The sequence below is a fragment of the Lactuca saligna genome, chromosome 4 (genome assembly GCF_052625555.1).
Source record: "Lactuca saligna cultivar CGN05327 chromosome 4, ASM5262555v1, whole genome shotgun sequence".
NCBI lineage: Eukaryota > Viridiplantae > Streptophyta > Magnoliopsida > Asterales > Asteraceae > Lactuca > Lactuca saligna.
The window spans coordinates 321597583-321669671 of NC_136420.1; the positions used below are offsets into that span (position 1 = coordinate 321597583).

The window sequence follows — 72089 nt, forward strand, 5'->3', positions numbered from 1 at the left end:
TATTTCAATCCATAAATGGATTTCTCAATCTTACACACTCTATTAGGGTACTTTGCATTGAGAAAACCCTCTAACTGACTCATGTAAACATCTTCATCCAACTTTCTACTAAGGAAAGCGGTTTTGACATCCATTTTCCATATTAGATAGTCATGATATGTAGCTATGGCAAGCATAACCCTTATAGATTTAATGTTCGCTACTGGTGAGAAGGTCTCATCCTAGTCAACTCCCTGAGTTTGAGTAAAGCCCTTCGCAACCAGTCGCACCTTATATGTGTGTACTTTACCATCCATGTATGTCTTCTTCTTGAAGATCCATTTGCACCCGACTATCTTACGACCCGGTACATTGTCAACCAAGTTCTAAACTCGATTGTCATGCATGGACTGAATCTTGCTGTCCATTGCCTCTTTTTACTTAGTAGACCTGAGGCCTGCCATGGCTTCCTTGTAGTTGTTAGGTTCATCCAGATTTATCAATGTATTATCACTGATAAATATATCACCTTCAGCCATTATATGAAAACCATATAACATAGATGGATCACTAACTCTACTGAAACGTCTCAGAGGTACGGACTGGTTAATCGGTTCAACATGAGTTTCATCCTCAGGTTGAGAGCCAATGCTTGAAATTCCTTCACCACTTAACTTTTGAAGCTCTTCAAGGTCAATTTGCCTCCCATTTTCCTCTTGGCATATAAGTTCTCTCTCTCTCTCGAAAGAATCCTCTCCTCGCAAAGAAGACAACATTGTCACTCTGTCTATAGAAGAGATAACCAAAGGATTTTTTTGGGTAGCCGATGAATATACATCGCTCACTATGAGGTTCGAGCTTGTCGTGAGTTTCTTTTCTCACAAAATCATCTCAACCCCAAACTTTGATGTAGTCTAACAAGGGAACCTTCCCTATCCACATATCGTGGAGTGTTTTGGAAACCTTCTTAGTAGGGATTGGATTAAGGATATAGACAGCAGTCTCTAAGGCAAACCCCCAAATAAGATAAGTAACGAAGCTCAACTCATCATGGAACAAACCATGTCGAACAAGGTTTAGTTGGGCCTCTCAGCCACACCATTCAACTGCGGTGTATTAGGTGGTCTCAACTGTGAAACAATTCCACATTCTTTAGGAGAGTCTAGGAACTCGATACTAAGATAATCTCCTTGATTGGATCGTAGCATCTTTATCTTCCTGCCCAATTGATTCTCCACTTATTTCTTAAACTCTTTGAACCTTTCAAAGGTTTTTGACTTATGCTTGATTAAGTAGATATAGCCATATCTGTTGTAATCATCAGTAAAAGTCACATAGAAGCGGTTAGCATCCCTTGTGGTGGTTCTAAAGGGTCCACACACATCAGTGTGTATGAGATCCAACAAACCTTCACCCCTTTCACAAGTACTAGTGAAGGGTGACTTGATCATCTTTCCAAGCAAACAAGATTCGCAAGTTTCATCCGACTTCAAGTCGAATGACTCCAAGACTCCAACCTTTTGGAGTTAGACTATGAGCTTCTTGTTGACATGTCCAAGATGACAATGCCACAGGCATGCCTTGTCCAAAACATCAGATGAATCAAAATTCAACACATTATTTCCAAGGTTATCTACAACCATCACAGTTTCATATATACCATTACAAGGTAATGCTTCAAAATAAAATGTACCTTTATAATAAGCATTAATACTACCAATTTCATTATTAAAAGAAAAGGTAAAGCCTTGTTTATACAAAGTGTGAAAGGAAATAATATTTCTCGCCATTTCTAACGAGTAATAAAAATTATTTAATTCTAACTCTAACCCACTACTAAGAAATAAAGAATAAACTCCAATCTTGGTGACAGGCGACATGTTCCTATTTCCCATGATTAAGTTTATCTTCCCGTGCTCCACATCCCTTCTTCCTTTTAGTCCTTGCAAATCAGAACAAATGTGAAATCCACAACCTGTATCAAGGACCCAAGAATTATCATGTGATGAGTTATTATAAAGAATAGTGTAAATACTCGTGAAGGTGGACTTTATCTTCCCATCCTTAATGTCCTGCAAGTATTTGGGGCAGGTTCGTTTCCAGTGCCCTTTTCATGACAATGGAAGCACCCTGCATCCTTCGGATTGGTAGGGGGATTAGCAGAACAAACTTTGGTCCCACTGGAAGTGTAGCACCTGGTTCCTAGTACGTAAAAATTTATCTAAGTAATTGTCATTTTAGCCTTGGACTCGGCAAGTTGTAGGTCCGACTCGCCGAGTAGGGACGCGGTCCGGGGGCACGCTTAAGTTGGCGACTCGGCGAGTCCATATCCTGGACTCGGCGAGTCATCACTATTTGATGAAACCCTAATTCCAAGGGTTTGCCCCTATTTAAGCTAGCTTGTGCAACCCAAGCTCGCCCCCTGTCACCCTCAGAGCGCCCTACATCAAACCCTAACTCGTTTCTTGTGAAATTGAAGTGATTAGAGTGATTCCTTGAAGTTTTTGGGAGAAGAAGGAGAGTGGAGCAAGAAGAGGAGAAGGAGACCAGAGATCTTGGTGCTATTTCAGAGTTCTCTGAGGTATATCTCTACTCTATTCTGTTTGCATGCTTAAAACCCCATTAGAGCACCTTTTGAGCTCTCCTTGAACCTTTTCCAAGCTTGTGCATGAAGTAGAATTCATAATAGGTTGAGTATCCGCTAGAACTTGTCATGTTTGAGCTCCAGAAGCTCAGATCTATAACCTTTATGGGAGTAAATTGATGGAATGTCCTAGATCTACCTTCTTAGCCATTATTTCGCCCCTAATCCCCATTCTATGCATTTCTACACGTATAGTTGGAAACTTTACGTGTAAACCAGGCCCTAGGAACCCAGATCTATGAATGGCATGAGCTGGATCCAAGCAAAATCGCGTGTATGGTTTTCTCATGTGGACAACTCAGTGAATCGTTCATCTGACTCGGCGAGTCGGGTCGCGAGTCCCAGGGTTGTTCCCTTTTGTGTTTGCGAGTTTGAGTAGTGAGTCATAGGGTATGGCTCAGTGAGTTGGAATCCAGACTCACTTATGCAGTAACTCGGTGAGTCAATGCTATGACTCGACGAGTTCATGGCAATCTTCTTGTCTCAAGAACAACTCGACGAGTTGTTCATACAACACGGCGAGTCACAGTTTAGAGTGTTCTTCGGATGAAGGCGAACTCGGCGAGTTGTTCATACAACTCGGCGAGTAGGATGAAGGACTATCAGACTTGGGTATACAGAAAGGGACTCAACGAGTCGGCAAGCCAACTCGGTGAGTCTGGTCAACTAGCAGTTGATTGTGACTTGACTCATGACTTGTTAAGGGTAAATGGGCAATTTACCCTGAGGGCGGTTAGCAGTATTTGACTAAGTGTTTGGTGGGAATTATAGCCGGAGGATTTCCGGAGCAACAGCAGCAACAGACAGACTATTCCCACACAGATCAGCAGCTACTACGAGGTGAGTTACCTTCCAGTAGCGGTGGGTCTACAGCCACAATGCTGGCCCACCAGTAGGAGTTGTATGATGGATTATTATCTCTGTGATATTCATCTAAGGTTGCTACTACCTGTGATATGTTTATGTGCTAGTGACAGTAGGGGGAGATAGTCCCCAGATTACCGGTTGATAGGGCCGAAGGGGCGGTCATGCCCAGCCATGCTAGATAGATTACGAGATATATGTGTTATATGATAGTAGTAGGGGGTGAAATAGTCCCCAGTATCCGGTCGAGAGGACCGAAGGGGGAGACCAGCACCTAGATATGCTAGTCCGTATCCGGTTGAGAGGACCAAAGGGGAGGCAAGCTCCCAGTTATGCTAGACAGTATCCGGTCGAGAGGACCGAAGGGGTAGGTCGGGCACCCAGATATTCCTGACGATATATGCATGTTATGTGATTGTATGGTATGTGGTAGGTTGGGGGAACTCACTAAGCTTCGTACTTACAGTTTTCAGTTTTGGTTTCAGGTACCTCTTCTTCGAAGGGGAAGGAGTTGGCGCGGTAGCGGCCCATCACACACACATGCTTCGTTTTCCACATCATGAGATCTTCCTGGGGATTTGTACTCTGACATTATTATGTTTCATGAAATGTTTTCCAGACATGTGATATCTTACTAAAATATTATGATCAGTAAACGTTTTAATTTGAATGTTTTTGCTAAACTTATGTTTTCAAAAATGAAATTTTTGGCTTGTATTTTTGGGGTTTTACAGGAAGAGGATCCATCAAGAGATTTTCCCTTGCGGCTCTTAGAAGGAGCCTTCCTCTTCTTCCCTTTCCCATGTCCAATTTCCAGAACAGGGGTAGCAGCAGTAGTAGGAGTAGGTACAACCGACTTCCTTTTCAAGTTGCATTCTGCAGTGCCTTGAAGCTTTCTAAGAGTGACCTCCTCCTTGTTCATATGATAGGTCATGCGGAACTGATCATAACAAGAAGGTAACGAATGTAGGATGATGTCAATGGCTAACTCTTCATTGAAGTTCATATTTAACTTCAACAAGTGGTCCACGTATCTCTGCATCTTTAGTAAGTGGGCCGTGATGGACTCTCCATCCTTCATTTTGGTTGTGATCATGGAGGCAATGATCTCATGCCTCTCCTTCCGAGCACTTTGATGGTACCTTTCCATCAAATCTTGGTGCATTTTAAAGGGCCAGAAGTCCTCATAGGACTTTTGAAGATCAACAGTCATGGTAGCAATCATAATACACAACACCTTTGTCGCGTCCCTCTTAGTAACCCTATATTCCTCGAATTGTTCGGGAGTAGCAGTTTGTTCATCAATCTCCTTCAATGCTTTATCCAGGACATATTCTTTGTCCTCGTAGAGAAGGGCCATATGAATTTTTCTTATCCAATCTTTAAAGTTTGACCCATCAAAGATAGTTCTCCCAACCAAATTCATGATGGAGAATGAACTAGAAGGGTTTGAGCCTGAAGCATTGTTTGGGATAGCCATCTGAAAAGAAGAAGAACAAAGTTTAGATTAGATGAGAATCCTTAATATCACACCCAAATGAAATAATAAGGCTAGGACCCAACACAATATTTTACAATTCAGAAGAGGGATGTCGTAATCCAATTGCAAAATATTTGAAGGTATGTAAATAACGATTTACCAATTTCCACCATGAAAAAAGAAATTTAATATTAAGTTTTAATTGGATTGAAATTCCTAGATTCTTTTGAGATTCATTGAACTTTTCAATGGCATGTTTAAATCTCAATTGTGCCCTTCAATTTTGTGAATAGGATGCCGAGGATCACAAAAAAGGTTTGAATAACCATGAAAATGTGCTTGGTACTCTTAATGTTACAAATCACCTAATCAATGTGACGGTTAACCACACACACTCCATTGATCAAGATTAACATCAAGCTACCCTTTGCCACCCTTTTTAGTCCTAGATTAGTTTTCCGGTTAACCACACACGCTCTAGTAACAACTTAGCAAGGTGCAAAGTGCAATTTCATGGAAAAACACCATTTTCACATTTTTCCTAAAGTAACTAAGATTGGGAATTTAATAAAATTTTAGTTACTTTATAATTATCATTATACTTATAACGAGAATTAATGTCCTATCCTACCCGTCCGGCTAATGACCCTTCACCAGTCAAGGAAGCGATGGGTGAGAGTGGACACCTATTAAACCACCATCTTATAGGCAGTAACCTTATACCCCCTTATAGACCGGCTTCGTGAATGAGGCCTACTAACGGTAAGACTGACTTCTCTTATACTGACTTGTCTTATACATATATATATATATATATATATATATATATATATATATATATATATATATATATATATATATTAAACTTTTAATATTATAATAGTATAAGGGTTGAATTTTAAACTTTTAAAATTCTAGGGTTTGGAATTAAATGTTTCATTACTGAGACTTTACAAATTCCAAAACTTGAGGGCAAGTTTTGAAACTCTTCAAAACTTTTGGTTTCCATAACTTATGAAAACTTATGAGTTTTAATGTTCATGAATGAGACTCTTCATATAAATTGAGGACAACTTACAAAACTCACTTCAAGAACAACTTAGATCAATTTTAGCCAACATTATCATATAATTTCACTATTGATCTAATCTAACTCATAGCAAGGCAATTCATATCAAATCATACAAATAATATCTTATTATCTTAAAATTTGACAGTTATCCTTTAATTAGATGAGGATCATTATTACCAAATCAGATAATACATTTTTTATGATACAAAACATGTTGTGGTAATGATCCTAAACCAATTTTGGCTAAAAACTTCAAATTCTGCAACCAAAAGCTTCTACTCGATGAGTACATGAACTAGACTCGTCGAGTTACCCTTTTAATGAGTGGACTCGTTGAGTTAGCCAGTGGACTCGGGGAGTTCATCAGCCATAGGCCAAAAAATCGATTTTTTCAACTTTAAAAATAGCAAGCATCAAATATAATAGAAAACAATCTCAGTCTCTAATACCACTATTGGGTTTTAAGAACTATAACACTCCTATGGTGCACATGCAACCCTGTATGCTTTGGATCTATGTTTCTCTAATTATACATCCATTTTTAATTTTCCAAAGCATATATCCTAACTAGCATACACTAGAGGATATACAATATAAAACTCATAGTTTGATGAATACCTCTTATGTAGTTTTAAGTTCTTGGCATTAGAAAGCTTTAGAACCTCAAGTGTGATGCCTCTAATGTGTCACAAACACCAAATGCAAGAGGAGGCTTGAGAGAATAGGCTAGTTAACTCAAAATCGATTATCGCCCACTTAAAATGACAGGGCTACCAATTTTGGCTCTAGGCATGTGCTTTTATAGTGTTACAAATGTTAAGGTCGCATCCATGCAAACCCTAATGCACCATGGGTTAAACCTCCATGGACTATCCATGCTGGTTTAGCCCATCCTAATTAACCACATAAGAATCATTGATTTACTTAATCAGTCCCCGTATATTTAATTAGTCTCTTTTGATCACTAAATTAATTCCAAATTAATTCTTAATCAATACTAATTAAATAATATGATTTCCCAATTATTATATTATACTTATAATATATTAATAAATCATAGATATCCTTATTCTCTAAAGTCCATCCTATCAAATTGCACCGGTGAAGGCAACCGAAAAGGACCATGCTACTATTGGGTAAAGTACATCCCAATTATAGTTATGGGCTTAGACACCTAAACAAACATGAAGTTCATATCATGAACTTTGTGTTTCTTCCTTGATGTTTGAGCCTGTTTTTGGATGTTTTGGTCTCATTCTTGGATATTCTTGGAGTTTAAGGAACTCCAGAGCTTGATATGGTTTTCTCATGATCATGAACGTTTGAGTTAGTGAGAAAAAGGTCTTAGCTTGAGTGTTCTTGATCCTATGCTTGAGTTTTGGTCATATTAAGTACTTATTGGACTTAGGGCTAATGATTTTACCTTTGGATGAGGTCCTAATAGATAAAGTTGGAAACTTTATCCACTAAGTCATTAAGAAGGATTAGATTTAAAGTATTGGATTTAGATCTGTAAGGATTAAATGCCTAGTGAAGAAATAGCGCTTCAGAAAATTGCCACGGCATGGCAAAGTTTAAAACCTCGACTATTTTTTCCTAGCATGGCCACGATGTGGCCAAGGAAGGCCACGACATGACAATAGTTTGCATGTTTAATGTTTGACTTTAACCATTGACCGCTGACCTTTTGACAAGTTTGAATTTTGGTCAACCTTGCACAGAATTGAGCACTTGACCAAGGATTGATTTCGGTTTGGCTTTATGCAGCTTGGGTTAGCTGTTATGTTGTTGAGGTGGCGATTTTGCTTCTGATTAGTAGTTCAGGTGAGTCTATGCACTATAGTCGTGGGTTAAAGGCACCAATACTGACCCAGTGGATTATGTTTGTAGGATGATGGTTGTTTTTATGATACTTGCAAGGAAAGAACATGGGGGTTGCCCATGGCACTTATATGTTGGACCGGGATTTGGCCCTCGGCATTGCAAGTAAATACCATGGAGGTAGCCCATGGACCTTCTATGTAAGATCGGGATTTAGTCCTCGAGATTGGAAGGAAATACTATAGGGGTAGCCCATGGCATTTGTATGTAACACCGAGATTTGGCCCACGACAATGCAAGGAAAGACCATGACACTTGTATGTTTGGTATGTGGCATTTTGGGGAACTTGCTAAGCTTTGTGCTTATGGTTTTGTGGTTTAAACATTTTCAGGTACTTCCAGTTTTTAAAAGAAGAGACCGACTTAATCGCACTACATCCCTTGAAGATTTATTCCGCAATGATTATGTATGATTGTACTCTGATGTTTTGAGAATACTTTTAATCTAATTGTCTTTTGAGATAATGTATGAATGGTTTTGACTTATTTAAAATGAAAATTTTACTCAATATTTTTGCAACGTTACAAGTTGGTATAAGAGCCTTGGTTTGAGGGATTCGGGCACACTCTTGGGTGTGTCTGAACACAAACTAAAGAGTTAATAAAATCTTTTAAATGAAAATGAGTTTTTCCAAAATAAAAAAACAAATTATGAATAAGGGGTGAGATGCATGCAATGAACTTAGCATAAGTAAGTATTTTCCAAAATAACCATACATGTGTTATGCTTACTGTTTTGGTATGAGTTTATGAGAATTGCATGCTAGATTAGCGCTAAGGATCTGCTCAGGATTTGAATTCTAGGAGAGATGCATGTTTAGCCTGTTGATTGAACTTTTGGAACTGCATGCTAGTATGGATTTCAGATGTTGGATAGAATGGATTGATTTGTTATTCTTTATAGCCTAGGAGGAATTAGATGCTATAACAGATTTGGAACCTATGTTGGTGGATTTGATTGCTAAGTGTATGCTTTAAAATTTGTATACGATTCGGATCATATAGCCCTAGAAGGACTGATCTGGCCTTATTTCCTGTTTCTTTTCTGGTTTTGGGCTTAGGGTGGAATCATTCATTCGACAGTCTATGTAATCATGTTTTGGGTATAATCTGCATGCATAAGGCAACTGGCAGTGTTGGTAGAAGTTCCTAGCATCACGGAAGCAATTTAGTAGGAGGATGCCTTTTATGATTTGTAGCCTACATAGTGGTACTATTTGAATGTTGATTGCTTTGTGGGACCTATATTAGTGTGAGCTAACTATTTAATAAATATGTTAAATTACATGCTGCAAAGGTTAAATAATTACAGAATGATTGATTTGGACCTATTGCGCAGTTCTCGTTTGAGTCTAACCGTTGTAGGGTTAGACCTTTTATTCGAAAGATTATTTAAGTTTTTTTGCATGTAATTGTCTTCATAAAGTAGTTAGCTTATATTAGTAGGGGTTCTTCAGTAGCTGATGGCATAGTGATGTGTGGATCCTAGGAGACCCTAGGAAGTGCTTTAGTGTGGGAACTATGTTGTTTAGCAAATTTTGGTAGTATCATTATGAGAAGGTAAGTTAGTGGATTCGGGATGATTCTTGAGGAAAGTGTGGATAGGTATGGAAGGTAGTATTAGGGCTGTACTTCTAGAAGCACATGATCTATACTTAAATCGAGGAAAATTTTGGGGATTGTAAGGAGCTGATTAAGGGTAGATTGTATGGTTTGGCGCCGTGTTTCATTACAAAGTGTTTCCATCTTATTCAGTTTATCGGTTATAGTTGTTCATGCTGATGATGAGCCTGGTGATGATTTCGGCCTTAGTGCCATTGCCATATTGAGATAGAATGGTGCAGACCTAGATAGTTAGTTGATTTCGAGTTATCGATGGCCTTTCTCGACGTAGTGCCAGTAGAGTCGTATGACTAAAGAATGAACTGATTGTGATGTTCTATTTGAGGATTACAGCCGAAGGCTGATTGATTGGCAAACATATTGGGATTTAACTATCTTTGATGGGAGTTATGTTTTTCCAACTTTCCGTATTCAGAGGAAAGAGAGAGTATACATGAGATTTTCGGATTTGGGATGTAGACTCAACATGGGGCTAGATGGTTGTGGTTTGTTAGCAGCAAGTATGGTAGTGTTGGAATACATAAAGGGATTCTTGTGGTATGGTTTCCTTGAGATGTGATCAAGGATCTTCTTCCTTTGAATTTGGTTAGATCCGATGCTAATTGATTATTCCAGGTGATCAAGGAAGGTGAATTAAGAGTGACAACTTTTGTTGTCTCTGATGTATCCCGACTATGAGGATGTTTCCCCTTGTATTTATAATTGATCCTTGAGATGAATTAATGGTTGTGGATTTGGAGGTGGGGAGTATGGTAGTCTATTTGTTTCTAGATAGGAAGTCAATGCTATGAATGGTCTGTCAAAATTATTGTTTGTGCATCTGCATGGGATTCTTGATGTAAAAGCGATTATGATTGGGAGGTTTCTGAGGTATCCATCTAAGATTCGAAATCTCTTTGAGTTTACTTGGTCTTTATCTAGAAGATTATCTTGCATTGTATTATACATTCCAAGGGTCAAGAATGCTATGTATCTAGTTAAGCCAATTTGTGTTTCGGTCAGTTTGTAATGTCCATTGGTGGTAGTTCAAACCCTAAGTGGGGGAGAAGTGGGTATTCTGCTTGAAAGATCATTGATATGTTTAAATATTTGGTTTTAGAATAATGGGTCAAATGAATCTGCGGTTTGGATATGCGAGACGTTGGTTCAATATTTGTTCAAGTCGGGGGTACAAAGTAAGTTTCCAATAAATGTATGTGCTTAGGAATGCATGAGTTATCTTCACGATAAGAAGTTGTTGGTCAGGGAGTTCATTATAGTCAGTGGTTCCTTTCGGGAATGTCGATGTATAGATAGAGAAGTATTTGGGTCGCTCAAGTTGAGAATCGTATGTTGAGAGATTTGTCAGCTTGTTGTATAGATTGATATCTATAGTCTAGGTTGGGTAGTTGTTAATCGGTAAATCAGCTTCATATTTTGGTATGTTTAGTTCCACATGGGTTTTGTTCAGCAGTGAATTGTATCATGGATTAGTTGTCAATGCATTCTCGATCGTTGGTCATTTCGTTCATCGCCAGTAGCTAAGATTCTTTGAAAATTTCAAGCTTTATCAGTTGAAGTTCAAGGGATGTGTCAACCTACTATCAAAATCTGTACATTTTACATTTGATTTATGGGTTTGGTTACCCTCAATTGTTGGTTATGGAAGTATTGTTCATAGCGGACTCGGGTTTGGATGATGTCCTTGGCTAATGGAAGTGCGGATGTTGAGGCAGGGTTGTTTAGTCTTTCAGGTGTAGCTTTGGAACTCCGTAGAATTCAATTTTCGCATGTCGCGACGGAAGGGTTGGTATTTTGGATGAATCCGACCAGATTTTGACACCATTTTTGTTGGCTTTAGAAGTTTTTATCGAGCTATATGTGTATTGGTGGGATCTGTTCGATTTCAATCAAGGTATGGGATCGTAGTCTTCGACTATTCACGAGGATGTTTCAATTAGCAGTTGAGGTTCATCATTTCAGTTAGATCTACTGGTACCACACCTGATGGGTAAGGGTTTTGAGGAAGAAGGAGTGTAGTAGATCTAGGGTCAGTTATGTGTTTTCCCTTGGGGATCTATGTAGGTTAAATAAGAAATCATGAGAACACTTGGCTCGAGTTATTAGCATGATTCTTAATTGGTTTGTAGCCCTTAATTTGGAAAGAAACTGGCCTATCTAATTCTCTGGTTGTGTGCGACCAGGTTTTAACCTAAAAATTTTCTTTAGTAGCCGTTTTTATTGTGAAAGGAATTGTGTGTGATAGAAGGGTATAACCCGTATTCATGTTTGGTTAACATTGATAGGGATGTTGATTAGGTTCCTGCAAGTCGGTGGATTGATGGTTGGGTATCTATAATCCCATGTGGTGTTGGTCGTGAGTCTCCAGGATAGTGGTCGAATAACAACAAGATCAATGTAGTATCATGAGCCTATCGTTTTAGTGGTTAGAAGGTGTCACAATGTATCATGAACCAGTGGTGGTATGATTCTTATGGGCAGGACCCGATAGTCATTTGAATGAGAGTCTTACGTCTCGATGTGTTAGTCCTATTGGCATGCTGGGAGTCGGGAGACTTAGTGACCAACTAGTTTGCATCTTAAGGATAGTAGAAGTGTATTTTGGTGGGTGTATTAGTTATACATTGGTAGTAGTTTGGTGAATGTTTGCAATTGGGGACCCCATTTTCTTGAGGATGGTTTATTATGGGTTTGGTTACAAATGTTGGGTATTAGTTATGAAATCTCGAGTTATAAGGTTTCTTGTAAATGTCTCGAGTGATTTTTCAGGTGAATGTACACCCGATCTGATAAGGGATTTAGATACAATGTGAAATTCTTGGATGAACCATAATTATGCTTGTGGGAGCAGTAAGTTGTTATGCTTTTCAGGAAGTCAAGCGTATATTTATGGTTATTGGGCACAACTCCTGGATTTGAGATTTGTGGAAATTCACGACCGGATGTTTTAAGTATTCTTTCGGCATGAATTGGTGGTGTTTCTAGTCACGGAACTAAGGGTATGTATGAAAAATGGATGATCATCAGTCACGGGGTACGGATTCTAAAGTTTAAGCTGATGAGTTCTCGGTTTCGGGAACTGTATTGATGAAGTTGGTTTGTGGTTGTAGTTTTGATAGTTTCCAATTTGAGCGGTTTCCACTAGAAGTTGGGTATTACAGGTTAGTTCTGAAGAATGTCTTTGTCAAGTCGCATATTTCTTGCTTATGATGTCATCCGGAGTTTCAGAAATCATGGTTTTCCCAAGCTTTTAGGTCTCCCAATTGTTTGGGATGTTCGATCAGATTTCGAATCCATAAGTTCTTGGTTACTATTCGGGATGTGAGAACTACGTCAACTTATATAGGAGGAATGATAATTGGAAGAACCCATAACTGTTTTAGAGGAATTTTAAGAGTAAGTTGTAAGAGCAAATTTCGAGGATGAAATCTAATTTAAGGGGAGAGAGAGAGAGAGAGAGAGAGAGAGAGAGAGAGAGTTGTAACACCCGTGTTCCAGATTGGTTAAGCCTTTTGTCGCCAAGGACTAAATATGGAGTTTTGAAGAAAAATATATGTCATAACATGGCCATCTTGGAAAGGGACGCGTGTTTTATGGAGCTACCACATCATGGAAATTGTTCATGCCCAAACCTACATATTTTTTAGAGTTTATCCCATATTTAAGCATCTTAAACCTCATTCTAGGTCATCTTCTTCATCCTTCATCCCTTCATTTCAAAACCCTAGCCTCTCTTCCATGGAAATGATCTTGGTGTCTTGATCTTGTGGTTAATGTCTTCTTTTGGAGAAACTTGAAGAATAAATAAGTTCATCTTAGAGCAAGGAAGCAAGGAGGAAGCTTGGATCCAACATCTTCTTCACATTTCTAAGTTATTGGAGGTATGAAGTTCATATCTTGACCTTTGTGTTTCATGTTTGATGTTTGAGCCCATTTTGGGATGTTTTGGTCTCATTCTAGGATACACTTGGAGTTTGAGGAACTCCAGAGCTTGATTTGGTTTTCTCATGGTCATGAACTTCTGAGTTAGTGAGAAAAAGGTCTTAGCTTGAGTGTTATTGATCCTATGTTTGATTTTTGGTCATATTAAGTGCTTCTTGGACTTAGGGATCATGGTTTTTTCCTTTGGATGAGGTCCTAATCGAGAAAGTTGCAAACCTTATCCATTAAGTCATTGAGAAGGAGTAGGTCTAAAGTTTTGGATTTAGATCTGTAAGGATTAAGTGCCTAGTGAAGAAATGGCGCTTAAGATACTTCCCACGGTGTGGTGGAGTTTGAAACCTCGATTGTTTTGTCTTGGCATGACCACGACGTGGCCAAGGAAGGCCATAACACGGAAATAGTCTGCATGTTGAATGTTTTACTTTCACCATTGACCGTCGACTTTTTGATCAATTTGAATGTGGGTTAAACTTGCATAGAATTGAGCATTTGACAAAGGATTGATTTTGGTTTGGCTTTAGGAAGGTTGGGTTGGCTATTCTGTTACTGAGGTGGCGGTTGAGCTTCTGATGAGTAGTTCAGGTGAGTCTCTTCATTGTACTTGTGGGTCGAAGGCACCAATTTCAGTGTAACACCGAAATTTTCAAAACAAAAATTTCAATTAAAATAGTTTATCTCTTTAACACTATACCACTCTAGGTAAAGTATAGTGAGAAGACTCACCTCGGGTATCTCGGATGATCTAACACACGAATCTACTGATCTAGCCCCCGCCTAATCACATACAAAATATCCTTAATAAGTAATGGCTCCCAAAGGCTAGACTAAACCCCCTTCTATGATCCCTCAGAAGGGTAACAGACCATTCTAACCCTCCTTGACTCAAAAGTCATACTGTTGACCGAAACCCTAAAAGTCAACAAAATTCAATGGTCACAGTTTACCCTACTCGCCGAGTGCACTAAGGTTACTCGGCGAGTAAACGCCTATCGTCTTCGCCCTTGGTTCTCTCTTGACTCACTGAGTCAACCCTATACTCCACAGTTCGTCACAGATCGTGAGTCTCAGGGCAATCCGACTCAACTCGTCGAGTCCTCTCATGGACTCGGCGAGTACATGCCATACTCACACTCAAACGACCTTCTAAGGTCAGATCTGTTCCTCTAATCCATAGATCTGGCCTTTCCAACCACTATAGTCACGTAAAGTCTCAATCTTGATGCACATGCAACATCCATATGACCATATATGATGATTTAGCCCCAAATACCTTAACCCAAGGTCATGACCTCCATTATTCTTCATAAAGCTTGATGAGTAAGGCTCTCTGGACCTCTATGGATCCAGATCCAAAGCCTTATCACTGGAAGGGACTAATTGGACATCAAATCAACTTAGACAAGGGCATAAGAAACCCTAAATCCATAAAACAGAAGAAGAGCCAAAGTAATACCTCAAATGCAATGATCTTAGCTTCAAATCCTCAAAATAGCAACCTCCTTTGGTTTCCCTTGGATAGGACCTCCTTCTTCTTGCTAAACAACACCACAAAGGTCAAGAATGGCTTCATTTCTCTCTCAAAACGCTCCAGCACTCTAGGGCTTCTCTCTATGGACTGGTAGCCTCAAATGATGGCCATAAGGGTCTTTAAATAGGGCGCAAACCCGAGAAGTTAGGGTTTCATTAAATAGTGTGGACTCGCCGAGTCCACATATTGACTCTCCGAGTTCTTCATTGATCGGCCACTCACATCGCGATCTAACTCGGCGAGTCGGGACTCCTACTCGCCGATTCTCTCACTAAATTTCAATATAAATGAAATATATAATATACCTGGGAATCCGGATGTTACAATTCTCCCCCACTAGAATCAGAGTTCGCCCTCGAAGTCTCACTCCACAAACAACTTTGGATGCTGCTCACGCATCTCCCGCTCCGGTTCCCAAGTCAGCTCGGACCCTCTCCGATGTTGCTGCTGGACCTGCACCATGGACACTTCCTTATTCCTCAGAAATTTGATCTTTCGATCCATGATCGCAACCAGTCTCTCAACATAGTTCAGGCTCGTATCCACCTGAATATTTTCCAAGGCACCACCGCCGACTCGTCGGCTATACACTCTCTCACTGAGACACATGGAAGGAATCGTGAATCTGGCTCAACTCCGCAGGTAGCTCCAATCGATATGCTCCCTTACCCATCCTCGCGATTACCCTACAAGGACCATTATATCGGGGCCCTAGCTTGCCCCTCTTCCTGAAGCGGATCACTCCTCTCTGAGGAGATACCTTTAGGAGCACAAATTCTCCGACCTGAAACTCGATCTCGGATCGTCGCCTATCTGCATAACTCTTCTGGAGACTCTGAGCGGTCAACAACCTCTGTCTGACCTGTCGTATCTGCTTTGTTGACTGAAGCACTATCTCTGTGCTACCCATCACACGTTGCCCTACTTCTCCCCAGCAAATGGGAGTCCGACACCTCCTCCCATACAACAGCTCAAAGGGTGGCATACCAATGCTCGAATGATGGCTGTTGATATAGGAAACTCGACCAAGGGTAAATACGTGTCCCAACTCCCTCCGAAATCTAATACACATACCCGAAGCATGTCCTCAAGCTTCTGAATCGTCCTCTCATGCTGCCCGCCTGTCTGTGGGTGGTACGCGGTACTAAAATGCAGCCTCGTACCCAACTCCTCATAAAATTTCTTCCAGAATCTGTAGGAATTGCACATCTCGATCTGAGATGATCGAGATCGGCACTACATGCTGATACCACCTCCCTCACTTACAACTCTGCCAACCTCTCAGCGGAAGAGCTCTCACTGACTTCCTCTTAGCATCAACTATCTCGGCCCTGTGACACACGAGTCACAAAATTCTCAAATGAAAACTACAATCCAACCAAAAATCGACTTAGCCCTCATAGGGACGGAGAACCCAGTCTCACCCCTGGTTCAACCACCAAGCTCCAAAAACTCGATACTAAGGCTACTCAAGCCTAAAACTCTTATGCAACATACACTGATCGGAGAACACTCCATCATCACACTCTCTAGCCGTCTAGTGAATACTATGGCCCCCTACAACATCACGACAGCCTCTGACTAGTGAGTACTATGGCTCCCTGTAGCACCACAACACCAACTGACTAGTGAGTACTATGGCTCCCTCTCTCTGACTTGTAAGTACTATGGCTCCCCGTAGCATCATAACACCCTCTGACTAGTGAATACTATGGCTCCTTGTAGCTTCACCCCATACTCTCACTCTCATCCTAACGACACACTACATCCACTAACTCATGCTCCGTAGACTATCATAGATAGCTACACACACTTGTCCAACATATGCATCACAGACTCCGGTGGCAACCGCTATAACAAAATACTTACCTCTGCGGAGATCCACTTTCATAAATAATCCCTTCTAATGCCAATACCCGAAGGGCTCCCACTGGAACCGAAAATACATGATACACCACTAGTCGTCCCAACTCAAGATTCTAAATAACTCCGAAATCGGGAAATTATACCCAGTCACCATGGAACACCATTACAGAACATCGCGATGTCTTGCCTCAACCACTGGTCTCCTACTCCCAGCACCATACAGATACAACAATACATTTCCTATGGACTCCATAAATAATTCCTCATTTTACCCAATGCGCAACTTCAGTGTATTCAAACACTCAATTGGAATACAAGAAGGCGCTAATGCTTCAGAACACGCTGATGATCCTCCGAAACCCTTTCCCCTATTGCTCAAAATCCAAGCAAGAATACAAATACCGGCGTGGGAGTTGGCTGCTCGATAATCTTCTATCCACCCTAAAAAGGGGCATAAACAGTCCATACTTCGACCTAGAAGTTCTCAACTGCCCATACCATCATTACGAGTCTTCCACTTGAAACGGCTCTGACCACCACCAGATTCCTGACCATTGGCCAACTACCGAGGAGACACCCATCCTTTCTCAGACACATACCACATGCATTATCTTGCTCTGCACCTTTCCTTGATCACCAATGACCCTGGCCTCATGAATTCGAGTCGCAGGTTTTTGTATCCAACCCCTAACCGCTCTTGCACAAATCTCTGGTTCCCTTAATGAAATACCCGGTTCTCCCCCACTTAGGGTTCGAACCACCACCAATTGACGCATCAACTCTCTACTCCCACAGACGGTTTCCTCCAGAAACATCACACCTACACTTGGAAAGTGCCACACAACGCACAATGATCTCCCCACGTAGAGATCAAGAAACCTCAAATACCCTAAATCTCCAAAGAAATCCTCAGGAACTTCTCATCACGAATGCCTCTAGCCATTCGAAGTCTCATACCATCCCAATACTGAATATCCCAACTGTTCAGTACTATCACTGACTCTTAGACTGAAACAATAAATCATAGTACTCCTCATCCTCGACTTCTCAACCCCCGTTCCAACACATGAATCATCACGAGAATAGGGACTCCATTACCATACTTAATGCCCATCACAGACAGAAGAGCCACCGCTCTGATATACTCGACTGGATTACCCGCTGATACCGCCACCACACGCCCTACTATACTCAATTAGGGTGTAATGTGGTCCTTGACCATCTCAGTCCCCACTGACTACCTGCTCATGGTAGATCATTTCCATGCGGCAAACATGCTGCCTTATACTCTTGTGGAAAAATCATCATCAATGACCATCCATAGGGTTTACTCCTAAACCCAAAACCGAAATCTCAAACCTCTCCTACTTCCCATAGGAAACATAAATAGCACCCAACAAGTCACAGAAGGTGACATCTCCTCCATCGACTGATTGGTCACTCAGACCGCAATCCCCCATAAATTCCTTCTCTACTAATCCCTGAGTCTTGCGACTACATCTGACATCTTACCAAGGTACTCTGAAATGCTCTCGACCTCCCTCTCAAGGGATGCCTTTTCGAACTCAATCATGGCCCTCGGGCCTAAAACCCCATCGCGTCCAAACTCCACCAATCAATTCTGATCGGACAACCGGAGAATCACAAGCATCAATTGCTAAGAACCATGGTACTCAACCCCTGACATCTCTTCTCAATCTGCTACAATGCGTGGCACTCGAACTCTAACATCACCCCACAATCTACTAAGATGCATGGTACTCGAACCATGGCATCACTTCCCAATCTGTTCTGATGTATGGTACTCGAACCATAACATCACTCCTCAATTTGCTCTGATGTATGGCACTCGAACAATAACATCGCTCCCCAATCTACTACAATGTATGGTACCCGAACCATGGCATCACTCCTCAATCTGCTACGATGTGTGGTACTCAAACCATGACATCACTTCTCAATTTGCTACGATGTATATATGGTACTCGCACCATCACATCACTTCTCAATCTGCTACGATGTATAGTACTCGAACCATGACATCACTTCTCAATTTGCTACGATGTATATATGGTATTCGAACCATGACATCACTTCTCAATCTGCTACGATGTATGGTACTCGAACCATGACATCACTTCTCAATCTGCTACGATGTATGGTACTCGAACCATGACATCACTTCTCAATCTGCTACTTAGAACCTTCAGAATACTCCCTGTATCGAGTATGGGTTCTCTGCTTTCGGTAGTACAGGCCCTTATTACCTTCCACATCTACCCATACTTTCCACATTGACCATTCCAGAGCTCCTAAATAGCTGCTCAACCTTCTCGTTCACTAATTTTGCCACGCGTGCTCGCTCCTCAGCGAAATGCTCTACTCCGCCAGCGTACTCATCTGGCTAAGGTCACTCCTACTTCTCTGCCATCAACTGCTGAAGAGCTCCTAATGATGCCAGTCATCTACCTCCTGAATATCGTCATATTCACTTGGTAGCTGACTCCCATCATCAAGAGTTCCACTAAGCACGAAGCAAGTAGCATTCAGGCATCGAAGAATACATAGAGCTCACTTTGGATGATAACTCCGCTTGCTCTGCTCATTCTCAAGGTACCACCGAACTCTGCAACTCTGCCCCTCGTGAGTTCTAACTATTCTTTGCTAAACACCACAATACTCATATAGGCGTCTCTCCTAGATTACTCCTCTACTCAAATCCCCTAAAAGGATTCCAACCGAATACTCTCACTCATACTCAAAAGCACATCACATATAACAGCAACTCCTAGGCTAAGGCATCACAAATCAGGCCACTCTAGTCCTAAGATATGAAATACCTAGCCTGTCTCTAGCATGCATAATATCTCATAAAATGTATCATAAATATCTCATAACACAAAATTAAGGGTATTTTGGGAAATCACCGTTCAGGCTCTAGCTGATTGTACACACTGCTCTTTCTCACTTTCTCTTTGAACTCTTATTCACTTATAGAAAATCATTTCTTTTGAAGACTTTTCTTACTTCCTCAGTTTGAGTCCAGATTTACCCGAAGGTGCATGCGAATCCCTCAAACCAAGGCTCTGATACCAACTTGTAACACCAAAATTTTCAAAACAAAATTTTCAATTAAAATAGTTTATCTCTTTAACACTTTTCATAAAAATCTCCTTTTTATTTTAATTACAATACATAACTCTTTTGTTCAATCAATTAATAAACCAGGATCCTCAAAACAAACGCTTCCTCTGGTGTGTACAATCGAGCCGGTGTCATCCCGTGATCCTGAGAAAACCTTAAACATATAACACAAAACACTGTAAGCATGAAGCTTAGTGAGTTCCCCAAAATACCACTCTAACACATATTAGCCACTCAAGGCTATAACTCTGTTGACCCTCTAGTCAGTGTGTCTCAGTGGGACCCTCCAGTCCCAATTCTCTGTGGACCTTCCGGTCCTAACTCTATGGACCCAAAGGTCCTAACTCTGACAACTTTGAATCATGCATATCATATATCACAATTAATCTCATAAAATAAATAACATACAAATACACTGGCACATAACTCTAAACCTAACTCTGTGGGCCCTCTGGTCCTAGCTGTATGGACTTTACGGTCCTAACTCTGATATATACACACAACATAAATCACATAGAAATAATGCAGTGCCACACATCGCATAGATAGCATACAATAACTCTATCACATAACTCTGTTACCACTCTAGGTAAAGTATAGTGAGAAGACTCACCTCGGGTATCTCAGATGATCTCGCACACGAATCTACTGATCTAGCCCCCGCCTAATCACATACAAAATATCCTTAATAAGTAATGGCTCCCAAAGGCTAGATTAAACCCCCTTCTATGATCCCTCAGAAGGTTAAAAGACCATTTTACCCCTCCTTGACTCAAAAGTCCAATTGTTGACCGAAACCCTAAAAGTCAATGAAATTCAATGGTCGCAGTTTACCCTACTCGCCGAGTGCACTAAGGTTACTCGGCGAGTACATGCCTGTCGTCTTCGCCCCTGGTTCTCTCTTGGCTCACTAAGTCAACCCTATACTCCACGGTTCGTCACAGATCGTGAGTCACAGGGCAATCCGACTCAACTCGTCGAGTCCTCTCATGGACTCGGTGAGTACATGCCATGCTCACACTCAAACGACCTTCTAAGGTTAGATCTGTTCCTCTAATCCATAGATCTGGCCTTTCCAACCACTATAGTCACGTAAAGTCTCAATCTTGATGCACATGCAACATCCATATGACCATATATGATGATTTAGCCCCAAATACCTTAACCCAAGGTCATGACCTCCATTGTTCTTCATAAAGCTTGATGAGTAAGGCTCTCTGGACCTCTATGGATCCAGATCCAAAGCCTCATCACCAGAAGGGACTAATTGGACATCAAATCAACTTAGACAAGGGCACAAGAAACCCTAAATCCATATATTCTTCATAAAACACAAGAAGAGCCGAAGTAATACCTCAAATGCAATGATCTTAGCTTCAAATCCTCAAAATAGCAACCTCCTTTGGTTTCCCTTGGCTAGGACCTCCTTCTTCTTGCTAAACAACACCACAAAGGTCAAGAATGGCTTCATTTCTCTCTCAAAATGCTCCAACACTCTAGGGCTTCTCTCTATGGACTGGTAGCCTCAAATGACGGCCATAAGGGTCTTTAAATAGGGCGCAAACCCAAGAAGTTAGGGTTTCATTAAACAGCGTGGACTCGTCGAGTCCACATATGGACTCGCCGAGTCCTTCATTAATCGGCCACTCACATCGTGATCCAACTCGGCGAGTCGGGGCTCCTACTCGCCGAGTCTCTCACTAGATTTCAATATAAATGAAATATATAATATACCTGGGAATCTGGATGTTACATTCAACCTACCTGGATTGTGATTATAGGATGATGGTTGTCTTTTTGATACTTACAAGGAAAGACCATGGGGGTTGCCCATGACACTTGTATGTAAGAATATGATTTGTCCCTCGGAATTGCAAGGAAAGATCATGGGGTAACCCATGACACTCGTATGTAAGACCGGAATTTGTCCCTCGACATTACAAGGAAAGACCATGGGGGTAGCCCATGTCACTTGTATCTAAGACCGAGATTTGTCCCTCGGCATTGCAAGGAAAGACCATGGGGTAGCCCATGGCATTGGTATGTTTGGTATGTGATATTATTAGGAAATATCTAAGCTTTGTGCTTACAGTTCTGTGGTTTAAACATTTTCAGGTACTTCCAGTTTTAAAAAGAAGAGTATGACTTGATCGCACTGCATCCCCTGGGGATTTATTTTGAAACGATTTTTTTATGATTTTACTTTGATGGTTTGAGAATACTTTACTCTAATTGTCATTTGAGATGATGTATGAATGGTTTTGAATTATTTAAAATGAAAATTTTACTCGGTATTTTTGGGACGTTCACTGGGTACGACTCTGATTGCTAAGGCACCGCACTGATTGGCACCACCTCAGATGTAGGAGTTGTCCTCTTAGCTTCTAGAGTTGTTTGACAAGCAGTTCATACCGAGAAGTTCTTCATTGGGAGCATCGATTTTGTTTGTCAAGAAGGATGGTTCATACCGGATGTGCATGGATTACCGAGAATTAAACAAGTTAACAGTGAAGAACCAATACCCACTTTTGTGGATTGATGACCTCTTTGATCAGTTGCAGGGTGCTTCTTGGTTCTCCACGATTGATTTGAGGTCGAGGTATCATCAGATGAGGGTTAGAGAGGAGCACGTGGAACAGACCGCATTTCAGACTCGTTATAGTCATTATGAGTTTGTGGTGATGTAGTTTGGGCTCACCAATCCACCTGCAATATTTATAGATTTAATGAATCGATTATCCAGACCAATGATCAATCGACTAGTCATTGTTTTTATTGATGATATCTTAGTGTATTCCAAGACCAGAGAGCGGTATGTGGAGCACCTTCGAGAGATCTTGGGAGTTTTGAGGCCGAAATGGTTGTATGCCAAGTTCTTGATGTGTGAATTTTGGTTAGGAGGGGTCCAGTTCTTAGGGCATCTCGTTAACCAAAACGAGATTTTGGTTGATCCGGCCAAGATTAATGTTGTGATCTCGTGGGAAGTTCCGAAGTCTCCCTTGGAGATCAGGAGTTTCTTGGGATTAACAGGGTATTATCAGAGATTTATTAAGGACTTCTCCAAGATTGGTGTACCCTTCACTCGTCTGATGAGGAAGGGTGTGTATTTTCGATGGGGGCCTGAGCAATAAATTGCATTTGAGACCTTGAGGCAGAAGTTATGTGAGGCCACAGTATTCATCCCCCCTGAGGGTGTTGAGGATTTTGTGGTATTTTGTGATGCATCCATCACCGGTATGGGGCGGTTCTTATGCAGTGAGGGAGGGTTATTTATTATGCTTCATGGCAAATAAAGCCACATGAGGTTCGTTATCTGACTCATGATTTAGAGTTGAGAGTAGTAGTGTTTGCTCTCAAGATTTGATGACATTATTTGTATGCGGTCTGGTATACCATCTACACGGATCACAAGAGTTTGAGGTACCTCACAGATCAACTGAATCTAAACATGAAGCAACATAGGTGGCTTGACATGGTCAAGGAAGAAAAATAAAATGTGGTCACAGATGCTTTGAGTTGCAAGGCGGTTAGTTTTGTATGTGGAACCTATGAATGCGTATTTCGATTAAATCACGATTATTGGGTATGATTAGGGAGTCTCAGGCTGAGGGAGTCAAGGAAGATAACTGGAAGCAAGAGCGACTCATAAGCAAGATCGACTGGTTTTCTACCGATAGTCGTGGATTATTGACCCTGTATGGTCGTGTATAGGTACCAGATTTTGGTGGAGTAAGACAGGTTGTGCTGGAGGAGGGACAGAAGTCCAGATTTTCAATACGCCCTAGAGCCACCAAGATGTATCGACATTTGAGACTTAGTTTCTGGTGGCGGTTCATGAAGAGAGATATAACATGGTATGTTGAGAGATGCTTGGCATGTCGGATGACCAAGGTCGAGCACCAGAGGCCACATGGAAAGTTGTAGCCATTGGAGGTTCGTGTATGGAAATGGGAACATATTTCGATGGATTTCATCACCAAGTTACCTTGGTCGACTAAGGGATTTGATGTGATTTGGGTTATAGTGGACTGGCTAACTAGGATCGCCCACTTTGTAGCCATTCGAGAGGCTTCTTTAGAAGAGATATTGGTTGATTTATATGTGCGGGAGATTGTTTCTCAGCATGGTATTCCAGTCTCCATGGTATCTGATCAGGATGTTCAGTTCATATCTTGTTTTTGGCAGAAGTTCCACGAGGAATTGGGTATGAGGTTGCATCTCAACACTGCTTATCATCCACATATGGATGGTTAGAGAAAGCGGACCATTTAGACGCTCGAGGATATGTTGCAAGCCTATGTGATTTATTTCAGTGGGATTTGGGACTCCTACCTTCCCCTAGATGAGTTTTCATATAACAAAAACTACCACTCGAGTATCGGTGCTCCGTCATTTGAGCTCTTTTATAGGAGGAGGTGTCATACCCTAGTTTTTTAGGGGGAAATTGGTCATAGAGTCATGAGAAGTACTGAGGTAGTACTTCAGACGATATAGCTTATACATCAGATTAGACATAGGCTACAGACAACTTAGAGTCAGCAGAAGAGTTACGCTGACAAGCGTCAATCTGAGCTAGAGTTCCAGGTTGGAGACATGGTTTTGCTAAAGGTATCACCCGGGAAGGGTGTAATATGTTTCAGGAAGAAGGGTAAGTTGGACCCCCCGGTATATTGATCCATTTCGAGTGATTGACAGGGTTGGCAAGGTGGCTTACATGTTGGATTTTCTTGAGGAGCTCAGTCAGATTAACAACACTTTCCATGTTCTCAGCTTTGGAAGTGTATGTCTGATGATTTGGTGGTGGTTCCCTTGGATGATATTCAGGTTGATGATTGCCTAAATTATATGGAAAGGTCAGTTTCAATTTTGGATTGGAAGATGAAGGCCTTGCGCAACAAGATGGTGTCTTTGGTCAAGGTTCAGTTACAACATTGAAAGGGTTTGAATGGACTTGGGAACCCGAGGAGGAGATGCGAGAGCATTACCCTGAGTTGTTTTCATCTACGGACTTCGAGGACGAAGTCTAATTCAAGTGCAGGAGAATTGTAACATCCAGATACCTGGAGGTATTTAAATTAAATGTATTTTGGATGGACCACATCATGGTGAAAGCATCCCATGACATGACGATGGTCGTTGTATTATAGTTTTTAAATGACCACCATGACGAGGCAACCTATATCTACGATGTGGAGGCAGTTTAATGAGAAACCCTAGTCTCTGGGGTTTTTGTCCCTATTTAAGGGAATGTGATGGCGATGTTTGCTCACCCTCAGCCTCCATCATACTCTCTCAGGCTCCAAGCAAATCCTAACCTCCAACTTGCTTTATAAGCATTTCGTGTTGATTTTTTAGGTATTAGAATAATAAGAATTTGACATTTGGTCTTGGATTCAACAAGAAACTCTTCTCATCTTCTTGTTGTGCATCTTATGGACTTTTATAAGTCCTCAAGTTCCATGCTTTTTAGTTTATTGTGCATAGATCTAGGTTTCTATGCCTTATTCTTCATGTTGGGATATATTGGAGTGTTGGGATTCCATAAAGTTGTCAACTTTATGGATCCCCAGAGTCCCTTTGGGGTTAAGAGTGTTGGATATGAAATTTATTAGATTTTTAAACTCTTGCATGTGATCTTCGCCCTTTTTACTCTATTTTGACCTAGTTTGAATTCAAGACGTGGATTTGACATGCATGTCTATAAAGCAATGCTTTTTATGGTTTATTAGAAAAGAGAATGCCTTATGGTAAGTTTGAGTGGTTGGTTTGATGGATTAAGAGCTTATTAGATTTAGCTGGTCTGAATAGTCACCACAACGTGGTGAATGGGTCACTGGGACGTGGTGTATGGCTGCCATGTGACTATTTTTTCCTATAGTCCCCACGACGTGGCTAGAGCTAGCCATGACGTGGCGACTGGCTGAGTTGACTTGTTGGCTTTGACCTTTGCCTAGGGTTTTGACCAAGTTCAACCTGAGGGTATTTTGGGTATTTTAGGAAATATTTTGAGACAATGTCACTATTTGATGTATAGGTGACCTGTAGAGTTGGTATGCGGAGTTGTGGTGTGATAAACTCTCTTTTCAGATTGAGAGGTGAGTTTTCCTCACCATACTCGTGGGTCGAAGGCACCATTGCTAACCCTCTAGATTGTGTATCCTGGTTTATATGATGTAGTGATCTATTAGATCTTTATCTTGGTATATATGATGTTGCTATGTAGTAGTGATCTGTAGGCCTACTTGTGTGTCTGCCGAACTTGTTATATGTATATCTATTGCTAGTTATTTATGTTATTGGTTATGTATATGTTGACATGACATGGTAGGGTTGAGACTATGCTGCTTTTTGTTGCCAGTTAACAAACCAGGGCATTTCAACCCAAAGGTTGTGAGTCATGGGTAATCCAACCAAGGGGTTGTGGACTCAATATGTATCGGCAATCCAACCGAAAGGTTGTGAGCTGAGGGTTATCCAACCAAAAAGTTGTGAACCCGATATCTATCTGGTTATATGTTTGTGTGGTGGTACTTTAGGGGAACTCACTAAGCTTTAACTTACAGTTTCAGTTTATTTATTCAGGTAACTCAGATGACCGTGACAAGACGAATACATGATCATGCACATGTTTCAGATTTATGTTATTTGGATATCTGGAACACTCTGATTATTGAATAACACTTTTGAAACAATGATTTTTTAAACATTTATGCTTATTGGTGTTGGATTAGTGTCTAAGTCCATAACTATTTTGGTATGTACTTGACCTGATGGTGCATGGTCCTTTTGGGTTGCCTTCACCAAAGCAACTTGATAGGATGAATTATGGAGAGTAAGGATTAAATATGATTTATTAATGTATTATGAGAATAATATATTAAAGGAGAAATCATATTGTTTAATTAGTATTAGTCAATAATTAATTGGTAATTAGTTTTGTGACTAAAAGAGATTAACTAAACTTAAGGGACTGGAATTGTAATTATAAGATAATTATGATTTGGGCCATGGATTGCCTTATATTAAGGGATGAACGAATTCTAATGGGAAACCCATAAGGAAATCGTCCATGGGCTTAATTAAAGGAGTCTATGGGTTGCTTAGGGCTTAAGCATTCATATTAGGGTTTCCTTGTTAGATAACCCTAATACCCAACTATATAAAGATCCCTTAAGGCTCAAAAACGTGGCTAAGCTTCTTGTTAGGGTTTCTACACGTTTTTTGGTAGCCTCCATCCTCTCTCCTCTTCATCCTCTTGCTTATGGTGTTTGTAAGCCATTAGAGGAGTGACACTTGTGACTCTAAGCCTTCCAAAGTCAATACAAGGAGGAATTGGGATTGTTATTGCTACATAACAATCAAGGTATGATCTTAAACCTAATTACATGTTAATATGATTACTTGCATGCTAGAATTAGGGTTTATAGTCTTGGATTCAAAGCATGTACAATAGAAAAACCTAGATCCAAGCATTAGGGTTTGTATGAGCACATAGGATGTCTTATGACCAAAACCCATCAATTAGGATGTTTTTGAAAAATTTAAATTTACTCTGATTTTCTTGACGTTACAATTAATCACTTAGAATTTAGGGAATTTACCTGGGAACCGAGCGTTTCATTGAGCTTCCTACCAAAACATGAATGTTGGAAAAGAGTATTTCATTTCATTCGGTGTTGCAGTTTACCAAGAATATCGACACCAATGACAAGTTTGCATGACATAGTGAGAGACGTGTCTAACGGACTATCCCGAATATCCAACCAAGTTAGTAAAAAATAAAACCAAAGTTTGTTCCGGATTATTACGTGCATTTTTGGACGATTGTTCTTTGCAATCCATATTGTTTTCCTCATTACTTTACAAAATATAGCAGTTCATTTTAAAGCAGTCGAAAGATTAGCTAAAGGCAATGAACAAGATGCTATAGTAGTTTTTAAGTTATAAGAGGGTCAACGGGTGAAAAATAAGTAGCTATGTAATGTTTTGGATACGAAATAAAAATCCATTACAAACATGTTCTTCGCATTCTGGACACGAATGAAAACATTTCGGACTTTTTTTTTTTTTTTTTTTATTTGTTACTCCATAAAAAAAACACTCAAATAATGATAAGTAAAGGAAGCAAGTACCCCAAATATCGTCAGGATCGAGTGCCAGTTTTTACTTTGCCAATTAATCTGAGATGTCGTGTTTCTCGGTGTACATTCTTGAATTGCATCAAGTATGGGTCCACCGAGTCCCTGACCCATTTCTTAATGGGCCGGGCCAAACTCAAGTGCAGAATGACCCCTTCCGAAATAGTTGATTCTTTTGCCAATTTACCAAAAACAAGTTAATTACATTTCACATAAACAGGTTTACATCAAAGATTATGTAAAAACTATTTTGTAATAATCAGAAGGTGATAAAATGCTAACTTTTTCTTCTTTTCTTTACCAAATACATGTTAGCTTTTAGTGTCAAACTAATTACAATAAATAACAACCTAATAGCGTTACAATTGCATTTCTCTACCCATAACAACACACTTACATTTATATAGCAAAACTTAAGCACGTTGATATTACGTGTAAAAAAATAAATAAATAAATAAATACATTCCTATCTTTGGTAAAAAGTAAAAAGTAAAAACCCAATTCAGAATCACTAAGTCACATTGTTAGATAAAACATTCCAACAACACTAAAGGAAATAAAACCACATTACTATCATATAAACTTGCTTTAAAGTTTAAACAATTACAATCTTTTCAAGCTTTTCTTCCTAGCATCAATCTTTTTTTTATCCGTTTGCACTTTCACCGTTTCCTTCTTTAGTGTCGCCAATCCCAGTGGCGGCAGTGCACCGGATCCGCTACTAACTCCGATCTCCACCACCGGATTCACAGCGGCACTTGGCGGCACCTCCTGACCTCCTCCTCCCTTCATTGTATTCGAAGACGGACCCAATGGAGTTGCCACCACCACGCCTGGTCCCATGTTTTTCTGGTCAACATTTTGACCAGGTGTTGACTGGTCAACCTTTTGACCAGGTGTTGACTCGGACACCACCACTGTCTTCAACTTTGGCTTTGGCTTCAACGCATGGATTCCAGTATACAGCCTTTAAAAAATTTATTCAAAAAGAAAATTATTTTTCATAAATCTTAAAAATAAATTTTTAAAAATAAAAGTTAATTGCTATAATAGGAACCAATGGTGATGCTAAGTTGCTGACCTGGCATGTCTAGCGTACTCTTGGTAATCTTCTAGAAGCATTTTCCCAGCCTGTTCATTTAATGCTGATTCTGGAAATGGCTCAATGAGTAAACATCGAACCACCTATAACAATATAAAAACATAATTATTATTTACGTGTAAAAATATAATTATTATTTATGTGTAAAAAGATAAAATAAAAATGCTATAATTGGTAAAAAAAAAAAAAAAAAAATGTGAGTACTTACAACTAAAACATGGCGTAAGCCAAGACTTGGGTTCCAATCCTTTTTCAATGTGTTTACACAGATCTCACCATTTGATGAAATATTCGGATGAAAAATTTTGGTCAAGAAATAACCTAAAAATATAACACAATATATATATTTTTTAATATTTTAATTAAAAGTTATATGTATAATTGTATATAGTAAAACTCGAGTAGAATTGACAAACCTTTAGGAGGTGAATGAGGGAAGTCGCGAGAAAGAATCAACTTCATGCGAAAAACACCACTTTCGTATGGAGTCCCAGCTGTATATGATGAGGAAGGGTATTTTAGTCAATTCAAAGAGATAAAACACAAAATAAGAATCATGTATATATACCTGGGCCTTCGATATCTGCATATATTGTTGAAAAATCATCATCGTTTACACCAACTTTAATTCCTTCGGGTGGTGTTTCATCAAGATTTCTTAATTCTCTAGCTAATTGTTTTATTACATTTGGAGGTAGATTCTCATTGGTAGCCTGTAAAATGTAAAAAGTAAGTTAAATTTATTGAAAGATAATGGATGAGGGGTGTGTGTGTAGGGGGTGGGGTGGGGGTGGGGGGTTACCATTGGCTACACAAGAGATGCAGGAGTAGAACACAATCCTGGATCTAATGCTAATAGCTACAAGTCAACTCTTCCTGCAATAAAAAGATGGGAAACATCGATTATTAAGTGTATGTGTTGAATTATTAATATTTATTAATTCTTGATTATTTATATGTTGGTGTTTGCAGTTGAAGATGCTTTTTTGTGATTTTTATATGGTAGAAATGTTAGGTGAAGAGAAATGAAAGAAGAGAGGTAAAATATGGAGTAAAATCATCTTTCTTACATCCTGGTTTCTTTTCAGAATTATTATGCATGATTCTCAGTTTTGAATATATATGTATGAACCCTAAAGTTAATGATAACTAGAGAAAGCATGAACTATAAGGTTGGCATATTAACAAACACTTGGTGGGCATATGTACAAAAGTTCAGGTTAGTGTTTCCAATATCGGAAAACCTAATCTAAAGCAAAGATGGCAACAATGACGCAATTCACCTGATCTGATCTTTTTATTGACTAAAAGGGATACAATAACTTTATACGAAGAGGGGAAAAGGTTATTCCGTTTCAATCAAGACAAATGACACCAAAAGAGGAACCCTAAGTGAATCATCAAATACCCAACACAGATTAATTACCTCTTGAAATCGCAAACAACAATGCTTCGAGTTCACAAAAGAAAGAGCAATCTCATCAAAAATTAACTGATAATCACGAAAGATCGTAAAAACCCCACTTGCAAAAACACATAAATTCATGAAATTCATGACGCAAATTACCTGAAAATGAGAGCCGTTAGTGGGTCTGCACACTGTGGAAACAGAATCAGTCGTATACTTCTGACGAAAATTTATGTTGTGTTGACGTGTATGTTGGGTATATGGGCTGGATCCAGATAGATATAGCACAATCTTCTGAAGATTGGACCGTTGAGTGTTCATACATGGCTTTCTGGAGTTTCATATAGACCCCTGATACTATGGACTATATGCATATATTACCCCTTCATCTAGGATCCGGTAGAAATATGTAATTTTCAATAATATGGGGTAGTTTCTGCAATTTAATCCAAATTTGGGGCTCAATTTTAGATTTTTTTATGCCACTCTTATCTTAAAGTGGCAAGGACTCGATCATCCAATCCATGGATATCATAAGCTTGGGTGAAAATGACAACAACAACAATAAAAAAAATTAAAAAAAATTTAAAAAAAAAAAAAAAAACAACTCTTAAACACGATAAAAATCAGTAGTATTTGCCTAATGACTACCAAAATATTGAGCATTTTCAAACCCAGAACTCAATTGAGTTGGAGCTTGAGTACAAAAACAAACTCAAAAGATGTGAGTCGAGTTCAATTTTACAAGAACTTGATTAGAACACCTATAAAGCTTTTCAATCTATATGTATATATAATAGTAATATTCTTGGGTCGAACTCAATAAGACAAGGTAATTGAACAATGTTCTTATAGATATTTTCGAACTATATGAGCTTTCAATGTGAGTTTGACTTTATTGAATGTAAGAAATCGATGACACACTTTTTTTGTTCTTAATCACAGATTCTTACTAAGTGAAACTACTAATTTCACCGATGCTTTAAAATATATGAAAAAAATCGACTGTTTTCCTTACGCAATTATTACATATAGGTTTTGTTGGCTACTTAAGTAACATAGACGTTTGTAGAAAGAAATTTCTCAAAACTAAAGTTGTTAAAATCCTACTTACGGTCCATAATGTTACCCAAAAAAAAAAAAAAAAAAAAAAAAGCCTTAATAGATCCATAATGATAGTTATTGAGGACGATGAAGTACTTGATTATAAAGAGTATGTAACCAAATTTTTTTTCAAGAATGTTAGGAAAAGTCCCGCAATTAATGTAACTATATATAAGATTATATTTCCTATTATCGTTCTTTTGTTTTAATTGTTTTTATCACATTTATCGACTTATCGTAGTATCAACGAATTTTGCTTATATATAAATAAATATTATATTTAGGGCTTATTTTTTATTTTCGCACAAATTCTTAAAATGAACGGGACACCCTTGATTATTTGGAGAAGGGAATTTATTGTAGATCAAAACACAAATGAGCTCAATTGAGGTGTACTTTTGTCAACCGATGGTTCTTAGAAGATTAGGAATCAAACCGACATAAGGTGATAAGGAATATGTAAACTACTCATATGAAGTTCGTGAAGAGGTCACATGAACAACTAGAGAACCTATCATACACATCTATCACCCCCCCCCCCCCCCACACACACACACACACATATATATATATATATAATATCAAATCATATCATATCATATGCATTATCGATAGTCCTTCACCAATAATGCAAACTCTTAGGTCTTGTAGACCACCCATCTCAACCAACATACCACTCCACCATGACCTTAGCCCTTAAGACTAGGCTATAAAATCCATGTGACAGTTCTCATTTTAGGTTGATTTGTTTTGAAAATTTTGGTAAAGTACCCTCATTTTCTGCTATATATTGGCAACCAACAAAAAGGATCAGAAACCAAAAATTTTAGAATAAAGGAGACTTACATAGGTTTTTATTAAAAAGAAAACAATGAAGCATGATGCATCATACTTTTTCTCAGAATATTCTAATCATAAAAAATTGTTAAATGAAATTTGATGAAAAGTACGCATACAACCGTTAGGATCCCTAGAACTGAAATTATACTTTGATTTATGAAGTTGATATGGTCTACATTTAATTCATAATCGTCTAATTTCATCAAGTTGGTTATTAGATGGTTTAAGATCGATGGTTGCTGTCTAGAATCATGAATCAATGAATCTAGGTTTACCTCTTTTAAATTTGACATACAAGTTTTTAAAGTTCAAAGTTAATTGGCTCTTTGATATAACTGTTCGTTTCATCTATGAGATTGTATTATGGAACATTTCCCTAACAGGATGCTCGTTTAAAAAAAATTGATGGTTTTTCTTTTCAAGTATAATTATAGGAAATCATAATATTAATTACAAATTATGCTCTTAAAACCATGTTAAATATAAATTACAGGACAATTACAAATACGAACTACACAAAAGTTAATATAAAATTATTAATGTGTAATGTTTTGTTGTGTAATTATCGTTTACCATCATAAGGAATGCCAATTAAAAGATATGGGCCTTGTGGGTGTAGGCTATAGGTGGATTACCAATTGAGTCAAAAACTTGAACATGGATTAGTGGACTTTTAAATCATTAGATGTCTGTGTTTGTAAAATGGACTATTTGTATATATATGCATGTCGTCATATGGATTCCCATTAATTGATTTTTTTTGGTTCAAGAAACAACAAAAGGATCAAACCATTTGTTCTGATTTTTTTTTTTCAAATTCAATAAATAAATGTTGGGTGATCATATATTTTATTAGTATTCTATTATTCAGAGCATCTTTTCCTATTTGAGTACTTTGAATTCGATATTCGAAGTTGCGATCATATTTTTAGTCTTCATTGTGTGATTAGTTTATGTACTATACTTTTACTTGGAGTTTTGATTCATATTTCGGTTTCTCCAAATAATAATATCTTGTCCTCTCATTAACGCACTTATACCGGAGTAACGTTAAGTTATTGGTGTACTATTTGGCAATTGATAGATGATGTTATCGATCAAACTTGTTTATTTTCTATACACATTGTTGGTTTGTTATATATATTATCTCAAGAATTCTTAGCCTTATCCCTAAACAGTAAGTTCAAGAATCATATAGATTAGAGAAACGTCATCCGACATGAATTGGTTGTCTTCTTTCAATCATAGAGTTACAGTGTCACACTATGATTAAAATTGGGCCCATCGATCCATGGGCTCAAACAAGAAAACACAGATTCTTCATTTCAGCTGATCTTGTCGTGGGCCACCATACCTGTTTTTTTATTTTGGAAAAATGGATTCATGATTTTGACATTGGGTCATTAAATTTGGGTAAATAATTTTATTGTTATCTATATAACTATATTCGAAGATTTGAACCAAACATTTTTTTTTTTTTTTTAAATCAATATGACCTATAACAAAATTAGCAATAGAAAACAAGGTTTGAATAAGGATTTTTTTTTCCAATTGTTTGTTAGTTTGTTTACGTTATCTATTAAATTAATCTAATACTTATTCAGTTATTTGTAACAATAGAAGTTAATATATAATTATGGGTATTCTTTATATGATAGGGAAAAACAATTAATGACACAAATCCATGAAGAAAAAATTAGATAAAAAAAATAACTTAATTAGTCACGAACTAAGAGGATATAGATTATAGATGTGGCCATCTTTTGAGTTCTAGAAGGTTATTTATTGGAGTTCTCGAAATGTTTCAAGGAGACTATCAATGTAAAAATTATTAGGAATATCATACAATTTTTGAATTAATGTCACCAAAAATATAAAATAACCTTTACATTTTTTATTTCATTCAGTAAAAAATGATAAATAAAATAATATAAAGTTCAATTTTTTTTTTTTAAATTCTTATTTGCAACACTAGACAACTTAAATTGGTGTTAAAACTTTGGAATTCTGAAGAAAAACATGTAATCAACAACTCACATGCCCTAACAGCCATACCCACCCTTCACCCTACCCTATCGTTCTTTTTCTACAACCAAACAACCATTTTTTTCCCCTTTTGATCGAATTAATAATATATATGACGACACACTTTCATTTTTTTGATATATTTTTTTCTACTACATCGATTTTTAATGTCAATGCACATGTAGAAGAGATAATACACGTGATTTGCACAAAAAAAAAAACTCTTTTTATGGTCTGCTTTAGCCTTTATGCTCACCACACATTCCTGATAAAAGAGAGGAAATATTCTGACCACATGTGGCGTCACTAAAAGTTGAAAAACAATCACTAACTCAATCATAACCTCAGTAACTAATTAACTACCAAAACTAACACAGTATAAATCTCCCATGCTTTATAAAATAATCATGACATCTGACATATTTAACATGAAAAATTCACATGCAAATCACACAAAACGAACTTTAGGTTATTTTAAAGGTTCAAGAACTCGATAACACCTCCGGAAACTAAACATCTATACAGAAACACAAGTATGGAATAATTGGAATTATTGTTACTTCTAATATTACTACTAATAGTTTAGAAAGAGTAGGCTTTAGTACACTTGGGAGAATCAGCGACTCTAAGAGTTTCTTCAATAAGTTTACGTGCTTTCCTGCTTCGTATCTCAACCCTCATGCTATCACTCTTTTCAATCTTGTTGTATGAATCATCATTCGGTTTCCATATCTTCAGAGACCTGAATCTTATCTTCAGTGACACCTTCAATCTTTCGAAAACCATGTTTGTTGTAAAACTAAAAGAAGACAAACAAGAACAAAACAATAAGAATTACACATCTACTTATATTTCAGATGTGCGTATGTGTACTAGAATCATGCTATCTCTTATGTATCTAATGTAATAAAAGATGTATTTTTAACTAGAGAGAAAAGAAAGAGAGAAGAGATACGTACCTAAAAAGTAGGTTAGATTGTTCAAATGGTGGAGGGGGAAGGAGAGAGGGAGCGAAGAGACAGCCTTTTATATTTGTATCTCATCTTCTATTTGTTTGTTTTTATCATTTATTTTGTTACTATTTAATACTGGATTGATATTATATATTATTTTATTTTATATTTTATATAAGATTTAAAGGTACTTGTTTTGACTAAATGGACCCGTAAAACACTAAAAAACATAATTTCTATATTTTTTATAGGGGCAACGGCAAATTTTATATTCTAGCTAGAAAAATAATGGTATGACAACATAGTTTGCACTCAACCAATCCAATATTCCAATTCATCATATTTTAGCTAATCTTATTTTAAAAAATAAGAGGATCATACAACCTTGTAAAAAATATCAGGCTTTCTAGATTTAGTCGTTGCAAAGACAACATTGTTTCAATAAATCTATATGACCCAAACAAAAACAACAATGAACGCAACAAAAACTTTTCTTTGAAAAACATTGAGCTTAATTATTTTCAGCCATGAGATCATCTCCACCAAGGAAGTAAACATAGGCATATTTTGTATACATATTAGGCTGAAAAATATGAAATTTTAGTTGTGGCCCCATGCTTATCAATTTTTATACATATTATATTCCCCTCAAAAAAAAATCAAAATTTGAAACGTTGCCCCTGCAAGAAGCTATTGTCTAGTAATCATTTAGCAGAAGCTATTAATATTCCTTATATTTATATATAAATTTCGAGTGATATCTTAGTATTTAGAGATCTAATGGCATATTTTGTATCCTAGATGGCTAAAAATTAATGTGATCAAGATATGGTTTTTGAGTAAAACCATATGACATGACGTCGTAAATAGATGACCATGATGTGACATGACATGTAATGGTCGCTTATTTGGATGGACACCACAACGTTGCATGAAGGATGTCATGACGTGGTGGTTGTTGCTGCCCAAACTTATGATTTTTAGAGTTTCTCCCATATTTGAACACCTTAATTCATGGATTAGGTCATCTTGACCAGCCTTCATCTCTTCATTTCGAGACCTTAACTTCCCTTCCATGTTTATGAGCTTGGTGGCTTGATCTTGAAGTTGTTTCCTTGATTTGGTGAAGCTTATGAATAAAGAAACTCTTTCTTGGTGCAAGGAAGCAAAGAGCACGTCTAGATCCATCTTCTTCTTCAAGTTTTTGAGACTTTGGAGGTATAAAGATTTCACCTTAACCTTGTTCTTTTGAGATTCATGTTTATGATCCTTGTTGGTTGGTTTTGGTCCTATTCTTGGATGCTCTTGGAGTTTGAGGAACTCCAGAGCTTGATATGACATTCTTATGGTATTGGACTTCTGTTAAGTGAGAAAATGTCTTACTTTGAGTGTTCTTGATCTCAATCCCAAGTTTTGGACATATTAAGGACTTAATGGACTTAGGGTTGTAGATCTTGCTTTAGGTAAAGTCCTCATCGATAAAGTTGGAAACTTTATCCATTAAGTCAATGAGAAGGATTAGATTTGAAGTTTTGAACCTTGATCTATAAGGATTATTCTCTTAATGAAGAATTTAGGGATTTACCAATAGCAGCGACATGGCCAAGGAATGACATGATGTGGTGGATTCCAACTTCATGATTGTTTTGTCTCTTCATGCCTATGACGTTGCAAAGGAGGGTCAACGACATGGTGATACACTACATGTCAACTGTCTTGTTTGGACATGTCCATGACGTTGTCAAGAGGTCACAATATTGTGGTGGCTGTTGACATAGTTGACCGTTAACCATTGACTTTTGACCGCTTGACCTTGGGCCAAACTTGGATGTTGTGGGTTGTGGATTAAGGATTTATCTTCATTTGGTCTTATTCGGTTTGCGGGATTGATCGATGTAGGAAGTGAGAGTGTGGTTGTGCTTCTCTAGTCCTTCAGTTCAGGTGAGTCTTCTCACTATGTCGTATATCCCATTGTATATCCTTTGTATGTTAGGATAGTGGTACTGTTAGTGTACAAGTATGATAGTTGACTAGGATTACTACTTGCTATGAATATATGATAAGGGACACTTGATGTCATGGTATGTTAGACTCGTAGGGTCTTGCCTATTGACTTTATGATACTATTAGGAGTTAGTTTTGGTTAGGGTAATTGGGGAAGGCTAGTTATCAGGATTATGTATGATTGACCAGCAAAGGACTTAATTGATAAGTGGTGAATGGTAGGGTAACTATGGAAGGCTAATCACCAAGGGTATGTAATATGGTAGGCTATGTTATGTGTAAGTTATATTATTGTTTGATAAGGATATTATGTAAGTACAAGATTCAGTATGCGGACAAGGTCTGAAAACTCAAACCTTGAATTAACTTTTATGATCGATGCTCGTTGCTACATATTGGTCTAGTCAAGTCTGGTAAACCAGTCAAGACTTGAAGATGATAGTCAACAAAGTGTTCAAAAAAAAAGTTTAAGAGAGTAAAATGAGTATGAGAAAAGTAAAGATAATTTAAGAAAAATTAGAATAATAGTGAAAGATATTTAACTAAGAGAATTTGTAATTGATGTGAAGATAACAATTCTATTTCTTACTTGCAATCCATGAAGCATCATCTCCTTAAACAGTAAAGGAGAGACATAGTACAAATCGAGAACATTCTATAGACTATGTAAAACTAAGTGTTTGGCAAATCTAACACATAAAAGATTTACTTGATTTGGTCCTAAGAACCGTTCAATAAAAAAAATACAAAAAAACATTTAATGCTTGTATAGACTCTATCACATCAAAAGATTAACTTTAGATATGTCTTCATCTCAGTAGAAGACTAACTTTTGAACTCTTTATATCTCGGACTGAGGTTGACTTCAGATCTGGTTTGGCTCGGATTGCTAGAGGTTCACTTTTAATGCATCAACAATCCCACCCTTAGTAAACTTAGCAATCAATCAACTCAGTGGGCTTCATCAGACACAAAAGATAGGCACTTTGTAGCCAACTTTGGATTTACAAGTACCATTTTAGGTGTAATGAACTTCTTTTTCACATGCTCAGGAGCTTCACTTTTAGCAGCGTTGGAGATGAATTTCTGAAGGATCTTTGAAGGAACTAGGTGTTTGTCAAGATATCTAAAGAATTCTTTTCGATTGGTCTTCTTTTTGAGATAGACGTATCTGAGTTTTAGTTCTTCAATAGGTCCTTCTGCCAAGATTTGAGCTTCAAGCAATTCATAAGTGATTTTTGCCAAGACATTTTTTGTTCTGAACAAGTGTACAAATTCAATATCAGACATGTAGAATTCTGCAATGTAGTCCTTCAAGAAATTGATTGAAAAACTGTAAGTTCCAATGCTTGAGTGACTAGTTTGGCAATATCGGAGGTGAGCAGTAATTGCAAGAATGTCATTGGGGTTGATTGAGGGAAAGTCGGCATCCATGAGAATGAGAATTGCTTCTCTATTCTGAGAGACATAGTATCTGTACAACATATAGTTAAGATCAAATTTGCTCTGAACTTTGTTTCCGAATCCAACAATCTTTGTAATCCGCTTCCGAGACAACAATTCTTTTTGAGGACATGCATTAACGGAGTAGAAAGTTCTCAATCTCTCATGCTCTGTCATAACGATTGTTTCTGGATCATCATTCGGATGAAGAGGATCATACTTGATGTAGAATTTGCCATGAGGAGAGATTGGAAGATCAACTTGGTCAGCATCCTGTGTTGGAAGATCATCGTATATGAAGGGCACAAAATCAGTATCATGAATAACTCCTTCTTAGAAAAGGGGAGATATGCCCATCACCAGATTCAAATTTTCTTTTAGTGCTTGAATCCTGATGCTTTCTTCCAAGCCTTGATTTATTTGTTCTTGAGACAAGCCTTCATATTTTCTGAACGTCCTCACTGAGTTGTCTGGTTTAGTGGCAATCTTCTTTCCATTATCTTGAAGAGGACTATTTAGGTCAGAGATAATTATTGGACTATTTCAAATATGATGAATTATGGTGGAAGAGGAACCAAGGGCTCTTCAGGGAGATCATCAGGTTTCTGGGTTGGAGAACCTTCACTGATTTGAGTTATTCTTGGAGCAGGGATTCGTGGGCATGGATTGTGTAGCATGGAAGGCATCAACCGTTAGTTTGGTTTTGAGCCTCGCCATTTCACGACTTTGGTTGAGCACTTCTACCAAGGATGATGGCCAAGAGATAGCGAAACATATCCTCTTTTCTTTGTCTTCCTAGAGAACCTTCATTGGTTGTTCCCTAATAGCTTGAAGTCCTAGAACAACATTTTTAATTAGGTCTTCATCACCTTTCTCAATAGGTTCAATGATTTCAACCTTGAGAGAGTCATCATCAGTCGAGTCAAATTGGAGTGAAAGTTGCTAGACGGGCTTCCATTAGATTGAAATTCCGAGATGGGCTTCCATTGGAACGTTCTTTCTCTTTGACTAGCCTTTCTCCCCCTCTAAGATTGTAAGTACAACATCCGATGCAAGTCTGGTAGTGCTTTGAAAATCACTTAGGCATTTGAACACTCTCTGAAAACTCATGTTTTTATGTTTGGAGAGAGAGTCGTAGGCTTTGGCAGTGGGGGCTTGAGCTTTTAGATGGTCAAACAGCGAACCCAAAATCGAGAACATTCATAAAACTTGTTATTTGGAACATCAATGATATTACAGCATGCTCAAATCAGCTTAATAAGGACCTGTTGCATAATCAGATTCAACTCATCCTTCTTCTAAATCTCCTTCTTGAGCCTTTGGTTTTTATTTTCATGATGAACATGAGTTTGTTTGATCAGTTCGTTGGTCACACTTATCATGTTGTCATGAATCATGAGCACAGTAGTAGTTGTGGATATATGGTGATCAAGGTTGTCGTTGTATTTCTGTTTGACTTCTTCTAGAGTATGCTTGAACCGAAGATAAATAAGCTAGTCAAGTTGATTTTCCCAATCGAGTTCCGAGGGGCCAGCTTCTTTGATCTCGAAGAGCAATTTGAGAATGAGTTCAAGTTTGGAGTCGAGGCTGGTAACATTTTGATCGATCTTGGAGTCAAGTTGATCTAGAGACTTGTCGAGTGAGTCAACCTTGGAAACAATACTAGAAACATTGTCTCGGAGTTCTAACAAGGCAAAAAGATGTGCGATGTTTTCATTCGAATATCATGTGTCTAAGGTAGAACTATCATAATGTTTATCATTGTCATCACCAACATCATCATATTGTGGTTCTGAAGGAGCGGGATTATCAACTGGATTGGTTTTGGTTTCATTGCCTTGATTCCATGGACTGTTGGCATCAACATTTAATTCTTCTTCTTCTTCCGAGGAGGAGGAGAAAAGGTCGAAATCGTATGATGGTTTGGAAGAGGAGGGCTTCTGTAATGACTTGATAGTGGTAAGGATCGAAATAACACCAACAAATGTGTTGTCATCATCAAACATTATATCATTAGAATGTTCTTCGTCAGAGGGAGGCTTGGGAGTTTCTTCTCTTGAAAGCGTCGAATGAGGATCATCCGAAATAATTTTTGGATCGGGAACATCTCTTGTAATGGTTTGCTAAGCCTGTTCGAAATAGGTGAACTCTTGATCCGTTTCTCCATCAGTTGGAAAAGTGAATGACAGATTGCTTTGAATAGATCGGTGACACATTGAGATAAGTGTATACTCCACTTGAGCTCTTTTTATCTCTGGATGATGTGAATGATCCCTATCTAGAAAATTAGACCGATCTTTATCAGAAGTACCTGGTCGTACTTTACCTGAACCAGGTATCAGACGAGTTGGGGATTTAGAAGTAGAATGGACAAATCCATCTTCTGAAAGCTTATCATCAAAAGCAACAGCTCCTGATTGTGAAAGTTTAGAATCGAGAGGGATTTCCAAAATGATTCGTGGGTGTGTCCCAGGGGGCTTCAAAGGATTATACCTCCACCATCTTTTTTGGAAGATAGGGGTAGATTGTGTGTAGACTCCCCATGAGTGTGTGCGTGTGATATTGAAACTCTAAATGGGTACTTTGGAAGAGTCGAAGATTGGGGTTAGTAGTGATCCTGAGTCAGATAGAATGCCAATATGTGTTTCCTTTTAAGAGGATCCATTGAATTTAGTTCTTTTTTGGATTGAACTTTTGGGGTGATGTTTTTCGTTTAGCCATTTTCTTCTTTTGGCCACCAATAAAGACTGTTTTGTTCGCATCTGAGGGCTTCTCATCTGCAACTGGGGAAAATTATGTGGGGTCATACACAACCGAAGTCTCAAGATGGTGTTTGAGATAAATTGAGTTGGATGGAACCGCTGCTAACATATGTTGTGGCAAGCGATGAATAGGTCCGAAAGTAGATTGGTTCGGAAGCCTATAAGTTCTAATGGCCTTAAAAGAAAGATATACCTCTTTGAGATTGGAATTGAGAGGAATGGCTTCTCGTCTTTTTTCATGCAGTTTTTAAAGCGTTAGAGCCCAAAATCTCAGACTCGATATTCCGTTAGGATTCCTTTTGATGGTAAACTTCCGAAAATCTTGCTATAACACTTCGGTTAAGTCAACTACATTGCTTCTTCCAGAGTAAATGTTGTACACGACGTACAACCGACCCTTGCTTATGGTGTTAGTACCACCATTCACGATACAGAATACCACTTTTGCTTCCATAAATCTGTTTAATGGTTAGAGCCGAAAGTAAAAACAACTCATAATTGTCACATACCAGAATTTTGAAAATCATGAAGATTTTCATGAATTAGTGTGCCAAAGAATAAGAAATAAAGCAATAAGTATATGGGAGGTGAGTGATGTCAACTACGACATAGAGCAGAGGATCCCAGGCACGAATCTCTTCCTTCAAAGTCAAGAGAGACTTGAAGTGCTTGTGTGGTCTCCCGTGAGAATACGATCAAATGTTTGTTAAGAAACATTGAAAGGCTTCTTTTAAAACATAGGCTGCAGTGGGTGGTTAATCTTCAACCGAACATCGATACTTAGTATAAGACCAAACGTTGGATGAAGTACTTGTGAGACCGATGTGGTCTATTAAACAAGTAGGTTGGATATTTTTGAATTAACAGGATTTATAATAGAAATCTCAGAAACAAAAACTAATCTGGACCTTTTGGGAAGAAATGCCTAGGTGTTAGACAGTTTCATAAAGATCACGCAAGAAAATAAAAGAGACTTCATTAGGTAACAAGTGAGTTCTTGAATATAAATATTCACCGTCAATTCAGCATTGGTGTTGGATTTTGGTCTTACTTAGCACGTAGTGTACGCATCTAAGATCATTAACTCAGAGTTTGTGTAACCATAAACCTCAGTGGTAATCTCTGAGAGTCTCAAGGGTTATGTTGATGAACTAAAATTAGATGGAGAATATAGATAAGGTGGTTAAAGAACAGAAAGTACCCCTGCTTTAAAAGAGTTACATAGCAGAAAACTCTTGACTCATTTGAGAAGAGTAGGGTTGCTCCTGACTTGAGTGAATATAGCAGCCTGATTGGGAAGAGACGATAGGTACTGGTCGAATCATTAAGGCCTCACTCAAAGTAATAAGAGACTTTGGTCTACATGCATCAGCATGCTTCTATGGACACCTAGCTAGTTCATATTGAAATTGACATACCTACCCCTTCTCGAGTTCATATTACGACTGTGTACTTGATACCTATTAAAGAAGAAGAGACAAACAAACCACACACACGAAAAAAAAACGAAATAATAGAGAAGATAACAAGAGATAACAAAAACATAAAATCTCTTTGGAATTTCGAATTTTCTGTAAAAAATAGAATAAAAAAATATTGGATGTTTGCAATTCTAAAAAATAATAAAAACAAAAATAAGCAAAAATAATTTTAAACAAGTTAGAAATAAAGAAAAACGAAAAAATAAAGCAAGTAAAGAGTCGAAAAGAAAGTATACGCAAAGGTACATCCAAACTTAAACATTAAATAATTGAAGCTAAATAAACCGAGAGATCAGTTCATTTCAGTTCCCCAAAATTGAGGAGTCGAAATAAGCAGAGCGTTCGGTTCATTTCGATTTCCTAAAATTCCAGAGCGGAAATAGACCGAGCGATCGGTTCATTTCGGTTCCCAAAAATTAAGGAGTCGAAATAAGCAGAGCGTTCGGTTCATTTCGGTTCCCTAAAATTCCAGAACTGAAATAGACCGAGCGTTCACTCTATTTCGCTTGCCTAATTTTTTAGAGAGAGGTTTGAGGATTCGGTACCGACTCTGCTTCCATCATTCCCAAACCTTGCAAAATTTTATTAAAGCTTGCTTTTGGTAATGCTTTAGTGAAAATGTCAGCAAGTTGGTCTGAAGACCTAACAAAATGGACTTCCACATTTCCATCTTCAACATGGTCCTTGATGAAATGGTAACTAAGTGCAATATGCTTTGTCTTTGAGTGCTGCATCGGATTGTGACAAATTATTATCGCGCTTTTAGAGTCACAATAAAGAGGAATCTTCTTCATACTCAGGCCATAGTCTCTAAGTTGACTTTGTATCCAGACTACTTGTGAGGTACATGAAGCAGCAGCTATGTACTCGGCTTCGACTGTGGAGAGAGATATACAGGTTTGCTTCTTGGATTGCCACCTAACAAGTTTACCATCAAGGAATTGGCATCCTCCAGTTGTGCTCTTTTTATCTAGACCGCATCCACCCAGATCAGCATCAGAAAAGGCTTGAACAAAGAACCCGAATTTTGCAGGATAGCAGAGACCGAGTGACGAAGTTCGCTTCAAATAGCGAAAAATATTCTTCACTACCACCATGTGAGGTTCTCTAGGATTAGCTTGAAACCTTGCACAATAACAGACAGAAAACATTATGTCCAGTCTACTAGCTGTTAGATACATGAGAGATCCTATCATTTGACGATAGAGAGTCACGTCAACAACATACTTTCCAGAGATGGTGTTAGCTTAGTGCCAAATGCCACAAGAACCTTCACCTTCGAGTCTCCCGTCATACCAAAATTTGCCAATAGATTCTTCGTGTAGGCCTCCTGGTTAATAAAAATACCTTCTGGTCCATGTGTTAGATTCAACCCAAGAAAAAAGTTAATTGGACCCATTGCGCTCATTTCAAATTTAGTCTCCATCAACTTCCTGAATATAGATGTTAAGTTAGGATTCGTGGAGCCAAAGATGATATCATCGACATAAATCTAAACTATCATTACATGTTCTCCTTGTTTCTTGCAAAAGAAGGTTGGGTCAACCGAACCTTGCTTGAATTTGGACATTTTTAGAAAGCAAGTTAATGTTTCATACTAGGCCCTTGGTGCTTGCTTCAGTCCATACACAACTTTATCTAACACATAGCAATGATCAGGGTATTTCTCATTCACGAACCCGGGTGGTTGCTCAACATACATTGTTTCCTCTAGTTCTCCAATTAGGAAGGCACATTTCACATCCATTTGGAAAACTTCAAAGTTTTTATGAGCAACATATGCTAGAAAGATTCAAACCGATTCCAATCTTGCTACAGGAGCGAAGGTCTCCTCATAGTCTATTCCTTCTTCTTGGCAATATCCCTTTACCACCAGCCGAGCCTAATTCCGAATGATATTGCCCTCTTTATCCATCTTGTTCCTGAAGACCCGTTTCAAACCGACCACAGAAGCATCCTTTGGTGTGAGAATTAGCCTCCAAACTCGATTATGTTCAAACTCATGAAGTTCATCTTGCATTTCCTGTACCCAATCGGCATGATCAAGTGCAGTATTGACCGTCTTTGGTTTGATTTTAGAGACAAACGAATTATACTTGCAGAATTCAATGTGAGAGAATAATGCAGTTTGCTTCGTTTTCAGGTTAGAGCATGTGAGAACCCGCTCAGATGATTCACCAATTATCTATGTTTTGGGATGATCCTTAGTCCATTTTGTTAGTGGAGGGTAGTTCGGGTCATAAACAGGATCCAACTCCGCATTAATCTCTTCTTCAAATTCCAATTGATCATCTTCGTCATTTGTATTTGCATTCTCCCTCTCAAATGGCGAAGCGTATCCCATGTCAGGTTCAGGAGCCTCTCCCTCGGTTGGACTGGGATGCTCTCTTGCAGTTGGAGTTGGGTTCTCTCCCTCGACTGAACCATCATGAGTTGGAGTTAGATGCTCCCCCTCGATTGGCAGTTTGGCTGTGTTGGTGATAGTTGGACCCTCCCCCTCGAACATTGAGCTGGTGTTTAGAGGATCTGTTGAGGGTTGACTTTCAGCTGGTTTAGGAGGATCTTTCTCCATGTCTTTTGCAGCTTCATCGATGATCTTGTACAAATGGTTTATTTTGTTGTCTGCTGCTTGCGCCTCTAACAGTATGGCCTTTTCTGGTTTGTGGAACAGCCTTATATACTCTTTAAAAAATTTGGAAATTGGAACTGAGACTTGACCTGATTCTGGAAATATTTCCCCCGTGATACTCTCATTTGTTCAAACTTTCTTCATGTAGTTGTCATCAAACATTACGCAGTAGGTTTCTTCAATCCGTTTGGAGTATTTATTCAAAACCCTATAAGCCTTTGAAGTTAGTGAATAGCCAAGAAAGATTCCTTCATCAGCCTTGAATTCAAATTTGTTTCAGTTCTCTTTGGAGTTAAAAACGAAGCATCTTAAACTGAACACGTGGAAAAACTTAACATTGGGCTTCCTGTTGTTCAGAATTTCATTCAGAGTAATGGCGAATCGCTTGTTAAGTAAGGATAAGTTCTGAGTATAGCATGCATTAGCAACAGCATCAGCCGATAAGTATAATAGGAGTGAAGCAAAGCTCAACATGGTTCCAGCTGCCTCACATAGGGAGCGGTTTCGTCTTTCAACAAATCCATTCTTTTGCGGGGTATAGGGAGCTGAGAAGTAGTGTGAAGTTCCCTTTTCGGCCAGAAAGTCTTCGAACATTTTATTCTTGAATTCAAGCCCGTTATCGCTTCGAATGTTCCTCACTACCTTTCGCAGTTGAATTTCAACTTGGGAGTCACCTATGACTTCTGTTTAAGAAAGAATACCCAGGTGAATCATGATAAATCATCTACTATAACAAGAATGAACTTACTGCCACCGATGTTTTCAATAGCCGAAGGTCCACAGAAGTCAATATGCAGAAGTTCGAGAGCTTCAATGATCTTGGTATTGATACATGTAGGATGGCTCTTTCGGCATTGTTTACCCATCTCGCATGCTGCACACATGTGTTCCTTATCAAACTTTAGAACTGGAAGACCTCGAACATGATCACCAATCACAGACTTATTAATATCTTTAAAGTTTAGATGCGATAGGCGTCGGTGCCATAGCCAGCTTTCATCAAAATTTGCCTTGGACAACAGGCAAATAATTGGTTTTCCTTTAATTGGACTGAGGTTTAGGGGGTACATTTCTCCTTTTCGGTCAGACTTTAACAAGAATCTTTTGGATTGCTTTTTGATAATTTCTTATCCTTCATCGTCAAATGAGACTTTCAGTCCGGTACCCGCAACCAATTAAGATACACTTATGAGGTTGTGTTGCAATTCTTCCACGTATGCCACGTTTCAAATTGTGAACTCTCTGTTGGTTATCATCCCATATCCTTTGATTGTTCCATAAGAGTTGTTGCAATACTTCACACATCCACCATCCTTAAGGGACCAAAACTCCCTTAGTCCTTCCTTTCTCCCTGTCATATGACGTGATCAGCCACTGTCTATGTACCATTCATCATCGAACTGCTCATCGCTTATAACATGCAAATTTTTAAGAAGATTTAGGAACCCAAAGTCTCTTGCGCCCTGGTGAGTTTTTCACAGAAAAAGGAACAGTAACAGAAAAAGGAACTGCTCGTCGCTTTTGCCTCTAACAGTATGGCCTTTTCTGGTTCGTCGAATAGCCTTATATACTCTTCAAAAAGGTTGGAAATTGGAACTGAGACTTAACCTGATTCTGGAAATATTTCCCCCGTGATACTCTCATTTGTTCAAACTTTCTTCATGTAGTTGTCATCAAACATGACGTAGTAGGTTTCTTCAATCCGTTTAGAGTATTTATTCAAAACACTATAAGCCTTTGAAGTTAGTGAATAACCAAGAAAGATTCCTTCATCAGCCTTGAATTCAAATTTGTTGCGGTTCTCTTTGGAGTTAAAAATGAAGCATCTTGAACTGAACACGTGGAAAAACTTAACATTGGGCAACCTGTTGTTCAGAATTTCATACAGAGTAATGGCGAATCGCTTGTTAAGTAAGGATCAATTCTGAGTATAGCATGCAGTAGCAACAACATCAGCCCATAAGTATAATAGGAGTGAAGCAAAGCTCAGCATGGTTCCAGCTGCCTCACATAGGGAGCGGTTTCGTCTTTCAACGGATCCATTCTTTTGCGGGGTATAGGGAGCTGAGAAGTAGTGTGAAGTTCCCTTTTCGGCCAGAAAGTCTTCGAACGTTTTATTCTTGAATTCAAGCCCGTTATCGCTTTGAATGTTCCTCACTACCTTTCGTAGTTGAATTTCAACTTGCTTGATGAAAGCTTTCAACTTGGGAGTCACCTATGACTTCTGTTTAAGAAAGAATACCCAGGTGAATCATAATAAATCATCTACTATAACAAGAATGAACTTACTTCCACCGATGTTTTCAATAGCCGAAGGTCCACAGAAGTCAATATGCAGAAGTTCGAGAGCTTCACTGATCTTGGTATTGATACGTGTAGGATGGCTCTTTCGGCATTGTTTACCCATCTCGCATGTTGCACACATGTGTTCCTTATCAAACTTTAGAACTGGAATGTAACATCCCAAAATTTCAAGAGTTGAGTGGAAGGGCTAAAAGTGTAATTTGGGAAAGAGTGGCTCGTCGAGTCCATGGATGGACTCGGCGAGTAGAGTCACGACTTGGTCACGTGTTAAATAGCCGACTCGGCGAGTCATTGAGATGGACTCGGCGAGTAGGCGCTGAGTGGAGAAAACCCTAATTCTCGGGGTTGAGCCCTATATAAAGAGCCTTATGTTTCCTCCCCAGCCTCTTTATCACCCTTTGAGTCCCTAAAACACTAAAATCGTGGAGAAGCACCATTGTTGAGTGGATTGGGGCTTGGAGAAGTTTTTGTTGAAGAAAGTTTGGAAGTTTGAAGGTGTGGAGCAAGGGGCTTTGCTTGGATTTGAGTTCCTTGCAGGTTGGGGGGGTTCTTTTGAGGTAATATCTCATTCTTAGGCGATTGTTATCTTGTTGATTCATTTTGGGGTTTGAGGGAAGCTTATCTCGGGTGATATTCGAGTCTAGAGGTTAGATCTGAGGTTGCTACCTCAGATCTGGAATGGAGGAGAGTTGGAATGCAGGAAAGTCCATGTGTTGAGTGTTGGATGAAGCTATCTTGTCCCAAACCATAGCCCTAATGTGCAAAATGCATAGATCTCTTTGGATTCACGTAAAGATTGCCACTTTACGTGATAGATGAGTTGTAGGAGGCTAGATCTATGTTTTGGATCAATTGCATGGTCTGGAACGCTTCTGTTTGGATTCAGACCGGTGGTACTCGGCGAGTCACATGGGTGGACTCGACGAGTTGCTTGAAGACGAGCTGAGACTCGACGAGTTGGAAGAACAACTCGACGAGTTGGATGAAGATGGTCTGGAACTCGACGAGTTGGATGAACAAATCGGAAAGTAGGTTGAAGATAGCCTTAGACTCGGCGAGTCTGTTCTTGGACTCGGCGAGTCTTGTCGAAGAGTCCCAATATTTTCTGGTTGAGTCGAAGAATCGGCGAGTCAAGGGATGACTCGGTGAGTTATGTGCGAGTGGACTCAGAGTTGTTGGACTCGGCGAGTCTCGGGGTGACTCGGCGAGTTAGGTCGCGGGTTGAGTGAAGTTTTGAGTTGGGAACTCGGCGATTCATAGGGTTGACTCGGCGAGTAGGGTCAGTCAGGGGTTGACTTTGACCCAGTCTTTGACCAAGGGTTGACCAGTGGTTTCCAGGGGTATTTTGGTTATTGTTGATTATGGTTTTGAGTTTAGTGCATTGGTGGCTGTCCAGTGGTGGAGATCGTATCAGGGATCGGAGCAGTTCGGGTTATCTGTTCAGTCGGCAGTTTCAAGGTGAGTTATCCTCACTATATCTATAGGGTTTAAGGCACCAAGGCCGACCCTTTTTATCGGATGGAAATCCGAGTAATTGTCTGTTGTATGATATTGCAGGATATGGGCCGGAAGGCATTACGTGATGGGCCGGAAGGCATTACATGTTGTGGGTCGGAAGGCAATGCGATGTGGACCGGAAGGTCATGGCCTGGAAAGGAGAATGTGCATAATTAGTATGTTGGCTGAGTCGTAGGGTGATGTTATGCTAGTGATCGGCTAGGCTGGTATCTTGGTTAGAGTAATGATATGTTATGTGATCTGTTGATCGATTTGCTAATTGTGAACTGTTATATGACGCTTCAAAACCATAGATCTATGTTCCTAGGGCAGGCTTATCATGTAAAGTTGCAAACTCTATGTGCATGCATGACCCTACAAGCTCTAAAAGGCAAATCCAAGCTCTTTATGAGGTCATACACTCAATGGGGACCTCAATCACTTCAACCACAGAAACTTTATGCTTCTAATACGTCCGTAAGGTCTAGATCTGAAGTCCTTTCGAATCATTAAGCACAAACACATGGAGTTTGGTGTTTTAGGGCTTGAAAACCACCAATTAGGGACAAAAAGGGTATCTAATGAACTAATGATCAAGGTAGGTACTTTTCTACCTGAATAGAAGCCTCTTGCAGGGTAGATGTCGGGTCTACTTCTCCTCCTTGCACTCTTCCACATCCTTCTTCTTCTCTTAGGCTTCAAACTTCCTTCACAAGGCCAAAATCACTCACAAGGACACAAAGGGGCTAGGGTTTCGTTCTACAGCTCTTCTAGAAGTGTTAGGGACAAAGAAGGCCAAGTTAGAGTGCTTAAATAGGGTGCAAACACCCGACTCACTGAGGAACCAACTCGTTGAGTCCGAGGCTCAGACCCCGCATCTCATCCCGCTCCTACTCAGCGAGTTGGTCCTTCAACTTGCTGAGTCCAAGGCAAAATGCATGAATTAAGAATTATTAATTACAAGGAATACGTATCGGGAACCAGGTGCTATAGTAATCCAGTCTATAAAGTTGTGTACCCATTGCATGATGTTTAGTTTGTTATGTTATGATATTGATGATATTGTTGTGGATTGTATGTGTATCGGCATTTTGGGGGTAACTCACTAAGCTTTCGGGCTTACGGTTTTAGTTTATTGTTTCCGATTCAGTGGATGGCTGCGGGTAGGAAAAGGCATGACCGTACACTTCCTCGATTGACGATTATGATTTTGGGAACTCTCATGTATAAACTATTTTGAAAACAAACCATAATAATTGAATGGTTTCAAATGATTTAAAAAGTTTTAAATTTTCTTGAATTTTATGGGTGTTACAATTTGGTATTAGAGCCTTGATTTGAGTGAATTGGAGGAACACTCGTGTGAATCCAGACTCAAATCAAGGAAATATTTTCAAAATAACTATAAGAGGATGTGAAGAGTACGATCAGTCAGAGCCAGTAAGTAGACCCCAAAATACCATACGGTTATTTGATATTGTGATATGTTAGAACCGCATGCTAGTACTAGGCTAGGGATCTTCAGGAATTGCATGATAGAATTGGATGAGTATGTGATGCCTGTTAGCCTAGGGTTTTCTTTATATGAGAATGACATCATTACTGTAGTTACTTGTGTATGCATCATAGCTGTATATAATTAAGATCTTAAAGCCTAAAAATGTTTGATCTGGCCTTATGTTCTGTTCTTATTGATTAGGGATTAGGGTAGGATTGGATATTCGAAAGTCTATAGGGTCCAGCGTTATGTATGGCTAGCATAAACTAGTTTTGCAGGGGTTGGTGGAAGTTTCATGGATGGGTGGGTAGTAAGAGGCCGGGAGGCTAGTTATGAGATATTTAGCATTCCTCTAGGAGTGAGGATTATCACTCGCTATGTATATGTATATGGTAGGGTGTTGTGGTGATACTTGAGACAAATATGGGTAGGTGTGGAAGGCAATATGGGCCCTTACTACTGAAATCATAGGACCCATACGTGTATCAAGGAAGTCACAACCCCTAGGGTTGGGTTGGGGAGTCGGTTCCCGGTTATGGTATGGAATATTCGATACGTCTTGAGATTGGATCCAGGTTAGGATCGGGAGCGGGCAGCCATGATAGGCCAGCATTTTCTGGGGATTGTGTTAGTGATATCATTCGGGAGTACGTGATCAAGATTGTCCGGGGGCAGTTTTTGGAGATGTCGAGTCTATTAAGACCACCATGGTTGAGTATTTCGATGAGTGTGACAACCCGAAATTTCTTCCGTTATTTTTAACCCACCTTTGTTAATAAAATTTAATTTTTATTAAAATTTCCGTTAACTTCTTGGGTTAAGTAAATTAACTAAGGTTATAGTTAAATTTTCATACGAGTCGGAAAACCAAAAATCGCGCGAAAAACTCACGTTTCCCTCGAAAATCTACGAGTTCACGACTAAGGCGAGTTTACGGCCTTAAACTCGTGTACGGCCGTAAACTCTATTTACGGCCGGTGCCAGGTGGACCCACACCGACCATACCCCTGGCCTATAAATACAGGAACCCCACCCTCATTTCAACCTTCTTGGCCGGAAACACCCACTTTCTTTCTCTAAACCTCTTGACCATAAACTCCTTAAAACCCTCCTTTCACCCGAAAAACGCCGGAAATCGTCAATTGGGCCCGCTTGGGAGCCTCTGGAACACTTTTAGGCAAAAACTAGCACTCGTGTTCTTGAGTTTACGGCCGTAATCTCCCAGATCTTCAAAAGCCGTAAACCTAGTTCACAGTCGTAAACCCTATTCACGGACGTAAACCCGGTTCAAAGCCGTAAACTCTATTCACGGTCGTAAACTCCATATACGGCCGTAAACCAACTCTTTCGTGGGGAAAAGCCTGTTTTCTTCGATTCAACCAAGTTCCGATAACATTCCTTAACCAAAACCAAGTGTTTATCTAACACTTTATCTAACGAAATCGCTAATGTAGATACATATATGTCTCTATTTGATATTAGGATTCCGTTAAGTGACACGCGCATCGAATCAAGGATCTTTCGGATCAATCCTTTACGACCAACCAAATATGAGTTCATACCCCTACGCTTTTATAAGTTTTTATAACATTTTTAGGGGGAATGCAAGCCTCACATAAAGGTTTTCACAAGTTAAAACTGATGCAATTACAATGGTTTTTACATTAAACATCAAGATACTTTATCCCTTTTGTGATATGCGGAACATAAGGGACGGTTTCCAAACATAATTGCATAGTTTTCAGAATAGTACATGAACATAACAAACCAGTCAAACTATAATAGGTATAGTTTGGGGATTTCATTACCAGTTTTCCAGATTCAAAGTACGTACAAAGTCAAACATATAAACTATGACAGATTTAGTTTATCCAATATTACATTCTGATAACAAGAGTATCTTACTAAATAATTATTTTGTGTATAATTATTTATACTCTACACCATATACAAACGATTTCGAACACGAGAACAACATAACAACATGTAAACTAGTTAATACATGATTGTGAGACCTTCTTCATAGTACCCTTCGGGGTATTAGTAAATCCTCTACATTTAGTATAGTCAGAGTCTCCTGTAGGGAGAGCGTGAAATTTGTGAATAGATCTATTCGGGATCGACAATCCCACACCTGAATTGTTAGCTACAGTTAGGAAGGCATGCTTGGGGTGACAAATTTTGTAACATACGATGCCTGAAGAAACGTCGTGGAGGTCATTAGTCACATTAGCATGGCTATACGAACTCACAATAGTATAAATAACCTTTGTTTACGGGATTTTCCTTTTTCAATAGTTTTATTTTAATTAATAAGACTACCTACATATTACACTGGAGGGTATTCCAGGGACACAAGCTTTGGTTTTATTATAAGTAATAAAACTACCTTACAAACTGGTGATAGCCATGGTTTTCAACAGAACATACATCATTTACTGGTGGTAGCCAGGGTTTTCATTAGAAGATACATCATTTACTAGTGGTAACCAGGGTTTTCAAACGTAACACATTACCGGTTGTAGCCAGGGCTTTCAAACGTAGTACATTTTACTTACTGGTGATCGACCAGGGTTTCGATACAAACGACATTTTACTTCTAATGAAAAGAAATCAAAACACAAATTCAGTGACTAGTTTCCAATACAAAAACATGCTTATGAACTCACCAACTTTATGATGATACATTTTCAAAACCGCTTGTATTCTCAGGACAATGATAGATAGGTACCTTTGCTAGCTTTTGGAGAAGACGGAGCATTCTGGAGTCTCGTCTTTATCTTTTGCTACTTTTGATGTATACAAACTATGTTTCAAACATATGTAAATATTCATATTGTAATGTAATGGTTGTGTTTACTTTGATTGCTATGATACGTTTTTTGTGATACTACGCATGACGTCACCCCACCGCGAACGTTTCCGCCGTCCGTTCTGACGGTTCGGGGTGTGACAACGAGAGCTATTCAACCATTGTCAAGACGGTTGTCACAACAGATTAAACAGTTGTAACGATAGTAAGGGGAGGAGTTGGTAAAGCTTCCTAGTTCAGGGATATACTCTATTGAGCAGGGGGCTGCAGTTATTTGGGATCGGGAAAATGATTTGTACTCGTTATATTTCTGCGGGTTGAGCGGGAGAGGCTAGCACTTGGGTTTCTAGATTTGAGGCTCGGGGGTTTTACTCGAGGCCGGAATGTGATTCGCAGGAACTTCGGAAGAGAGTGATGATTATGTTCAGTTGGGGTTTTGCAACTGGAAGGGGAATGGTTTATTGAGGGATTGGATGGTCGTTTTGTAGAGCAAGGATTGTGCCCTCTCAGTTTTTCGCGCTCGAAGGAGTGAGCAGACTTGTGACCCTAGGATTAGGTTGTATTCCAGCTCGGAGTCAGTTGGTTGTAGGAATAGGCAACATTATTTCAGCGTCGGTGAGCACGGGATGGTCGGTGTGGCATAAGTATTTGTGAGGTCCGGTTTGCCTTGGATCTCTTGTATCGGAGGGAAAGGATTGATTGAGCGATCTATTGCACTTTTGGGATTGTAGACTATGTCTTCGGAGTATTTGTAGTCGGGTTTAGGGTAGAGATTGTTTCAACTGCTGCAGTTCAGCTGTGGGCATTTGAGCTGGTAAGTGAGTCAGGGTGCGAACACTGAAGAGAATGACTTCTAGAACCCGAGAGCGGGAAGCTTGTTTGGAATACCTCGGGGAAAGGGGTATTATTTGGTAGTCCTATGGATAGGGTCCCATAGAAGGGTTATTCAGCATTGTCAGGATTCAGTGGTTAGCAACCGTTAGTGATTGACGGATTAAAGCACCAGTGGAAGGGGTTCGTTGCCGAGGTATTAGTTGGAGCATTTATCTGTTGGTCTTCAGAACATGAGTGTGGGGTCATTCAAACATTAGCGGCTGATGGATTCATTGGGATTCAGGAAGTGTTCAACTGGTTCTTAAAAGTATGTGATCAACTGGAACTAACTAGCAATGGAGCACTAGTAGGAAAGAGTTTGTTGCCATCGGATCGATCGTTGGGAAGTGAGAAGGATTTAGAATCCTCTAATTTTCATGTATTATGAAGGCTTAGTCGAATCTAAGTGGGGGAGTGTTACCCCGAGATGCGAAAGTGGGAGAGGTTTGGAAACGGGGATAAGTTTCATAACCCGATAGGGAGAATGGAGGCCCTAGTGGCTGCTTGGTTTGAGGGTTGTGTTGATTGGGGGTTCGGAAAAACTCCCAAGCATAAGAACATGTATTCTGGTTGCTTGATAGCAGAAGTTGGGGAACCAGGTTAGAGTTCTAATCAAGAATTAAGTTCAGTTCGAGTATTCGGTCGAGGGCATGCTCGACTCAGAGGGTTTTTTATTTGATAGATTGAGGGTTTTGTTAGCGTCCAAGGCTCAACAGTGCATTCAGCATGAGAGTGCTAGTTATTTAGCGTATGTGGTGGACACATGGGTCAGGGAACAGACCACGGATTTTCGAGAGGGTGGACGATCGATGTGAGGCCTAGGGTTAGGTTGGGGATATAGTCCACAGAGTAGATCAGGAGTTCGAAGCCCCAAGAGGGTGGGAACAGGATTCATGGGAGAGAGCATCGGGAGGGTGGTCCAGGGAGATGCTCAACAGTTTAGAGTGGTTCGGATAGACTGAAGGCCTGTTAGAGTGGTCCATTCATGTTGAAGACTCTGTATATGTTGTAGATCTATGTTTGGGTATTGGGTAGGCTGCTATTGTAGCACCTGGTTTCTGGTATGTAAATCTTAATTGAGTATTTTCCTTTTTAAGCCTTGGACTCGGCGAGTCATAGGTCCGACTCGCCGAGTAGGGACGGGACCCCGGGACACGTTTAAGTTGGCGACTCGGCGAGTCCATATCCTGGACTCGGCGAGTCACCGTTGTTGGATGAAACCCTAAGTTTCTGGGGTTTGCACCCTATTTAATCCCCCTTTCGGCCCCAGGCCAACCCCCATTCACCCCCTAGAGCTCCCAACCCTCGTTTAAGCTTGTTCTTTGAAGAGTTGAAGCAATTGTTGTGTGTTCTTGAAGGTTTTGAAGAAAAAGGGAAGTAGATCTAGAAGAAGGGAAGCCATCCAAGCACCATTGTGTTCTCTCAGCAGTTCCTTTGAGGTATATCCCATTTTCCCCATGTTTCTATGCTTAAGGCTTCATTTAAGACATTCTTGGCTCATTTCCAAGCTTGTATGTTCATGATAATTCGAAATAAGTTGATTGGTCTCTAGATCCAAGCATAGTTGAGCTCCAGGAGCTCAGATCCACTACCTTTATGAGCCCATATTGCATATAAACCTTAGATCTACTCTTTTGGTGCATTTTGAACCCTAAAAACCCCATAGATGGATATCTACACGCAAAGTTGGAAACTTTACTTGTTATTCATGCTCTAAGAGAGCCCAGATCTACGAATGACATGGATTGGATTCGAGCAAAATCGCATTTTTAGCTCTTGCATGGAGCGGACTCGGTGAGTCGCTCATCTGACTCAGCGAGTCCAGTCGTGAGTCTCCGGGTTTGTCCCCTTTTGTTATGTCCAGTCGTGTGGTGAGTCCAGGAGGGACTCGGTGAGTTGGAAGCCAAAACTCACCCATAGTGGAACTCGGCGAGTCGATGCCTAGACTCGGCGAGTTCAAGGCAATCTCCTTAGATCAAGATCAGACTCGGCGAGTGTTCATACAACTCGGCGAGTCACAGTATAACTTGTTCATCGAATGAAGATGAACTCGGCGAGTTGTTCATACAACTCGGCGAGTGGGATGAAGGACTTGAACATCAGTTTGGAAGGAGAACTCATCGAGTAGACGCCTAACTTGACGAGTAAAAACAAAATTCAGGTCATTCGTTTGGACATGGGCTCGGCGAGTTGGCGAGCCAACTCGGCGAGTCAGGTCAACTGGAAGTTGACTCTGACTTTGACTTAGGGCATGATTAGGGGTAAAATGGTCATTTTACCCAAAGGTCAGTTAGCAGTTTTTGACTAAGTGATTGGTGGGAATACAGTCGAAGGATTTCCGGAACAGCAGCAGCAGCAGTCAGACTATTCCCACGAAGATCAGCAGCTACTCCGAGGTGAGTTACCTTCCAGTAGCGGTGGGTCTAAGGCCACAATGCCGGCCCACCAGTAGGAGATGTATGATTATATGATTGTCTCTGTGATATTCATCTAGGGTTGCTACTACCTATGTTATGTTTATGTGGTTGTATGATATGTGATATATGTGCTATGTGGTTGTAGTAGGGGTGAAATAGTCCCTGGTACCCGGTCGAGAGGACCGAAGGGGGGCCAGCACCCAGATATGCCAGGCAGTATCCGATCGAGAGGACCGAAGGGGGGGCCAACACCCAGATATGTTAGGCAGTATCCGGTCGAGAGGACCGAAGGGGTAGGTCGGGCACCCAGATATGCCTGAAAATTTATGTATGTTATGTGATTGTATGGTTTGTGGTACAATGGGGGAGCTCACTAAGCTTTGTGCTTACAGTTTTCAGTTTTGGTTTCAGGTACCTCTTCATCAAAGGGGAAGGAGCTGGCTCGGTAGCGGCACATCATGCACACACAGTGGGTTCCGCATTTATTAGATTTCCTTGGGATTTATACTCTGATGTTTCGATTGGTTGTATGACTTGACTTTTGAACATGGTTATGTTGTGATGTAGTCTAGTCAAACAATGTTTTTATCTATTAACATTTTTTAAAGTAATGTTTTAAAAACGAAATTTTTGGATGTGAAAATTGGGTCGTTACAAGTTGGTATCAGAGCCCTGGTTTGAGGGATTCTGACACACCTTCGGGGGTGCTCGAATTCAAATCGAGGGATTAAAAGATTTTGGAAAGAGAAATGTTTTCAAAAAGGGTTTTAAGAAAGAATAATGTGTGTGATGTGTGCAACCGGCCAAGCTCAAGTAAGTATTCCCCATTGTACCCATACAAGTTATTTATGTTTATCAGTTTCCGTGGAACAGCATGCTAGAATATGACTAAGGATCTAGGAGTGATGTCTTATGTGCCTACTTTATGTGATTTTGTATATGAAAGAGCTGCATGCTAGATCTGAGTAGACAGCAGTAGGGTAGCCTGTTTAGGTTATTCCTGATAGTACGAGTTTAGCATTGTATGCTAGTTCAGTTCTCTCTTCAAGGATAGAGTTGCTTGAGGTCGTTTTCTTACGTCCAAATGCTGCTTGCTTTGTGCTATGTGGGCCTTGAAGTGATGGGAGTTAACTGTTAGGTGAATACGGTTAAGTCACATGTGATCAGGGTTGAATAATCTCAGAGTGTTGGATTTGACTCTATTGCGTAACTTTTGTTTGAGTCTTAATCGTTGTAGAGATGAGTCCCCTACTCGAATGATTATCCGAGCCTCAGTGCATGTGATTGTATTCAGGTAATAGTTAATTGGCATCACCAAGAGGCCTTCAGCAGCTGAGGGCTGGGATGGTGGAGTTAGAGGTTTCCTAGGGTAAGCCTAGGATAATGAGTAGCGGTGATCAGCAGTAGGGGAAGGGACCTGGTCGAGTCGAGGCAGTCTTTGGGGAAGGTACGGATAGATGTGGAAGGTAGTATGGGCCCGTACTACTGAAAGCAGAGGATCCGTACCCGAACCAAGGAAGGCTAAGATAAGACTAGGGAACTAGTAGTGGGTGGGATCCCTCCAGGGGTATCGGTATCGCTAACAGTTGTTATTTCTTTGTATTTCAGAATGGTGGTACTACGCCCGAGACCAGCAGTTGGCAGTTCAGGAGAGGGATCGGGTTCGAGATTAGGTTCCGAGCCAGTAGATGAGAGGCTACGCGAGTTCATCGCGTCAGAGATCACCAGAGGTATCCTTGAGTCGACCCCCATTATCTTCGGGTCGATCAAGGAAGGGATCATCGAGATGATGGAGGATCGCCTCAGGGCGTTCAGGAGCGACATGGCATCTGGCCAGTCGGGATCTTGCACGCTGTCCCTTAAGGACTTCAGGAGAATCGGTGCGCCGAACTTCCATGGGGTGAAGGATCCCTTTGTTGCCAGGCGGTGGATTGCATACATCGAGTCTGCGTAGTTGACTAGCTTCTGCCTTGAGGGGTCGAAGGTGAGGTATGCAGCAGGGTGTTTATGAGACCGAGCTCGAGATTGGTGGGAGTCAGTGGGTGATTCTTTGGGAGCCTCAGCTATTGAGGCTATGACCTGGTCGGACTATGTGACCAGGTTTAGGGCAGAGTTTGCACCGGCTGTCGAGCTTCAGCAGCTAGCCAGGGAGTTTTTGGATATGAGGCAGACGACTGAGACTGTGGCAGAAATCACTGCCAAATTCCGGGAGAGGGCTTTGTTGGTGCCCCAGTATACAGGTGACGAGTATATGAGGAGGACCCGTTATCATGATATGCTTCGGGCTGCCATCCGAGAGCATGTTAGTTTTTCAGCTTGCCCCACCTTGGACTCCATGATTACCAGGGCAAGGGAGAGGGAGATAGATTTGGAGCACATCCAAAAACGGAAAGCGGAGGTGGGGCAGCCAGGAGGGGCTTCAAGGAAGAAGCCCAAGGGATCATATGTGGGGCCAAAAGGCCAACAGGGATGGGGCCGCTGCAGGAAATGCGGCAAGACGCATGAGGGGGCGTGTAGGTTTGGATCATCAGGCTGCTACAAGTGCGGCAAGTTTGGGCACTTTAGTAGGGATTGCACTGCTCCGGCAGCAGTTATTCAGACATCAGAGTTGATGTGTTTCCACTGCAACCAGAGGGGCCACAAGAAGGCCAATTGCCCCCAGTTGACAGGTTCAGCGTAGGTAAAGGCGCCAGCTCCAGTGACCCTGCAGATCACTGATGGCCGACAGGGCAAGGCAGAGGCTCCAGTGGTGAGGAGCCGAGCATTCCAGCTGACCACCGAGGAGGCACGCGCAGCACCCGATGTGGTGACGGGTATGATTCTTTTCTCTCTCGTTTATTTATATGATGTTATGATATTGATATGTGTTCGGTATATGTATATGTGTTAGGATCGTTCCACGTGAACGGTATCCCAGTCCATGTGTTGTTCGACTCGGGTGCATCCCGATCGTTTGTGTCCCTTGTGCTTAGCAAGAAGTTTCCTGAGTCTTCGGGCATGCTGGATTGTCCTTTGGAAGTAGAGATTGCTGATGATCGATCGGAGCGAGCATCGATGGTATTTCGGGACTGCGTATTGTGTTTGTTTGAGCAGCGCTACTTGGTGGATTTGGTTCCCATTCTGTTGCGTGGGAACAAGGTGATCATAGGCATGGACTGGTTGAGCCCTAATGGGGCAGTGATAGATTGCACGCAACAACTAGTGCGAGTTAGGACCCCAGGTGGGGGAGAGTTAGTGATCCACGGTGAGAGGCCATAGCGCGGACCCGCTGTATGTTCAACAGCGAGGGCTAGACGTTACCTTCAGCACGGATGCGCAGGATATGTCGTGTACGTGATGGATACCCGGGAGGCGGGTAATGCAACCGTGAGCGAGGTTCCAGTGGTGCGAGATTTCGCAGATGTTTTCCAAGAGGAGCCTCCTGGGATACCTCCTGAGCGATAGGTGGAGTTCAGGATTGACCTCGTTCCTGGTGCGGCCCCGATAGCCAAGGCACCATATCGGTTGGCTCCTCCCGAGATGCAGGAGTTGTCTACGCAGCTGCAGGAGCTTCTAGACAAGGGATTCATTAGACCGAGCAGTTCACCCTGGGGAGCCCCGAACTTGTTTGTGAAGAAGAAGGACGGGTCACACCGGATGTGTATAGACTATCGGAAGTTGAATAAGGTAACGGTGAAGAATCGTTACCCACTCCCGAGGATTGATGATCTCTTTGATCAGCTCCAGGGAGCATCTTGGTTCTCCAAGATTGATTTGCGTTCGGGTTATCATCAGATGAGGGTCAGGGAAGAGGATACGCAGAAGACCACGTTTCGGACGCGCTATGGCCACTATGAGTTCGTGGTGATGCCGTTTGGGCTCACCAATGCTCCTGCCGCGTTCATGGACATCATTAACCGCGTATGCAGACCGATGTTGGATCGGTCTGTGATAGTCTTTATCGATGACATCTTGGTTTATTCCAAGACGCAGGAGGAGCATGAGGAGCATCTGAGAGAGGTTTTGGAGACCCTGAGGAGGGAGAGCTTGTATGCCAAGTTCTCCAAGTGTGAGTTTTGGTTGCACGAGGTGCAATTTCTCGGACACCTTGTCAACCAGAACGGGATTCTGGTCGATCCGGCCAAGGTCGAGGCTGCGATGAGATGGGAGGTTCCGAAGTCTCCATCTGAAATTCGGAGTTTCCTAGGATTGGCAGGCTATTATTGGAGGTTCATTCAAGATTTCTCCAAGATAGTTGTACCCCTGACTCGGTTGACGAAGAAAGCCGTGGTCTTTCGGTGGGGACCCGAGCAGCAGGCAGCATTTGAGACACTGAGACAGAGATTGTGCGAGGCGCCGATCTTAGCCCTACCAGAGGGCGTAGAGGATTTTGTGGTTTATTATGACGCGTCTATTTCAGGGTTGGGCGCGGTATTGATGCAGAGAGGGCATGTCATTGCCTACGCTTCGAGGCAGCTCAAGCCTCACAAGGAGAACTACCCGACGCATGATTTGGAGTTGGGGGCGGTGGTTTTCGCCCTCAAGATTTGGCGGCATTACCTCTACAGGGTTCGGTGTACCATTTACACGGACCACAAGAGTTTGAGGTACCTCATGGATCAGCCCAATCTGAACATGAGGCAGCGTCGATGGTTGGACATGGTGAAGGATTATGATTGTGAGATCCTTTACCACCCGGGAAAGGCCAACGTGGTGGCCAATGCGCTTAGCTGCAATTTGGCACCGATCAGGGATATTTGCATGAGGATGACTGTGGTGACTCCCCTGTTGGAGCAGATTCGGGAGGCTCAACAGGAGGCTATCAAGGAGGAACATCGGAAGAGAGAAGATGACTGTGGTGACTCCTCCTTCGATTATGATAGTTGAGGACTATTGACACTACACCGCAGGGTGTGGGTGCCATATCATGGAGGCGTGCGTCAGATCTTGATGGAGGAGGCGCACAAGTCCCGATTCTCTATTCATTCCGGGGCGACGAAGATGTATATGGATCTTCGTCTCTATTATTGGTGGCCCTGCATGAAACGGGATGTGGCATGGTACGTCGAGCGGTGCTTGACCTGCAGGAAGGTCAAGGCCGAACATCAGAGACCGCATGGGAAGATGCAGCCATTGGACATCCTGTTGTGGAAATGGAAGACATCACGATGGATTTTATCACAAAGCTTCCCAGGACTACGCGCGGAGTAGATTCAATTTGGGTCATTGTGGATCGATTGACCAATAGCGCCCATTTTATTCTGATCCAGGAGAGTATCTCGGCCGAGAAGTTGGCCGATATCTACATCAGGGAGATAGTAGCGCGGCACGGGGTGCCAGTGTCAGTGATATCAGACCGAGATGTGCGATTCACTTCCAGATTTTGGAAGAATTTTCATGACGAATTGGGCACTCGTTTGCATTTTAGCACCGCCTTTCACCCGCAGACGGATGGTCAGAGCGAGCGGACCATCCAGACTTTGGAGGTTATGTTGCGGGCATGCATGTTAGATTTCGGTGGTAGTTGGGATACCTACCTTCCCTTGGCTGAGTTCTCATACAACAACAGCTACCATGCGAGTATCGACCATCCCCTATTCGAGATGTTGTACGGATGGAGGTGCAGGACCCCGATATGCTGGGGTGAAGTTGGCCAGAGGGTCATGGGGAGCACCGAGGTGGTGCTCGAGACGACCGGGAGGATCCAGCAGGTTCGGAGCATGCTTCAGACTGCTCAGAGTTGGCAGAAAAGTTATACTGACAAGCGTCGATCCGACTTGGAGTTCCAAGTCGGGGATATGGTTCTCCTGAAGGTGTCGCCTTGGAAAGGCGTCATTCGATTCAGGAAGCGGGGAAAATTAGGCCCGAGATTTATCGGACCGTTCAGGGTTGTAGCCCGGGTGGGCAAGGTGGCGTATAGGTTGGATCCACAGCACTTTCCATGTCTCTCAGCTGCGGAAGTGCTTAGTGGATGATTCAGCAGTAGTGCCGTTGGAGGGTATTCAGGTTGACGACAGCTTGAATTACATTGAGCGCCCAGTTGCAATCCTCGACAGGAATTCGAAGGATTTGAGAAACAAAAGGGTGGAGTTAGTGAAGGTGCAATGGCAACACCGCAAGGGTTCGGAGTAGACTTGGGAGCCGGTAGATGAGATGATGGAGCATTACCCCGAGCTGTTCCAGGATTGAGCAGCAGACTTCGAGGACGAAGTCTAAAATAAGTGGGGGAGATTTGTAGCACCTGGTTTCTGGTATGTAAATCTTAATTGAGTATTTTCCTTTTTAAGCCTTGGACTCGGCGAGTCATAGGTCCGACTCGCCGAGTAGGGACGGGACGCATTTAAGTTGGCGACTCGGCGAGTCCATATCCTGGACTCGACGACTCACCGCTGTTGGATGAAACCCTAAGTTTCTGGGGTTTGCACCCTATTTAATCCCCCTTTCCGCCCCAGGCCAGCCCCCATTCACCCCGTAGAGCTCCCAACCCTCGTTTAAGCTTGTTCTTTGAAGAGTTGAAGCAATTGTTGTGTGTTCTTGAAGGTTTTGAAGAAAAAGGGAAGTAGATCCAGAAGAAGGGAATCCATCCAAGCACCATTGTGTTCTCTTAGCAATTCCTTTGACGTATATCCCATTTTCCCAATGTTTCTATGCTTAAGGCTTCATTTAAGACATTCTTGGCTCATTTCCAAGCTTGTATGTGCATGATAATTTGAAATAAGTTGATTGGTCTCTAGATCCAAGCATAGTTGAGCTCCAGGAGCTCAGATCCACTACCTTTATGAGCCCATATTGCATATATACCTTAGATCTACTCTTTTGGTGCCTTTTGAACCCTAAAAACCCCATAGATGGATATCTACACGTAAAGTTGGAAACTTTACGTGTTATTCATGCTCTAGGTGCCCAGATCTACGAATGACATGGATTGGATTCGAGCAAAATCGCATTTTTAGCTCTTGCATGGAGCGGACTCGGCGAGTCACTCATCTGACTCGGCGAGTCCAGTCGCGAGTCTCCGGGTTTGTCCCCTTTTGTTATGTCCAGTCGTGTGGTGAGTCCAGGAGGGACTCGGTGAGTTGGAAGCTAAAACTCACCCATAGTGGAACTCGGCGAGTTCAAGGCAATCTCCTTAGAACAAGATCAGACTCGGCGAGTGTTCATACAACTCGGCGAGTCACATTATAACTTGTTCATCGAATGAAGATGAACTCGGCGAGTTGTTCATACAACTCGGCGAGTGGGATGAAGGACTTGAACATCAGTTTGGAAGGAGAACTCATCGAGTAGATGCCTAACTCGATGAGTAAAAATAGAATTCAGGTCATTCGTTTGGACATGGACTCGGCGAGTTGGCGAGCCAACTCGACGAGTCGGGTCAACTGGAAGTTGACTCTGACTTTGACTTAGGGCATGATTACAGGTAAAATGGTCATTTTACCCAAAGGTCAGTTAGCAGTTTTTGAGTAAGTGATTGGTGGGAATACAGTCGGAGGATTTCCGGAACAGCTGCAGCAGCAGTCAGACTATTCCCACGAAGATCAGCAGCTACTCCGAGGTGAGTTACCTTCCAGTAGCGGTGGGTCTAAGGCCACAATGCCGGCCCACCAGTAGGAGATGTATGATTAGATGATTATCTCTGTGATATTCGTCTAGGGTTGCTACTACTTGTGTTATGTTTATGTGGTTATATGATATGTGATATATGTGCTATGTGGTAGTAGTAGTAGGGAGTGAAATAGTCCCCGGAACCCGGTCGAGAGGACCGAAGGGGGGGCCAGCACCCAGATATGCTAGGTGGTATCTGGTCAAGAGCACCGAAGGGGAGACCAGCACCCAGATATGTTAGGCAGTATCCGGTCGAGAGGACCGAAGGGGTAGGTTGGGCACCCAGATATGCCTGAAAATTTATGTATGTTATGTGATTGTATGGTTTGTGGTACAATGGGGGAGCTCACTAAGCTTTGTGTTTACAGTTTACAGTTTTGGTTTCAGGTACCTCTTCATCGAAGGGGAAGGAGCTGGCTCAGTAGCGGCACATCATGCACACACATTGGGTTCTGCATTTATTAGATTTCCTTGGGATTTATACTCTGATGTTTCGATTGGTTGTATGACTTGAATTTTGAACATGGTTATGTTGTGATGTAGTCTAGTCAAACAATGTTTTTATCTATTAACATTTTCTAAAGTAATGTTTTAAAAACGAAATTTTTGGACGTGAAAATTGGGTCGTTACAGCTATGATATAGTAAACAATAGGTATGTTCCAAGTATTGAACATGCTACGAGAGTAGGCTGAGGACTTCGGTGTATTTTGGTTGACCGGAAATTGTTATTAGTGGTCAGATGGAGTTCAAATGATCTTGGTGATCTCATCAATTCGGAGTGTCTCCAAGGTTTCATCTTCTTGGATCGGGTAATACTCCAGTTGGGGACTGAGAGTGGATCTGAATGGGTATTCGTTAGTTTTGGGATGGTTTGGGATTAGAATATCCTGTCATTTAGGTTATGGGATCCGGGGTATATCTCTTTCATGATCATCTATGGAATTTGGATAGGGTTGAGGTGGTCCTGCTCTATATAGTAGGCTAAGATACCCGGTGCGGGCCGACTATAAGTCGTAGGCACGAAGGCTTGAAGGGAGCGGTGGGGTTGAGGCGGTAGGCCAACAAACCCTAAGAATTTCGACTCGATAGTTCAATTGATTAGACATGTTGGTATTCTAACCTGAAGGGGTGATATGGGTTAGATATGAGTGCCGAATTGGTTGGCCGGTAGTGGTAGATATGTTGATGATGGTTTGAATTATTGTGATGTGTCTTGGGTTGGTTTCATCTGTGATAGAGCCATAGCATGTCTGAAGTAAGGAGAAGATGGGTCACTAAAGACCAGGTAGAATGTGAGGCTGACGTGGGTCATGTAACATTCATTATGTTGGCAGGAGTTAGTGGCAGGGCGTGGAAGCAGGTCTAGCCAGTCGGTTCTTTTCGGGAAGACACGTGGGATTGTTGTTTGTGTATGTTTTTTGGTTCAATAATCATTAAGGTGTCCGATGTTCGGGTTATGGGCAGACAAGTTGGGACCAAGGAGGTTTCGACTTCGTTTGAAAAACATTATATGGTAGCAGGAAGAGTTGAAGTGGGTTTATGACTTGGCATTCATGTGTGGTAGTAGTTTTGTATCGTTATGTTGTTCGTTGATGAGAGGAGTGTCGATTAGGCCCTTCGAGTGGCGGAGGAAAGTGGATATCCACAGGGCCAGAGTGTTGGGAAACTGAAGTGACGAGTGTAGTGTCGATCAGTCACCGGGAGCATTCCAGTCATGAGCTGAGGGCACGAGAGGGCATACCAGACTCATACTGTGGGCTCAGAGGCAATCCACACCTATGTTGAGTACCACATAAGGATATTCCAGTCATACGTTGTAGGCATAGAGATTGTGTTGGCTATGTCTGTGTAGGAGCGCTTTTGGATTGGATGTATTGTTGAAGATTCGGGGGAGTTGCACTCAGTTGTGACAAATCTGAGGATGGTGGGTGAGACGTAAGGATAGATCCTTGGACCTCCAGTTATGAGTAGACACGAGTTATATTCATGGAGGTATTCCAATCTAGGGTATTCCATCCTGAGGATGACCGGACACTATGATTGACTGGATCTGATATGTTTGGTATTCAAACCCGAGGGTTGATTGGGCCAAACATGTGAGGGATACGAGGGTATTCCATCCAAGGGATGATTGGAGCCGTCATAGGCTCGCCTGGTATTCCAGCCCAAAGCTGATTGGGCCAAGCGTGAGTGTTCGTATTCATTAGTGGATCAATTATGTATGATATTCTGAGAGTTGAAGGATGCATTATCATGTCAGCAAAGAGGGTTCGCTCCAGGAAAATGGAAAGTTGGGTTTCTGATACTTTGGATCATCAGGATTTTTGTCAAGTTAGCAAAGTGGCATGAAGGATAGATATAATGAAAAGGTTCGATTTGGATTCACATCACCTTTCACGATTCGCACTTGCTAAAGTGCGTCATGGATCAGGAGGCGGTAGTATCGCCGGATAACATTCAGGACGGTGAGCGCCTGGATTATGTGGAAAGGCCTATGGCCATTCTAGAGAGAGGGGGAGGTTTTGCAGGACAAGGAGGTACGTTTGGTAAGGGTACAGTGGGAGCACCAAAGAGGGTCCGAGTGGGCGTGGGAGTCGGAGGCAGAGTTGCGGGAGCACTATCTGAGGATGTTTGTTGTAGCAGACTTCTTGGACGAAGTCTAGTTCAAGTGGGGAAGAATTGTAACGCCCCAATTCTCGAATACCAATTTGTGGTTATAAATTCTCATGAGTTCAAGATCTACTCGACGAGTTGGTTTCCTAACTCGTCGAGTAGCAGCAGGTTTAGGCCACGTGTTTAAGTGACCAACTCACCGAGTCGGAAGAGTAACTCAATGTGTTGGAGCTGGAGGGTGAAACCCTAATTTCCTGTGTTTGGCACCCTATTTAAGGGATCATTAGCCTCCCTTAGTTCCATTGCAACCTCTTGAGAGTCCAAAAAACCTAATTCGTGTGTGTGCTCCATATTAGTATGAATTTCAAGCTTGGAAAGAAGACCTTGATGCAAGAAACTTGAAGATCAACAAGTTGGAGGCAAGAACAGTTGTGGGTCTGAAGTCTATATCAGCTAGCTTCATTTGAGGTATCAATTCATGATCTTGGCCTCATTCCTTTCTAGATCTCTTTGGATGAAGTTAGGGCTTCTTGGCTTGGTTATGAAGCTATTCTTGGGTATGAGCTCAGATCTGAAGTTATAAATTCACATCTGAACTCTCTTTGATTTGTAAGTCCATAAAGCTATCAACATTGGCAAGCATGAACCCCTCCTTAAGTGTAAAACCCCATTTCAAGCTTGGTTTTGGCATTTTGAGTCATTAGAGCCTTGCATGCACATAAAGTTTGAAACTTTATGTGATAAGCATGCCTTGGGAACTTGGATCTGTGGTATGGAGCCTTAGCATGGCTTAAAAAGCATTTGTATGGATGAAGGACTGAAGGGACTCAGCGAGTCGCATGGTAGACTCGGCGATTCATATGAAGATGGTCATGAACTCGGTGGGTTGGATGAACAACTCGGCGAGTCCGATGGAGATTGCCTTGGGCTAGGCGAGTGGCATAGTGACTTGGTGAGTTGGAAAGTTATGCTAGGAACTCGGCGAATAACTGAGGGTACTCGACGATTTGAGGTCAACATGGACTATTGACCTTGATAATTGACTTTGACTTTGACCAAGGGTTGACCGTTTTGACTTTTGACGATAATGGGTATGCAGATATTTATGAATTGGATCATTGATGGTTACAGGTGTTGGAGTTTGGGGCAGTGTTTCGGGAGTGTGATCCCATGGTTCAGTCCGGCATTGCAATGTGAATTATCCTCACTATACTAAGGGGTCTAAGGCACCAAGACCTTCCCATTGGATTTGATACCCTTGTAGTTATTGATATGCTGGGTTTGAGTTAGTGACGTATGCCAGTTGATATGCTAGTCGGGTAGATATGTAGGATTACCTGTGATACTGTATGATTATATGTATGTGCATTAGTTATGTTATATGTCAACATGTTATTGTTGGGTTTTGAGCATTCTAACACTCCTAAGTATACATGCAACCCTAAATACCTTGGATCTATGTTTTCTCTATTATACATGCAAATATGAACTTTCCAAGGTATTCATCTTAACTAGCATAATAACATGATTCATATGAATATATCAAGTTAGAATTACATACCTCTTTGATGTAGAAAGTCTTCATGAAGCTTGAGTGCCTAGTTCCCCAAGTAGCATACCTCAAATGGTTCATACAACACCAAATACACATGGAATGACTTGAGAGAAAATGGAACACTTCATGAAATCGGCTAGCCCTTCATTCTCACACATAGTCGTTGATTTTATCTAGAATAAGATCATTATATAGTTAGGGTTACACCATGTAAACCCTAATTGTCATGGCCTTTCATTTCCATGATCCATAGGTACAAATACACCATGGAGCATCTTATGGGTTTTAGCCCAACTTGACAATCCATGGAGCATTAGCCCATTATATAACTATGGATGATTTACACAATTAACCCATATATTTAATTAGTCTTCTTTTGATCACTTAATAGTCTTCTTTCTCTCATTATAGTCTATCCAAATGCATGATGCCATGCAACCCAAATGGACCATGTCGGTTCGGGTCAAGTCTTACCATTTATAGTTACAGACTTAGACATTAATCCAACAGTATCCCACTTGGATAAGTCTAAAACTATTATTACGTATGACTTCAAGGACCGACTGGCAATCGTAGCTCTCAAAAGCTTCTGTCGAACTCTGGCCTTGCCGATGATCTTTGACCTTTGTCAATGACTTGTCCATTAGATAAGGGATCATATATTCCTCCATTCTGGATATCATATGGAATGAGACATGGATTATAATCATTCTCTCTGTCCATTTGTTGTTTCCCGATTTCTGATTTATGACGACTGACTAATTGAACAAATCAAATCAGTCCTGGCCTGGCCGAGCACTTACATTTGTCATCACCAAATCATCAAGGGGCCCGCAGATATCGCTTTTATCCCGAAGGTAAAAGGAATGGATAAACTTCGACTCATATGGCTTGTTCTACTACTTGTTGAATCATACACACAGGCACATTTTATAACATCGATTTACCGAATGTGTTTTCGTGCAATCAATGTACAACCAACTCATAGTAACAAATCATATCTCTAGGTTAGAAGAATATAAGATATTATCGTCTCATGATCACTCGTGATAAAATCCATGAAGTGATTCCAATGAGCGTTGGTTGATCCAATACTCATAACTAATGAGCACTCATGAGTGTTGTAGCCCTTTGTTCAACATCTTAGACCTCTACAAGCCAACCCATGACAGTGTTAATTCATATCTACTTCCAACATATGACCGACTGTGGATGGTTTGAATAACTTAGTCATCCAGAACAATGACCTAGTTATTTAAGAAGTTAAAACATGCAAAGTGAAACACAATAATAATTGAATCCAATATGGTATCAAAACCAATGAACATAAATAAAACACCTTTTATCTATCACCATATGATTACACATTATTCATTGTATACTATTTCAGCTATCAACTTTATTCTTGAATTTAAAACAATAGTTGTCCCATGCTCCAAGCATGTACACTATGTTTTCTAAACACTAGTAATGCCATAAACCAAGTATGCATACTATGTTTGTCTATGATCTTTACTTTGTGAAATAGATCAATTGAACATAACTCCAATGATCCTCTTTTCACAGTCCCAAACCCTTATTGCAAATGCAAGAATTCCAAATTCATGCCATCTACTGAAATCTGTTAGATTCTAAACTTATATGCATTGATCCTCTTGTAATGATTATGCACAAAGTCAAAAAGACTTGACAACAACCATTACATAGCATTCCAAAGGAGATCAACTCCTTGGAAACATCATTCTTGCATTAAGTTTCCTAATCTTACACAGATTGAATAATTTCTAAATTTGAAACATTTTCATATTCCATTTTAACTATCACTTCTAAACAAGAGTTGCCTCCTTACAGATTATGTCAATATGGTCCTTCTAGAATTATCACTATACTTCCAACTGTCCTTGAGCAACCAATCTTTGGTAAACCTTATATTGTCTTCGACAATTGTTTAATCCTTTTAGTCATATCCAATTCTAGACCTTTTCCCTTCTTAATGCCCCAGGCATTTGGAAAATTTTCGAAAGGATGAATATAGCACATGTAATCGATCCTATATCTGAAGCATATCGGACACGATTCATGATGTCTCACATAAAGACTAAACCAGTCTTTTGCTATAACATTTCCATTTCTATTTGCCAATTTCTCATAATTCAGATTATGAAAGGGATGGCATAATCATAATCGAATTTGAGAATGCAAATAATGGACCCATATACATAATTTCCTTATGTTGAGCCATTCCAACATGAAATTCACACACACACACACACACACACACACATATATATATATATATATATATATATATATATATATATATATATATATCCTTGACTAAATACAATTAAAACCTCAATCTAAGCTTTTGGATTTGAGATGAAGTATAATTTCCTCTCCTTTAATTATAGCAAAATAACTCTTACCCAATTGAAACTCTTTGTTTTCTATAATTAACATTGCTAAATTGCAATACTTATCATAATTATCATGCTCCCACTAACATGATGATTATTAGCATAACACTTATGCTCCCGCTAGCTTTGACATGTACTCAGAAATCAACTGGACTTCTAGAAATCAATACTTTATTGACTTTCTTACCAAAGTTCAAATTTCTAATACTAGACTGTTTTAATATAACTTTATCATAATCATACACCTTATCTTAGATAGCTCACAGGTGTGTCTAAACAATTTTAAAAACTATGAAAAGCGATGTCGTAATCATAGTCTTGATTGTTTAGACCTTTTCCACTTCTCACAAGTCCATGTTAGTGTGCTGGTAACCCACACACGCTCCACTAACGACTTTGAGAATGCAAATATCACAATTTCTATCTAGCTAAAATCTACTTAGTTAAAGTGTTTCCTCACCATCATTTTCATGAATCGGAGAGAAACCTTATGACACTTAGATTTAATGGTGTATGTGTTCTTATCCATGTGAATTTTCAAAAACATAGTCACAAGACAAGGATAATGACAAATCCAAACTCATATGGACTGAACTCAATCTTAA

General features: G+C 40.4%; 1 protein-coding gene and 1 long non-coding RNA gene across 3 annotated transcripts; both read right to left on the reverse strand.

The window, feature by feature from the left end:
* Window positions 1–28644: 28644 nt before the first annotated feature.
* Window positions 28645–30955, reverse strand: LOC145044053 (ubiquitin-conjugating enzyme E2 22-like). Of its 2 annotated transcripts, none has more exons than XM_078992857.1 (7): window positions 30831–30955; window positions 30066–30139; window positions 29832–29976; window positions 29680–29757; window positions 29472–29584; window positions 29243–29346; window positions 28645–29128 (listed from the first exon to the last, which is right to left on the reverse strand). In XM_078992857.1, the coding sequence occupies exons 2-7, from the start codon at window positions 30066–30068 to the stop codon at window positions 28765–28767; spliced, it is 807 nt and encodes a 268-aa protein (XP_078848983.1). In that variant the 5' UTR covers window positions 30069–30139; window positions 30831–30955; the 3' UTR covers window positions 28645–28764. The 2 variants fall into 2 exon arrangements, with proteins under 2 accessions (XP_078848983.1, XP_078848985.1); XM_078992859.1 differs by lacking the exon at window positions 30831–30955 and adding an exon at window positions 30690–30815.
* A 4054-nt stretch (window positions 30956–35009) lies between these two features.
* Window positions 35010–35709, reverse strand: LOC145039779 (uncharacterized). The gene is made up of 2 exons (XR_013679835.1): window positions 35600–35709; window positions 35010–35439 (listed from the first exon to the last, which is right to left on the reverse strand). It is a non-coding gene; the product is annotated as an uncharacterized LOC145039779 (long non-coding RNA).
* Window positions 35710–72089: the final 36380 nt, after the last annotated feature.

What these genes read in the sequence shown, in the direction of transcription:
- LOC145044053 (XM_078992857.1), bottom strand. An exon ending in TGCAGATATCGAAGGCCCAG is followed by an intron (nt 29,758 to 29,831) that starts GTATATATACAT and finishes CATCATATACAG; the next exon opens with CTGGGACTCCATACGAAAGT. An exon ending in CCCTCATTCACCTCCTAAAG is followed by an intron (nt 29,585 to 29,679) that starts GTTTGTCAATTC and finishes TTATATTTTTAG; the next exon opens with GTTATTTCTTGACCAAAATT.